This window comes from Papio anubis, chromosome 10 (genome assembly GCF_008728515.1).
Source record: "Papio anubis isolate 15944 chromosome 10, Panubis1.0, whole genome shotgun sequence".
Classification (NCBI taxonomy): domain Eukaryota; kingdom Metazoa; phylum Chordata; class Mammalia; order Primates; family Cercopithecidae; genus Papio; species Papio anubis.
Window position 1 is genome coordinate 67,947,267 of NC_044985.1, and position 72,089 is coordinate 68,019,355.

The window sequence follows — 72,089 nt, forward strand, 5'->3', positions numbered from 1 at the left end:
ATAAGCTTTTTGATGTGTTGCTGGATTCTGTTTGCCAGTTTTTTGTTGAGGATTTTAGCATAGATGTTCCTCAGGGACATTGGCCTGAAATTTTCTTTTTGTTGGGTCTCTGAGGTTTTGGTAACAGGATGATGCTGACCTCATAAAATGAGTTAGGAAGGAGTCCCTCTTTTTCTGTTGGTTGGAATAGTTTCAGAAAGAATGGTACCAGCTACTCTTTGTACCTCTGGTAGAATTTGGCTCTGAATCCTTGTGGTCCTGATACCAAAACAGATATATAGACAAATGAAACAGAACAGAGGTCGCAGAAATAATGCCACACATCTATAACCATCTGTTCTTTGACAGACCTGACAAAAACAAGCAATGGGGAAAGGATTCACTATTTAACAAATAGTGTTGGAAAAACTGGCTAGCCATATACAGAAAAATGAAACTGGACCCCTTCTTTATACCTTATACATAATTAACTCAAGATGGATTAAAGACTTAAACGTAAGACCTAAAACCATTAAGAGCCTAGAAGAAAACCTAGGCAGTACCATTCAGGACATAGGCATGGACAAATACTTCATAACTGAAACACCAAAAGCAATGGCAACAAGACAAAATTGGCAAGTAGGATCTAATTAACTAAACAGCTTCTGCGCAGCAAAAGAGACAGTCATCAGAGTGAACAGGCAACTTACAGAATGGGAGAAAATTTTTGCAATCTATCCATCTGAGAAAGGGCTAATATCCAGAATCTGCAAAGAAATTGAATAAATTTACAAGAAAAAAAAAAACGCTATCAAAAAGTGGGCAAGGGATATCAACAGACACTTCTCAAAAGAAGACATTTATGTGGTCAACAAACATATGAAAAAAAGCTCATCATCACTCGTCATTAGAGAAATGCAAATCAAAACTACAATGAGACACCATCTCATGCCAGTTAGAATGGTGAATATTAAAAAGTCAGGAAACAACAGATGCTGGAGAGGATGTGGAGAAATAGGAACACTTTTACACTATTGGTGAAAGTCTAAATTAGTTCAACCATTGTACAAGACAGTGTGGCGATTCCTCATGGATCCAGAACCAGAAATATCATTTGACTCAGCAATTCCATTACTGGGTTTATACCCAAAGGATTATAAATCATTCTACTAAAAAGACACATGCACACGTATTCTTCTTGCAGCACTATTCACAATAGGAAATACTTGAAACTAAAGCAAATGTCCATCAATGATAGACTGAATAAAGAAAATGTGACACATATACACCATGGAATACTATGTAGCCATAAAAAATAGGTTCATGTCCTTTGCAGGGACATGGATGAAGCTGGAAACCATCATTCTCAGCAAACTAACACAGAAGCAGAAAACCAAACACCACATGTTCTCATTCATAAGTGGGAGTTGAACAATGAGAACACATGGGCACAGGGAAGGGAACAGCAACACCAAGGCCTGTCGCGGGTTGGGGGGCTCTTGGGAGGGATAGCATTAGGAGAAATACCTAATGTAGATGACAGGTTGATGGGTTCAGTAAACCACCATGGCACGTGTATACCTATGTAACAAACCTGCATGTTCTGCACATGTATCCCAGAACTTAAAGCATAACAACAACAACAAAAAAAATCCAAACCACAAAAGAAAAAAAAAATTGAAACGAAACATGTATAGCTAGCCCATGGAATGAAAAAATGAAGAACAGCTGAGTTTCAAAACTGGAGCTGGCACTGAGACTTGTTCAGGAAGGAAGCAAGTACTCAAAGTGTATCTCTCAGGGGCCATCTGATCATATGTGTATCTCACTAGGAATCTTGTCTCTTCTCATTACTTTTCTACTTCCTTAAATAAAAATATCTTGTAGAGAAGATTTTTTTTTTTTTTTACAATTTTATTTTATTTTATTCTATTTATTTTTTAAATTATACTTTAAGTTCTGGGATACATGTGCAGAATGTGCAGGTTTATTACATATGTATGCACATGCCATGGTGGTTTGCTGTACCCCTCAACCCGTCACCTACACTGGATATTTCTCCTAATGCTATCCCTCTCCTTGCCCCTCACACCCTGAAAAGCCCCAGTGTGTCATGTTTGCCTCCCTGTGTCCATGCGTTCTCACTGTTCAGCTCCCACATATGAATGAGAACATGCGGTGTTTGGTTTTCTGTTCCAGTGTTAGTTTTCTAGAATGATGGTTCCATCTTCATCCAAGTCCCTGAAAAGGACATGAACTCATTCTTTTTTATGGCTGCATAGTATTCCCTGGTATATATGTGCCACATTTTCTTTATCCAGTCTATCATTAATGGGCATGAGGGCTGGTTCCAAGTCTTTGCTATTGTAAATAGTGCTGCAATAAAGATATGTGTGCATGTGTCTTCATAGTAGAATGATTTATAATCCTTTGTGTATATACCCAATCATTGGATTGCTGGGTCAAATGGTATGTCTGGTTCTAGATCCTTAAGGAATTGCCACAATGTCTTCCACAATGGTTGAACTAATTTACACTCCCACCAACAGTGTAAGTGTTCCTGTTTCTCCACATCCTCTCCAGCATCTGTTGTTTCCTGATATTTTAATGATAGCCATTCTAACTGGCATGAGATGGTATCTCATTGTGGTTTTGATTTGCATTTCTCTAATATCTGTGATGATGAGCTTTTTTTTCATGTTTGTTGACCGCATAAATGTCTTCTTTTGAGAATTGTCTGTTGATATCCTTTGCCCACTTTTCGATGGCGTTGTTTGTTTTTTCTTGTAAATTTGTTTAAGTTCTTTGCAGACTATGGATATTTGTCAAATGGATAGATGGCAAAATTTTTCTCCCATTCTGTAGGTTGCCTGTTCACTCAGAATATAGTTTGTTTTGCTGTGCAGAAGCTCTTTAGTTTAATTAGATCCCATTTGTCAATTTTGTCTTCTGTTGCCATTGTTTTTGGTGTTTCAGTTATGAAGTCTTTGCCCATGCCTACATCCTGAATGGTATTGCCTAGGTTTTCTTCTAGGGTTTTTATGGTTTTAGGTCTTATGTTTAAGTCTTTCAATAGATGCAGAAAAGGCCTTCGATAAAACTCAACACTGCTTCATGCCAAAAACTCTCAATAAAATAGGTATTGATGGAACATATCTCAAAATAATAAGAACTATTTATGACAAGTCCACAGCCAATATCATACTGAATGGGCAAAAGCTGGAAGCATTCCCTTTGAAAGCTGGCACAGAATAAGGATGCCCTCTCTCACTACTCCTATTTAACATAGTATTGGAAATTATGGCCAGGGTGATCAAGCAAGAGAAAGAAAGGGTATTCAAATAGGAAAAGAGAAAGTTAAATTGTCTCTGTTTGCAGATGATATGATTGTATATTTAGAAAACTCCATTGTCTCAGTCCAAAATCTCTTTAAGCTGTTAAGCAACTTCAGCAAAATCTCAGGATACAAAATCAATGTTCAAAAATCACAAGCATTCCTATGTACCAATAATAGACAAGCAGAGAGCCAAATCATGAGTGAACTCTCATTCACAATTGCTACAAAGAGAATAAAACACCTAGGAATACAACTTACAAGGGATGTGAAGGACCTCTTCAAGGAGAACTACAAACCACTGCTCAAGGAAATAAGAAAGGACACAAACAAATGGAAAAACATTCCATGCTCATGGATAGGAAGAATCAATATCCTGAAAATGGCCATAGTGCTCAAAGTAATTTATAGATTCAGTGCTATTCCTATCAAGCTACCATTTTTTACTTTCTTCACAGAGTTAGAAAAAACTACTTTAAGTTTCATGTGGAATCAAAAAAGAGCCCATATAGCCAAGACAATCCTAGTCAAAAAGAACAAAGCTGGAGGCATCACGCTACTTGACTTCAAACTATACTGCAAGGCTACAGTAACCAAAGTATCACGGCACTGGTACCAAAACCGATATATAAACCAATGGAACAGATCAGAGGCCTCAGAAATAATGCCACATATCTACATCCAACTGATCTTTGACAAATCTGACAAAAACAAGCAATGGGGAAAGGCTTCCCTATTTAATAAATGGTGTTGGGAAAACTGGCTAGCCATATGCAAAAAAAAAAAAAAAGAAACTGAAACCGGGCCCCTTCCTTACACCTTATACAAAGATCTTTATTTCTTTTAAGCTTCCTGCTAAATAATGCTAGGATGGTGTCTCAGATCAGTAGACATTTATTTATATTTTCAAAGAAAACCTACGCCCTTTCAAGGAGTAGAAAGGGCATGAATAAACTCATTGCATGATACTTGCCTCTTACAAGGCCACTAAAGATAGATAAACAGAAGAGCAAACATAAATTGTATTATTGTTCTAACCTGAAAGAGAAATCCAAAAAGGCAAAGAGTATTGTTATGAAATATTCATCTCCATTCTTGTTAACATTCTTCAGACACAAAATGCTACTTTCTCTCCTTACCACAGAAAAGCAGTGGTATAATATAAAATCAATTTATCTGTTATTGAAATTAGTAAATTCTCCAAGGTTTTCTTTTTTATCAGAAATTATATAAATAGTGCTTTTGAATGATAACTACAACTCTTCTATCATTTTAGAGGTTCACAACTAGGTGGGATGTTAGGTTTGAGTGGAGAAGTGTCACAACTGGGTAAGGAAAAATGCATACAAATAATTACTGCACTTTTAAGTCAGAATGGAGCATGTCATAAATGTGAAAAGCAAAGAAATGAAATTGCATTAAGAGGCTCTTCTTGTATTGAAAAGAAACACTTAGAAAATGCTTAAAATTCATGTAAGACAAGCTGCGTGCCATTATTTGATAAATTAAAGCAGTTATTTCTGATATTAACATTTTTTATAGCTATAAATAGTTTTCCTTTTTTTTTTTTTTTTTTTTTTTTTTTGCTAACTCCAAGGACAGCAGGGTATTTTGTAAAATGCGTGTCCCACAGTGTATCTCAAAAGTGCTTACTAGTTAGACAAAAATCACAATAATCCTTAGATCCTAGGCTATCAGAAAGCTTTGTAGTCACCAAGAGACTTGCAAAATATTTTTGGAATTATCTGTGTCTTGCAGATGCTCTTAAGCCACAGAGAAAATTATATATTGGGGAATTTATATCCCATAAAGGATTGTGTAGCTGAGAAACTGGATTGCATGACTGACCATGATTTAGGTAAAATCCAAGTACACCACATCTGTGTGAGATCATCTGCCAGTCTCTGCATAGCAAGTGCATTTTCACTCAACTTCCTATCCATGTTGGCTGAGGTGTTTCACCTGAGAGACATATGTGGGTCCCGGGGGCCTGATCCTAGGGGTCCAGCTAGAGGGAAATAAAGACAAAATGAATATTTAAGTTTTGGGGGCATTCTTAAATTGGGTCTCAGGAAGTTTGTATTAAACTGCTTAGCTATTGTGGTAGAATAAAGTATTTCTAAGAAAACTAATATGCTTTTTTTTCAGAGGTTTCTGAAGTTATAGATAACAATGTAGTAACTACCTCTATCAGGGTATACAAAAAGGAAGAGAACAACAAATATTTTCCAAAACTCTAATAGATCAATATTTTCATACCTCTGGTATTTAGTTAAAATTAAAAGGTATAGAGTTTTCCACATAATTATGAAAATGTCTTTTCATTAAAATAGGTATATATGTGTACTAGAAGAATTAAAAACATAAAATAAACAACTAAACAAATCTTTGGTGTATTTAGGTTAAGATAAATCTTGAGAACACTTTACTTTAAATACATGAAATTCAAACACTAAGAATTACATTCATTTACTTGTTTGGTAAAAAAAATCCACATTGTTGGGGAAGGGGAATCAAAATAAAACAACACTAAGTGTGCTGACTGTAAAATGATGTTTAAGTACTTGACAGGTTAATATGTATAAATCATCACTTACTCTTTAATTTTCAGTATAGTCATTGTTTTATGACTTTACATAAATATATAAAATAATGTTTTATAAACCCTGAAACTCAAGCATGGATAAAAATAAGCTACATAGCATATTCAAGGTCCCTTATCTTCAGATATCAAGCTGGTGTGAGGACACAACAGTGGGAAAGGTAAGAGATAAAGCATATAGAAAATATGCAATGCCAATTTGGCCTGTAATCTTTGCCTAAAAACTCAAATCAGCAAGATAATTTACTAAAGAGAAAAACTGATTTTCTTTATTAAGTGAGAACAGGTGATTTTGATTTTGTATACTTCTTCTTAAACAGTTTCCTCGTCCCACCCTCCTAACTTCTTGGTTTCTTTGTCAGCACTATCTTATATAAAACATAATTATTTTTTAATTTCAACTTATTTTTCCATTCTATTTTCAATTACATATCAAGTATAATTTATCCAACACTTTAACGTGATTAGTTTATTTCCACTTTATTAGCAATACAAATTAAGCAGCATTTTGTTCAATATTTCTGCTACTACTAAGTATAACATTATGCAATATTTCTAGTCATTTGAGGAAGTGTGGTTCTGTATTATTTAAGGTCCCAGTAGGAAACAGCACACTCGAAATTGAATGATTAGATGAGAGTTTATTAACAAAGAATCATTTCTAATGATGTAATCTCAGGAGAAACTGAAGAAAAAAATAATTCTTTTCTGTCACCCCCAATCCCTGCCTGATAGGACAGGGAAGGAAAAATTGCCAGAAATTGGAAACAAAAGGACTTGTGTAGAGAAGGTCACCTTTGAGAGACCAAATCATTCTGCAGTGCACAAGATCAACCAAGGTGACACCACAGAGAAGAAACAAGGGGGTTAAATACCCTGACTTCACTCTTCATCTTCTCCAGGCTGAGCCTCTCTTAACTTTTTGGTAAGAATTATCCAAAACTTAGAAATTAAGCAAGAGACGGAATGAGAATCTCTTCAATATCACATTGGGGTATTATTTAACAAGTCCTTGTAAGAATTATTTATTTCTTTAGGAGCATTGAGCAGTAATTGATCTTGCTATTTGCTGCTAATTATAGGCCCAGACTGTGAATGGATGTTCAGTTGCAGATTTTTGTCTGGTGGAGATCAAGTTATTTTTGTCTGATAGCAAAGATAACCTGTAGTTGTATTTCCTTGTATGATGTTCTTACTGGTTTTCATTTTAATTAATGAGTTGACAAATATCATTGATACTTTTCTGCTCTATTTTCCATTTTTAACTGAACCTGATCAGAAATGAGGGGGCACAGCAGCCCTGTTAATGATCAAGTCAGTCTCACAGCACAAAGTAGGGTGGAGAAGGATGGATCATACATCTGAAAGAGCAAATGGAAGATATTCTACCAGGTTACAATTTTTGATCTGATGTTATTTTTTCCTGAATATGACTAATAGAGTCATGAATACATTTTAAAATTATTGTGAGTAGACATTTTTGTGCAAAGAGATCATAGACACCACTAAAGCCCATGGGAAGAAGATAAAAATTATGACTTATTAGGAGCAAATCCTACAAATAGTTAGTAAAATCTCTATTAAATATAATATACATTATAATATAATATAGTTATATATTATATATAATAAATATTATGATACAAAATATATACCCTGCCTTCTGATTTGCCTCTCTGTTTCAGAGCAGAAACAGTAAATCCTAGGAAATAGGCCCCCTTCTATATCATTTTTCCTCAATTCATGATCCCTATTTTGTTAATGGGGAATAAGTTATATTACGATTTCTTTCTCTAAGATCCAAGTGAACCATAGTTTTTATTCTGATGCATCACTTATGTGGATTAAAGCTTTAAGTTTGTTCATTTCGAATGGTTTATTCAAGTCATTTGTAGGGTGTTTGATATATATGAATGCAATTCCTTTTTAGAGGCCATTTATTATTTATAGCATTTGCAACATATTATATAGTGCACTTGTAGTGTGGAAGTAGTTGGTCTCTGAATTGTTCAGAGAGACTTAGAAAAATACACAGTAATGTAACTAAAGAAAGATCTCCATTTTTCTAGATAGTGTAAATTCCTTCCTCATAAGAAATATGTAAAAGAAGTCCACTTGGGTTTATATTTCACACAATTGCTTTATTTTTTAAAAGTTTCTTTTAAATACTATTTTGATAATTTAGACTACTTAATAATGTGGGTAACTTGTTGAATCTGTTATGCTTTTTATACCCATGGCACAATTTAGCTAGTAAAATAAGCCTACTTTTTGCTTTTGATGGATACAAGTGTCTTGAACCTCAGAATAGCATTCACCATAAAATGCTGTTATAACCTTTGTGCATAGAGAGACATTTACTCATTCTGAAAAAATGATTAAATATAATAATATGCATACTGTATTTGAATAAGATAAACCTGATAAATAGTACTAGATATTTCTAAATTGTTTTGAGACATAGGTTTTATTTTGTACTTTTTTCCAGACAAAACTAATTTATTCAAAATTACTTCAAAAATGTTTAGGAATATTTATTTTGTACAATATAACTGCACATGTGAATATAATATACATGTACACATATATTGTATACTATACATATACAATATAAATGTAAATGTGAATGTTGACCTAGATGTGAAATCAGCCATTGTCTGTGGTGCTCTAGTATCTCTTTTAGTCAAGGAGAGTTAAAAATCAATATGTGGTACTTAGGCTTACATAGCAGAATAGACTATTAATCTTTTGCAGTGCACATACTCTATAATCCAGTATATTTTTAATGCAATTTACTTTTAATTTACTTTATGCATTTCTCTGAAGTGCTTTGCATAAATTATGTACGATAATCAATACCTTGGGAAAAGTACTGAAAAAATAAAGAAGCAGAAACTCTCATACCATATTTCACATGCAAGCACTTTATTTCTAATATCCTTCTGTAATGTCATGTGGACTATTCAATAATGGAGTCAAGGTATATGCTCATCTACATTTTGCATAGTAAGATTTATCTTCACTGCAAAGTTTTTATAAAATTCTAAAAGTAGTTACATTTTACAAGGTGACTTATGTCAAAATCTGTCCCTTGTGTATATTTAAGTTTACAAAATCTACCTGTTATCATATTCTCAATCCCCTTCACCAAGATTCCATGACAGAAATTGTAGGTATCAAAGTGACTGTCTCAATATATTAGAAAACAGTTGGAACTATGGGCTCATAAATATGGGACTATAAATATTTGGAAAGTTAGAATGAGGGAAAAACCAATGAGTGGTCACTAGAGTTGAGTAGTTAAGAGTTTTAAGTGGTTGATAATAGCACACATTAATTATTGAAGGACACTGTGGATCAGTTTCACAGGTGACACATACTTAGAAGAATATTTCCAACAGGTAATAGTGACATAGGAATAATAGATAGCCTATACAAGAAACTCTTACAAAAATGCAAAAAAGAGAATAAGTATTAGGCAAAAGATATAAACATGTAGTTTATAGAAAAAGGGATACAGAACACTAACAAGAAAATAAATGGATATTTATAGTGATACTACATTTTCCAAAAGTGCTAAATAAAACATTTATATTACTTTACTCATTTTAAATTTAAAAACCAGATTATGACAAATTTAAAGTTCTAGAATAAAAGAGGAAAGACTTTTAAACTTCATATTTCCTTGTGCCTTTGAATTGGGTGCAATCATCTCTACGTCAATTGGGAACATCTTAGGAAAATAAAGATAGGCATACCCTGGGTTACAGTAATTTTATACCCACGTAGAATGAAATATTAAGAAAATCTTATCTGGATTCTGAAAAGTATATATACATCAATATTAATTGGAGTGCTATTAAAGGCGGCTCAGCTTTGAAGACGATCTTGCTAAACTGGGACAGTTAATAGGAAAACACAGTGAATATAAACATGAAATATTTTGCTGTGTTTAGAAGTAACAAGTTGGAGATACATGTAGCAATATGAATGGATATTTAAATATCATATTTATGATAGCATTAAATGCTTCAAAACATAGGAATCTAACAAAATATGTACAGGATCACCATATAGGAAACAAATAAGCAGAAATCATTGATAGGAATTAAATATTGAGATGACTTAGACTGACTCAGGTATATACCATAACTGTGGGTTGGAAACTCAATAGTAGAAATATTAAATTGACCTATATACTACTACAATCTCATACAAAGTCCATACATTTTAATTTATTGTTCTTTTTTGTGAAAATATATAAGCTGATTCTAAAAATTATATGTAAATGAATAGGGCCAAGACTAAGTAAAATAATGTGAATTTAGAATAATTTTGAATACATACTCTATTAGATGTTAAGACAATAAAACGTTATAATAATTAAAACAGTGTGGTATTATTGAAAGCCTTAATATACAGACTAACAGAAGAAAATAGAGTCCAGAAATCAACTTACACGTATGTTTTCCTCACTACAACAATTTGGCACTACAGTGCTGTGGAGTCAAAAAAAGTCTTTTCAACACACTTTGCTAGATCAGTTGAGTCCATACGTCAGAGTAACGAATTTAACCCTCTGCCTCATAGCCTTATACTATATGCAAACAGTAAATCCTAAATGTGAAGGGAATAATAATACATGCAGACACATGCACATAAACATGAACACACATTTTTTTTTCCCAGAAGAATATGTAAAAATCTGTCTTCTGAACTTCTGTAAGACTTCTTAAATAGGACAGAAAATTCACTAACCATAAAAAAACAAACTCATATATTATACGGTACTAAAATTAGGAACATCTGTTACTTAAAAGATGCAGTTAAACGTGGGAAAATTCAAATCATAAAAGTAGGAGAAGACATTTGACATACACATATTTAACAAAATATTCATATCCAGAAAAAAGTTAAAAGGCAATACTTATTAATGAGCCAGAGACTTGGACATGCACTTAAATGTACATGTAGATATCCAATAGTTACATTAAAGGATTCTAGACTTCATTGATCATTTGGGAAATACATATTCTAAACAAAAAATTATAAAACAATACCAAATGTTGTCAAAAATCTAGAACAAATGGAACACTTACATATCTTCTATTAAGAACAAAAAAGTAGCACAATTTTGGAATATTCTTTTAAAGTACCTATAAAGCTTAATATTTGCCTATCCTATTAACGAGCAATTTGACTCTTATATATAACAGAAATTCATTTATATGTTCACCAGAGGAGGAATGTTCATGCTGCCACGAAACAGAAATAACCCAAAGGTCTATAAACATTAGAATGGGTAAACATATTTTGAAGTAGTCACAAAATTATCTATGTAATTGTATATGTTGATGTATGTATATGTATAATATTATACATGCAAATATGCATAACAATGAAAACGAACAAGCAATTACTGCATTCAACAAAATAGATGACTACCACAAACATAACTTTTAGCAAAGGAAATCTGACACAAATGAGTCTAAACTGCAAAAATCTCAAAAATAAAAATAAATTGTATGTGCAATTTTGTATAAGCAATTAGTTGTTACGATAATGGTTACCTTTCAGAGGGTCAAATAACTGGGAAGCTATATGAGGCTGGCTTCTAGAGTGTTGAAATATCCTCTTTCTTCATCTTCATGCTGTTTACAGCATTATGTTTATTTTGAGAAAATTCATTAAGTTGTCCATTTATGTTACATATACTTCTCTAAAAGTATACTGCACTTTAATTTAAAAAGAAATGTTTATTTAAAGGCAGTGCTTTAGAAAATTGGAACACATGCATTTCTAGGGTAATGTAAAATGATGCAGCTACTGTGGAAAACAGTACAGCAATTCCTCAAAAAATTAAGCATAGAGTTACCATGTGACCCAGAAATTCTGCTACTGGGTGTATACCTAAAAAAACTGAAGACAGGGATTTGAACAGATATTTGTACTCCCATGTTCATAGCAGTGTTATTCACAGCAGGCAAAAGCTGGAAGCAGTTAATGAATAAACAAAATGTGGCATATACGACACACAGTGAAATATTATTCACCCCTGTTGGAGAGCTTTTAAATTTCCCTTGCCTTAGAGGACCCCAGAAACACTTAACACCAAAGTAAAAGGACCAGGGAAATGTTGTTTAAAGAGCTGATTTGAAATAGTTAAGTAATTTGGTGATTTATTATTAAAGACATAAGAGTGTATTTTCATGCTGATGACTTTAGTTTGGATATTTTCTAAGCAATATGTATAGAATAGCCTACTTTGGTTAAAAAAATAGTGAATAGCAAAATTCTTGAAGCTTTATTTACTTATTCAGTTCGTTAGTTTTTCAGCTAGTATTTATTGAACTTTGACTATAAAAACTATGTTAACTATCTCTTAAATAGCACTGTTTATTTTAAAATTTAAATCATATTAAATCTGAAAGTATATGCTTGGCATCTACTATATAATGAGTAGCTTGTTGTACTTGCTGATTTATAAAAACCATTGGAAGACAACTTTTATAGCAAAGAGGTTTATTACATTTTGAGATTATAGATAAGTGGGAAAATGAGAGAGATCACCTATATGGGAAAGATTTGACAAATATAAATTTCCTCTATCAGTTTGTAGAGTTTTTTTTCCTTTTTTATTTGTTTTGGGTTGGAAGAGAGGTAAAGACATAAAAATCAGTTTGGTGGCATCACTGATGTGCCACGTGGTGTGACACTTCTTTCTTTCATGATTCTTTTATAAACAATCAGAATTTTACCTTTCATAAACAGCAACAAACTGACATTGAAAAGTGCATTTCTTAGATATAAAACACACTGTGAAGTTAACATTTGACAAATAACTGATACGTGTTGGATAAGTGTTTTTCAGTTACAGCAATTTAGGTTAGAAAAAGAAAAATAAAGCAAAAGAAAGATAAGAGAAGCGAAAAATCTGCTTATGTGGGAAGAGTTATGTGCGATAACTATCTATGGAAATGTAATAACTATGTAAAAGGGAGTCAGGTTGAACTTCAATGCTGTGTCATTTCAAAAATAAAATTTCAGGAATCTTGTTATTCCTTTCTTTTATTCCATTGAAGTAAATAGATTTTCATGTAAAGTTATAACTGCATTTTATTTGGAAATGTTATCATTCTATATGAAATATATATGAAATAATGATATAGCTTATATATATATAGCTTTTTATATATTTGTCCAAGTTATTTTATATATATATATATATATATATATATATATATATATATATATATACACACACACACACACATATATATGCCTGGGTATTAAACGATTGGTAAAGCTTAAAAAAAAGTGATAGTTTGATTCTTTCCCTTTAAGTAGTGGTAGAAGCCCAAATATGTTTCTAACTAATCAACAGTAAAATTAGTTTCCACCCAGAAGGTATTAAGCAAAGATGCAGCAAGCTGTTTGCCTGAGATTAAAACTTTGGTGAGCCAAATCCAGTAAACGTGAATGTAAGAACACAGTTTTCCTTGCTAGCCTTTAAAACTGTCATCTGGTTTTTTGCCATGGCTTTAAAGAGACTTGCTCAGTTGCTTATAGTCCAGATGTTCCCACTAATGGCAATTCCACATTGTGTTCTTTCTTTGATTCTCTCCTTAATTACTCGTGAGGATGGGATTTATAAAGTACATACAGTACACTGTAGCTCAGAATTAGACTTAATCATCATTACTATTTTATGCACTTTAAGGACCAGTTTCAAACTGTACCAAATCCTCACTCACTGGCTGATGTAGTAAATGGGTCTCTAATATAAGGTGGGAACTTGGAAGTAGAAGTGGGTGTTACTTGGTTTAAGATTTTTTTTTTTTTTTCATTTTCTCTGAGTGCATATGTCAGGGGGGTTGCCTGTGTCTTCTGATTTGAGGTTTGCCAATTGTTTAAAAACCATTCTTTAGTTCTCTTTCTCCTCTCCTTAAGTGCTCCTGTGATAAAAGATCACATGGCAAATAGCAATTACTTTAAAAATAACTTTAAGCATGATATAAAAGGAAGTATATTAAATTAGAGCTGAAGGCCATACTTTTATTTTTTTTTTATTTTTTATATTTTAAAATCTAATTTTACATGTTTTTCTACTTTTCCTGTATGATTTCTGACCATTCTTTCTACTCTACTTCTTTCTGTTTCTCAAGATTTTCCTCCTAGCAAATTTTTGCATTAAAATAAATCCTAGAAAACATTCAATTACTCTCCTAATGTTGCTGATGCATTCCAAACTTAACATCTTCTGTTCTCATGCGGTACTTATTTTTGATTCAGTTACATGTTTTCTCCTCAGCCTAAGATGACCATGTCCAAAAGTGAAATTAATGTATTTCCTGCCCATATTGGTTTTATTCTAAAATTATCCCTGCTTAAGTCATTGGTGCATACTTTATTATTCAGTTAGAGATCCTCACATCTTTTCTGCCGTTCCTTGCTTTCACTCTTTTCCCCTAAATATTTCTGGAGGAAAGTAAAATGTTTTTCCTTTCAGCACCTTTTGGGGCTATGCCCCTGTCTTTCCTCTCTCTTCACCATCCTGATTCTCATTTTCATAACCCCATCCTATGATTCTTCTTCAAGCCCCCTAGTAAAAATTTCCTAGGCCAACTTATTTGAAAGCACTAGTGAATTTTTTTTTCTAAATATGCCTCTACCCTATCACTTCCCTTCTGAAGATATAAAAACTGTTGTCTGGCATTTAAGACTCTCTATAAATGTATTCCTTGGTATTTATTCACCTTTATCCTATACTATATTGGAGCTGCCTTATTTGGAGAGATTACTCAGCAACTCATCTCTTTTGCTCAGTATATATATTATCATCTCTTACAAGATATTTGCATTTTTTACTTTTAAGCCTTTAGATGTTTTCTTTCCCTGATTGAAACATTATTCATTCTCTAAATCTCAGATTAATTTCTACCTTCTTCATGTAATTCTCTTTTTGAGCTCACTGTTCTTTACTTTTTGCAACCTGCATTGCAGTTACGATCAGTATCAATTTGTGTTACTTCCTTATTCCCTTCCTCATTTCGCAGTATTTTATCAGATTGATGGCTACATCAAAATAGCACATAATTTCTTCTTTTGTTCCCCTACAGTGCATATCATGTGCTATGTGTAGGGACTCTTAAAGTAGTCTTTATCAAATTAACAATTTGATTATTTTTGCTTAGACTCTCGTTTATATACACCAGCAATCCACCACCTATAATGGAATTTTGTAAATTTTAGTCTAGAAGGCAGTCAGTGTACATATCAGAGAGAAAATATATCTTTGGCAGTTTACAACTGACGTTCTTGTTTGTATAGCACATTCTGAGATGAGATATGTCTTTACAAGAGAAAAAATTATGTTGACTATGAGAGATCAAAATGAAGATCGATGCTCATATTTATCTCCACCGCCTTTCTACATAAGACATCTTTAAATTATTATAGCATTTTTGTCAATGTAAGAGTCACTAGCTAGCAACTGGTATGCCTAACAGTAGCCGTCTAGTGAACTTTGGATTCCAGAGGGTCAAGAATGATGTATTCACCAGTAGTTTTCAGAGGGTATAAAAAATAAAAATTAATTATCGCTGCACAAGTGATAAATTTAATGTAAAAATGTCTCCAAATCTCCAGTTGTGTTATTGAAAATGAAAGGCAACTAGGTGATGGGACACATAAGAGAAGGGAAATGTTTATCTTAACTTTCCAAGCATGCACATAGTTTCGGACTTCAAAACAATTATGCTTCTCAGTATTACTCATTCCTCAGATAACTTTCATAAATCAGTGCATGGATACAAACAAGGCTCAGGGCAGTGTGGTGGATATTCCAGGTTAATAAATATATTGGACAAAGCTGGATATGAATAAAATTTGACTTAATGATGTATTCCAGAAATGACATAACTTTTACAACACTATTTGCATTTATGACAAATTGTGATGAATTATTTTCAAAGTCTACCAAGGATTTATTCATAAGTCTGTCATTTCATAGACAATGCTAAGAAGGAATTTTGAGATGGCAGTTGTTGTGTATCGCACCTTATATCATTATGGACTGGAAATACAGAATGTTTTTATATAAATTCTAAGAATCCTTCTTATTGTGAAGGTAAAACAGAAATTCTAACAATTCAAGCAAAACAGTGCAAGATGTCTTCCTAGCAAGTGATCCCAAAATATCACTGTCACCCTCACTGGATACGCCAAACCCCTTGACCCTGAATATTGCTAGGTCAACATGAGTAGTAGCTCTGACTGTGATGGGGGCAGAGACAACAAAAGAGCTAAGATGAAACACATGGCTTTCGTAACCAACATTACATCAGTGTTAAGTTATTGGTATAAGAGTATGTATAAATAGAGTTAAAGAATAACAAAAAACTCAGATTTTTTTCTGCCTTTTTATTTGCAAAATAATTCGGGAAAAGACATGTGCACATCTGGAAAAATGATTAAAGATACTATTTATGACCCTGTCACTAGAAAGATAGTCTCATTATATTTATTAGACATAAATCTTTCCATCACAAGAAATCAGCATTCTGCTTATGCAGGAACATATACAAAGAGGATCTCCTATGTTTGATTGTATTCTCAAATGTAAAGTAAAACCATTAGTGACCATATCAGATACCACTTACACCCCAGTGCATATCCTCTCAGCTCACCTTTTTATTCTAGCAATGGTAATGGAAACCAGCTGTATGCAAATATAATCCAGCTTCAACTTGCTTAGCTGAATCATGTATCTCTAGCTTTCTGCTCTGGGATTCTTGTCCAGTACTGTATGAGATTCCGGCATGTATGCAAATCTACAATAGTGAATGTGCTAATCCCTCACCGTGCAACCCTAGACTCCGAGGTGATGGGATCTGAGAGACATTTATTTCTTTGGTCCTTTGGACAGACAATTGCATTATTATTTGTATAAATATCCTCAGAGTCTCCCTAATGAGAATGAACCCAGTTTTCCCGCAATGTTAGTCAACTTGAAAACCTACCGTTTGATAACTTTTTCTTCTTTCTCCTTTCAGTCTTTCCAGTCATCCACTACTCTTTCTCAAGATCACTTCCCCAAATAGCATTGCTGTAGCTAGTCCTTAACTCAGTTTCAGTTTTTAGATGGAAGCAAGGATATACATTTCCGATAAAATGGCTTCATTAAGAAGCTACAAATTAATTAAATATTTTATTTTAGAGAAGTAAGAAAAATCATATGACTCCTCTTCTGGGTAACATTTTATGCTTGATTATAGGAAACACTTTTAAAAAATGATCAAAACTAACCAAAGTAGATATTGTTAAAGAAAGAATAAATGTATCCAATAAATTATTTGATTCTCAAAAGTATTTTGATCATTTCAAAATAATAACACTCGAATGGCATGTTTACCATGCTCTAATGATGTATTTTAATGATGTAAATAATGACTCTGCTATAATTATTTGTTCCAAGGTTGATAGCTCACTCAGGGCATAAAATGCATATTACTACATGTAGCAAACACTTGTTGAATCAGTTATTATAAATAACCTACAGTTTATAAGTGAATCTAGTTAGGTTAGACATAACAACAACACTAGTGCCAACTCCTTTGGTCATCCATTTGTTAAACCTGATAATAGGTTATTCACAAGCAAATCACTAGTACTGCCATTCTTCAGTGAAGGAAATTTGCTACTTAACAAGAGTTCTCAAGGATCTTGGTGAAAATACTACAGGAAGTCATTTACCTGTCCAAGAAATATAATTGGTATTTGAGTGTTGAGCTACCAAGTTTAAAAGATTCAAGCCTAAACTCAGGGGAGCACAATTTATTATTTTCAGGATGCAAGAAACCTTGAAAGAATGCCCTTTCACTCATTTAAGTGGCGTAAACATAGTTAGAAAAGTTATTCTTGAAATTAACTTTTCCATACTTTCTTTAAGAACTTAAGTTGCAAATCACACATATCTCTATGAAAGAGATGCACTTACATCTCTTTGACACTGATGCACTCCTGAATTTATTCAAAAGTTTCTCTTTAGTGCCTAATCATATACTGTCACTATACCAGAAACTTGTGACACAGAAATGAGGAAAATAGAGTACTTGCCCTTTAGAGGCTTGTTATCCAAAGAAGGATACTGTAAGCATAATTACAATAAAAGTAATGAGTACTTTAATAGTTGTATGAAGTGTACTGTGGAAGCACAGGAGAGGAAACGACATTTTGCAAATACTTTGTCTTATTTAGTTTCTTCATTAGCTTTTATTTTATGTTTAATTAAAATTTATTTTGCTGCTACAGTTTATAACAGACCTAGAGCATATCCTGTGAAACATGAAATACTAAAGCAAAATCTAAATGCACTATTAGTTTATTTCTTAATTCTTTTACTCTGTTCTTTATGTTAATAGTTATTGTAGTTTGCTTTTAGTTTAGTGAGTTTTTTGAACTATTTTTGCTACATATGATAAATATACTGGATTTTGTAAATCCCCAAATATCAGTTATAGTGCAAAGGGCATGAATTGAAACACAGGAAGCTCTAATTCTTATAATAATACTGCAGCAAATCCCCAAGTCACAGTGTCTCTGAATCTAAATTTTCTCATTCTTAAATTTTTTTTAATGGTTAAATTTCAATGAGTTTGTCAAGATTAAAGTTCAATGGCTATAGGCTTGTATGGAACTCAGCAAGCAGAATCTCAGCCAGTTTTACTGCAATGTTGATAAAATTATAAAGGCTTTTTTGTACTTTGTAAAAGCGTTCAGCCTGGGTATAAAAATAGCTTATGTTATATGTTTTTGATCTATAGTGTGACATAGGCTTTGAACACTCATAGGTTCAATTGGAACTCTAATCCAAGCTTCGAATAGTTTCTACTTTCACCTTTAATATTGTTTCTTATTCTACCATTCATTTTATTTTCTTCTTGCTCTTTTCACCATACCTAAATATCTAAATAAAATATGTACATAATAAACCAGCTACAATATTCTTTTAAGCTAAATTATTTAATTGTTTACTTAAAATTATACAATATCCTTGAAATAAAAATAAGAGCAAGAAAGGTGTTTATTGTTTATATTTTGGTTCTGTTCAGTTATACCTAGAATAATAACCATATGATTTCTCTTTCTCTTTTCTACATTATATAAATAGCATAAAATAAAAATTATGTGCTAAGAATTTAAAGGACCACTTGCAAGCTTAATAAAAAATATGTACCTATTTTCTAAAACAATTACTTTAATAAGTGTTATGAAATATCATATACATTTAAATACGTAGTTGAAGAAAACTAAAAATTTGAACTTTTGTATTCAAACATCTGGAGAAATATGTCAAAGTTATATTTTAAAACAAGTATATACACACATAGCTACATATACTTATTTAGCACACAAAAGGCCATTTTGATGAAAATGTACTCTAGGAATTTGTAATTATTTGTAATGGTACTCATATATTTAGAATCAGTTCTCATTATATTTCCATGGGAAAACATAGTTTATAGTCTGTTAGCATCATTTAAACACTTTGAGTATCTGAATATGTTTAATCAAATACAAAATTTAGATAAAATGCTAAGTTTAGAGAACAGAGGCAGTGGAACTTGTGTATCATATATTTATCTATGAAACATATATATATATATATATGAAGAGAAAATGATGTTTATATTTAGGAAGCAAGATAATACCATATCCTGAAACTTAGGGTAAGCAGTAAAAACTGTAAAGAGGAGCACAGGTATGTGTACCTGTATGTCTGCCAAAGCATTGTTTATTTCATTCACAGATAAATCCGAAGTACCTGGAAAAAACAGTGTCTGGCATGCAGAAGATGAATAAATATTTGTTGAAGAAATGAATGAATGAAGGCAGATCACTGAAACGGTAGATTCAAGATGATTTCACATAACACTTTACCAGTTGACTTGTGTTGATATGGAAGAGGAGTGCATAGCTCAGTTCTTTAGCTGAATTATGATAGAACTGACAACGTGCTTTTGTCGTCTTTTTCAGATGAGCTTACATAAAGGCTTAGCATGTTATGTTTTGATAATGAATCCTAAAATAAGTTCATGAGAAAGAGTCAGTTTTCATCATGCCTGAGGTAAGTCTGGGGCTCAACTATTCTCTAATCACATTATTGAGATTTAATATGTGTGACGTAGTGGTTCTGAGCAAAGGTGTCACCTTGTACCATCACTGTCTTCCAATGCCTAGACTTGGAAAGAAGAATTAGAAATCTTGATTGTGCCTCATTATCTTGTCCAGTCAGTTCTGAAGCTGCTGTTTCTTTTTTCTGAATATAATATCTGCTTTTTGACTGGTTCCAAACTCAAAAGTTTGGATAATCATTACTGTCTTAATCTGAGCAGAAAATAAATTAATAGAGCAAAGTGAAAATAAATAAAAAGTTTTCAATTTTCACCATCTGTACTAACTACATAATCTACTAGTTATATTTTATATGTTACATCAACTTAAAAAGTATGTTGACCTAATACATCTTATTTGAATCAGAGAAAACAAATCCTACAATGTAGATGTGAACACATTGTTTATTTTATAATTACATGGACAGGAATCCCTGTGGAATACGGAAACTAATTCATGAATAAATATTTACTAGAGGAGAGAGTTACATGCTTTTAGCAGGCAATACATAAAGACAGGAAAAGCTGCAAAATGAAGTAAAAAGATTTGTTTTTAATTCTGGATTTACATTTTATACTTGTGGGGCATGACTAACCTGTTCATAAGTTTCATATATAAGATAGGAATAAATAATACCTATCTCACAGGATTTTGATTAGTATTAAATTATATAAGATATAAAAAGTGCATAGCATATAGTAAGCATTCCAAAAATAATAAAGCAAAACCAGAATAGTCCAAATTACAGGAGTACCCCCTTACCCTGTGGGGATACCTCCCAAGACCCTCAGTGGATGCCAGAAATCTCTGGTAGTATGCAATCCTGTATATACTATGTTTTTTTTTTTTCCTATACATGTATACCTACAGAATTTTTACTTTATAAATTAAATATACCATTCTTGCAGTTTGGGGCCATTATGAAGTAAAATAAGGGTTACTTGAACCCAAGCACTAAGATACTGCAACAGTCCTAAATTACTAAAGGAAAAGGGATGTTGACGGCATGGATACATACGCTGGACAAATAGATGATTCACATTCTGGGCAGGATGGAGCAAGACTGTGGGAGATTTCATCGTGCTACATAGAATGGCTGCAATTTAAAACTTATAAATTGTTTATTTCTGGAGTTTTCCATTTAATACTTTCAAACTGAGGTTTACTGCAAGAAACAGAAACTGCAGAAAGCAAAACCATAGATAAGTGGGGGACAGTGTTCTACAGATCTTGGGAAAAAAATAGAAAAGAACTCCTCTAGGACACCACAGAATTCATTGGTGAAATATGTTTATTGCATTTATGGAAATATTTTTCTTTTTCATCAAAATGCTGATTACACTGTGAAGAATGCAAAAAAAAAATGCGGTAAAATGTAAAATAAAATCTAATTTACTGTCTTCTACACCTTAATTACTCAAATATTTTCTCTATCATAGCACGAAAAATGATGTTTAAAGCAGATTCTTTGTGATCCCTTTTTGTGCATAAACTTGTTCCTTACTAATCCTTGGATATACATCACTGCATTCTGTGGTCCCTTTGTACATCTTAAAACAAGAATTTATCAAAGGAGTTAGAGGCTTCATCTATTTGCGTATTTTCTCATTTTCAAGTCTTTGTATATTTTAAGAGAGAGAATAAAATTTTGAAGAAAAATGTAACTTCCATAATTGTAATTATTCAAAATGTGTTTAATTTTTCAGATTGTAAAACTCAGAAGTATAATATCCTTGGCACCAAGGTAATGAATTTGAGTATTTCTTGGAACCCAAAAATGTATGCTTGTTGTTTTCTTAGTATGCTTTCATATTTACTGAATAGAAATTTTATTTCCATTTTATAGCAGTAATATGAACTTGGCTCAGTCTTTCAGAAAAATAAGTATAGATAATACATGAAATTACTTCAAATTATAATTTTATGTTTATGCCAGTGTACAAGTAATTTGATGTGACCTCAACTCTTTTGACATTTTTTATGAGAACAAATATTTCATTGGCTGAACAAAAAGTTACTTCTTACTATGATTATTAATTCTCTAGGTTTATCTTTCTCAGACCAAAGAAATACAGATAAAAATACAATAGAATTTTATCATAAAATTATGGTACAATATGAAAATTAAAAGCTCAATTTGATAGTTCTGGAAGAGAATACTCTATATGCCATTTATTAGCACTGTGAAATAGCAAGATGTTTTAAATCTTTCCAATGATCAGTATCTTCCTCTTTAAAATGGGAGTTATAATGATATTCACTCCAAAATTTGTATGTTTTAAAAGAGAAAGCTCACATAATATTCAGTACATAGCTATTGACTTAAAATAAGTACACATTCATTATATTCCTATATAATATATATTACATTTTTGAAGTTCAAAACTAAAGTTATATTTGGAATACTATAATTACCAGAAATGTCAAATCTAAGACATCTTGTAACCTGACCTCCAGGGATGGTCTAAACTTAAGTGCTCAAACATATTACATTTTTGTGTGAATAAAGTTTGACATCCTGCCATACATTCTGACCAGTTCTGCATGATTCTTTTGATCTAACCAGCACACTCCTACACCATGTAGCTAGCAAATCTAAAAATGGACCTCTAACATTTTCCTTGTGCTTACTCATAAAACCATTTGCTTGAACCTCTTTTATACAGTTCATCCTGAATGGTTCCCCACATTCTGAGCGTCTGTCTTCTTGATTTATTTTTTAGTGTCAGTTTTGCCACCCCCACAGTTCTGACATTTAGGTTCATTTTACCACCTATGACGTACTTTCCTCGTGGTCTACAATTTAGAATTCAGTTCCTCTGACTTCAGCTATCCTGAGAAAAATCTTCCTAGTCATTGGGATGATATACTATGATTTATCCCACCAAGAGACATTTCTGCTGAACTTACCTTAGAATTAAGTACTGACATTAGATATGTCCCAATTACTTGTATTTTATCAAAATGGCATTCAAAAGCTTAAAAAACTATAGTGTGGCTTCTGGGCAGAAATCAGTAAATTATTCTGAACAGCCAATACATTAACAAATACCCAATTTCACTCTGCATTACTCTACCTGGCAGGCACACCCTTTTGCCCACAATTATTGTCCCACCTGTACTCTAACCTCGGTTTTGGGATTCTTGAAGAGATTACATAATAATTTTTTGCTTGAAGAGATGCTGGCCCAGTTTCAAAAATCATTCTTGTTATGGCTTCCTATAATTGACATCTAGATCATTAGAAAGAGTTTATCTTTACACAGCCTTTCTTTTCTTTGTATCCTGATGTTTATTGCTCATTCTGTATATTTAAATCTCCTTTGAAGAGGATATATATACACACATACATGTTATATATAATATGCATACATACATTATATATATATAATTAATGTGCACTTACTATATTTTAGTCTAATTAGTATAATTCTGGAGTAAAAGAAGGAATATTGAACTTCCAAATCTTGTAAGCAAATCTCGTGCCTCTTTCCAGCTACAAACTACAGGTCATAAGTTTTACAGTAATCTATTCACCCCGACCCTCTGTACATCCATCTAGCATGCTTACTTGGAAAGCCACTATCCTATCAGTCTGACCTTTCAAATTTATACTACCGACGTAGATACAGTCATGCATCACTTAACAAGAATACATTCTGAGAAATGTGATATCATCATTATATGAACATCACAGCGTGTACTACACAAACCTAGCTGGTACAGCCTACTAAACATGGAGTTTATGTAGTTAGGAACCTGTTGCTCCTATGCTACAACCCTGTACAGCATGTTACCGTACCAAACACTGTAGGCAATTGTAACATAATAATAAGTATTTGTTTATATAAATATATCTAATCATAGAAAAGGTACAGTAAACATATGGTATAAAACATAAAAAAAAATGGTACACCATTGTAGAGCACTTATTGTAAATGGAGCTTGCATGACAGAAAGTTGCTTTGAGTAAAACAGTGAGTGAGTGGTGAATGAATGTGAAGGTCTACAACATTACTGTACATTACTGTAGACCATAAACACTGTGCACTTAGGCTGCACTAAACTTATTTTTAAAATTTTCTTCAATCACAAACTAACATTAGCCTACTATAATATTTTTATTTTATAATGTTTTTAATTTTTTAACTTTTTGACTCTTTTGTAAAAAGATGTAGCTTAAAACACAGACACATGACCCAGCTATACACAAATATCCTCTTTATATTTTTATTCTATAACAATTGTTTCATTTTTAAAATTTGTTATTATTATTTTAAGCTTCTTTGTTAATTCCTTTGTTTTTGCATGAACACATACATTAGGCTAGACCTACACAGGGTCAGGATCATCAATATCACTGTCTTTCACGTCCACATCTTGTCCCACTGGAACATCTTCAGAGCAAATAACAGACTTGGAGCTGTCATCTCCAACAATAACAATGCCTTCTTCCAGAATGCCTCTTGAGTGACTTGTCTGAGGCTGTTGTACAGTTAACATGCTTTATGTATATGTAGAAGAAATACACTGTAAAATAACAATGAAATGTGTACTCTAGTAAATAAATAAACCAGTAAATAGACACTTCTTTTATGTTTTTCTTTCCAACTTTTATTTTAGGTTCAAGGGCTATATGTGCAGGTTTGTTACATGAGTAGATTGCATGTCATGGGGGTTTGGTGTACAAATTATTTCCTCACTCAGGTAATGAGCATAGTACCCGATAGATAGCTTCTCCATCCTCATCCTCCTCCTACCCTCCACCCTCAAATAGGCCATAGTATCTATTGTTCCCTTCTTTGTTTCCACTTGTACGCAGTGTTTAGCTCCCACTTGTAAGAGAATATGAGTTATCTGCTTATCTGATTTTGCACTAATTTGCTTAGGATTATGGCCTCCAGCTTCATCCATTTTGCTGCAAGGGCCATGATCTCATCTTTTAATAGTTGCATAACATGTCATGGTGTTTAAATACCACATTTTCTTTAGCCAGTCTACCATTGATGAGCATTTAGGTTGTTTCCATGTCTTTGCTACTGTGAACAGTGCTGCAATGAACATACACATGCATGTGTCTTTACGATAAAATGATTTATATTCCTTTGGGTATATACCCAATAATGGGGTTTTGGGATCAAATGGTAATTCTGCTTTGAGTTCTTTAAGAAATCACAAAACTGCTTTCCGCAATGGCTGAACTATTTTACATTCCCACCAGCAGTGTATAAGCATTTCCTTTTCAAACCTTGCCAGCATCAGTTATTTTTTGACTGTTTAATAATAGCCATTCTGACTAGTATCTCATTGTGTTTAAATTTGCATTTCCGTAATGATTAGTAATATTGAGCATATATGCTCATTGACTGCATAAATGTCTTCTTTTGAGAAATGTCTGTGTGTGTCCTTTGCCCATTTTGTAATAGGGTCATTTGTTTTTTCCTTGTTGATTTATTTCAGTTCCTTATAAATTCTGGATATTAGACTTTTGTCAGATGCATAGTTTGCAAATATTTTATCCCATTCCATAATTTGTCTGTTTACTCTGTTGATAGTTTCTTTTGCTGTGCAGAAGCTCTTTAGGTCCCACTTGTCATTTGTCGTTTTTGTAGCAATTGCTTTTGGAGACTTCGTTACAAAGACTTTACCTGGGGTAACGTCCAGAATGGTATTTCCCAGACTTTCTTCTAAGGTCTTTATAGTTTTAGATTTTATGTTTAAGTCTTTAATCCATCTTAAGTTGATTTTTGTATACAGTGAGATGTAAAGGTCCGGTTTCAATCTTCTGCATATGGCTTGATAGTTATCCCAGCAGATTTATTCAATACAGTCCTTTCCCCATTGCTTATTTTTGTTGGCTTTGTCAAATATCAGACAGTTGTAGGTGTGCAGCTTTATTTCTGTGTTCTCTAACTTGTTCCATTGGCGTGTGTGTGTGTGTGTGTGTGTGTGTATACATATTTATACCAGTACCATGCTGTTTTAGTTAACTGTAGCCTTATAGTACAGTTTGAAGTCAAATAATGTGATGCCTCCAGCTTTGTTCATTTTGCTTAGAGTTACTTTGGCTATTCAGGCTATTTTTTAGTTCTAAATGAATTTTGGAATTTTTTTTGAATTCTGTGGAAAACGTTGGTAGTTTGTTAGGAATAGCATTGAATCTATAAATACATTTGGACAGTATGGTCATATTAACAATATTGTCTCTTCCTATCCATAATCATGGAATGTTATTTCCATTTGTTGTGCCATTTCTGATTTCTTTCATCGGTGTTTTATAATTCTTGCTATGGGGATCTTTCACGTCCCTGTTAACCGTACTTCTAAAAATATTATTTTTGTGGCCATTGTGAATAGGATTGCATCCTTGATTTGGCTCTCAGGTTGGATATTACTGGTGTACAGAAATGCTGCTGATTTTTGTATATTGATTTTGTAACCTGAAACTTTGCTGAAGTTGTTTATCAGAAGAATTTGGGTGGAAGCTATGAGGGTTTTTTTTTTTTTTAGGTATAGTATCATATCACCTGTGAAGAGAGATAGTTTGACTTCCTGCCTTCCTATTTGGATGTCTTTTATTTTCTGTCTCTTGCCTGATTGCTCTGGCTGGGACTTCCAATACTATTTTGAATAGGAGTGGTGACAGTGGGTATCCTCACCTTGTTCCTGTTCTCAAGGGGAATGTTTCCAGCTTTTGCCTGTTCAGTATAATGTTGGCTATGGTTTGTAATAGATGGATTTTATTATTTTGAGGTATGTACCTTTGAAGCTTAATTTGTTGAGAGTTTCTAACATGAAGGGATGTTGAATTTCATCAAAAGCCTTTTCTGTGTCTATTGAGATGATTATGTGTTGAGATGATTATGTGGATTTTGCTTTTAGTACTGTTTATGTGATGAATCACATTTATTGATTTGCATATGTTGAACCAACCCAGGAGTAAATCTATAGTCATTCATCATGATATACCACACATAAGTGTATGTGCTACACTTTTAACGATTGGCAGTACAGTAGGTTTCTTTATACCAGCATCACCACAAACACATGAGTAATGCATTGTGCTATAAGGTTATGATGGTGACAATGTCACTAGGGGATGGAATTTTTTAGTCTCTTATGGGACCACTGTTACATATGCTGCCTGTCCTTCATAGAAACATTGTTATGCAGCACACAATTGTACTTTCTTAATCTGAATACTGAGAATGGATCTGTTTGTGTTATTCTGTCGAACTCTACTAACTCCTTGACTTTGTAGGCTTTCCATTTAGATTTTTGTCATATCAGCATATTTCTTACCTAATCAGGGGTTTTAATCTGTTTCTATTACCAACAATCTATAGATATGCTTGCTTTAACAGATTACTGGGCTTGCTTTGTCAACCTAAATAACAAACAGAGAGAGGCTCTCTAAAAGAAAATATGTTTATTTGTAAGTAAAGCATTACAATGGGAATATGCATGCCATGGTAAACGATGTGCACATTCAGGGAGGTAAAGGAAGATAAATGTTTTTAAAGAAAAAAATAAGAAAGGTTACATAATTATTTTGGAATAATTATCTTTGGTTACAGAGATTAATACCAGTCTGAAGTGATGCCAGTCTGAAGTTGGACAGGCAGGTGCTGGGCAGATGTCCTTGCGGAGGTATTCTTTTGTGTAAGGCTTCAATGGCCTTTGTACAAGCTTGTGTTTTTTGTAGTGTTTTGTGACTGTTTTTGTTGTCAGGCACGCAAGCATGAGAACCCTCTCTTCATGGCTTTTCTTGGCTCTGTCAGGGTTTTCTTAACATTAGTGACACAATTTTGATTTTGATAACTTATACATTTCTTCGCGAATTACCTGATCCTAACATTCGTTATCTATAGTACATGATTCACAGCTTGAAATTGTTAGTTCCATATATAAAACTGGTTAGAAATATTTAACATTAGAACATACCATTTTTTCTTCTTTTGACTAAAAATAATACATTTGTGCATATATACATTATACAACGTATTATATACTGTATATTACACACGTATGTATTATACACACATATATGTATATGTTGTGGTATGTGTCTGCATATATATATATATAAACTGGATCTATATATATATACACACACACATATGATCCAGTGTAAAATCTAATTATTCAATTAGCAATATTGGGAGATAATTTTGTATCTCATGATTAATTTGGTTTCCTTTCTTTGGCACTGAGTCTAAGTGAAATTTTATTTCTTGCTACATATTCATTATTAAATAAGCTTTATACCTAGAGTGATAAAATTGGCATTGTTTTACAAACAGAAATAAAATTTTTGATGGCCTTTTTACAGTCTTTTTTCCCTCCTTTAAAAAAATATTATCATTGTATTTAATTATTATGTCTACACTAAAATTAACTACCAACAAATTGTAATTTTATCTAAATTATTTGAATGTTTCTTTAAAATTTTCTAGGCAGAAAGGTAACAGATATATTCCCTACTTGAAGTTATTGGATAACTTTCAAACTGTATTTGTACATTTTTTTCTGTATTAGTCAAAGCCATTTACTGCTGCAGCCTGTAATCAAATCTCAATGCACTTAGAAAGACAGCTATAACTACATTATTTCTCTTAAAGCAGGGATGGCTATTGTAAAGAAAAATCTGGCCTGCAGAATTCATGTAGAGAGCCTTTGCATTTGATTGCACATTGGTAAAATAATGAAATCATCTTTCTGCCACCAGTAACTTCAAGGAAAAGATAAATTGGTGGGTATATTTTATGCAATATGACAACTTTGAAATAAATGAAGACTTCGTAATTCAAAAAATAAAGAGATAGTATTAAATTATATAGTTCTTCAGTGATGGCTCTTACAGTTACAGATTTTTCTTACTGCTAAAGATGAAATGAAAGAAAGCCCAAATCCTGCAAATGCATTTTTCTTGACTTTTGGGGATGATTATATTAAATTTGAAACACATGAAGCAAAGTGAACTTTATGCAATAGACAGGGTATTTTTATCCAGAAGTAGTTTGTTTAATCCTTTTTTAAAGTTCATAATTGTGTAACAGCTTAATGGAGAGAAAAGAAAATCTCCCAGTGTACTTACTACTTATTTCACACAAAACAACAAATGATCATTTCACACAATTGATTCATTGACACTATCTCAATAATGCATCAGCTCTGTTACATTATTTACGTTGCAGTTAATAACTACAACAATGTAGATTTGCATATTGCACGTTGGCAATACAGATAAATTCAATTTTGCAATATTTCAAGCAGTTTTAAACTATAAACACTAAACATTTTAATCAAATACATACAGAAATTCTGAAAGATTAGGGAAAAATACCTAATAGAGTAGTTATTAAGTCTAGTAAAATTGTAGCTCTCTGAAAGTCACCATTATATACTGTTAATCCCCAAACTCCTAAACACATATACACCCATGCACACACAGTATGCATGACCTAATAAATCAGAGTCATATTTATTACTTCCTACATGAAGAAAGAGCACTCACTTCACAGGATCTTACTAGTGTTCCAACAGAGAGAGGTGAGGTGAAAATTTTATGAGGTGTTTGGTTATAGGATTGAGAGGCTTAAGGTAGGTGTTTCCATATAGGAAATCTGAACATGATTGGGCAAATTTTATAGTATTTTTCAGATTGGTAGACACCAGAAGTTTAAGGTCTTGGAGGAAATCTGGATAAGTAAAGAAGTATTTAATAAGCAAATACTTCACTCAGTTTAGTAAATCAGAGCCCAGATAAAAAGGCTAAGTGATTGATCTATTTTTAAAAAATCAATTTTGGAAAACTGCTGTCACATACAATGAAGTTATTGATACGTTTAGAGTGGTATCTTCCTCAGTAAAAAAATTTTCTGGAGAAAATAATAAAGTAATGAAGATATAGGTAATCTCAGTTCTTAGTCCTGTTAAGGTATGTGGATGCAGGAGTGTCTCTTTCATAGTCACCCCTTTTGGGCATTATTTTGGGGGAACTGGAAAATAAACCATTATGAGACTGTCAAGAACTATAAAAGGTCTGGGATTTTGACATACTTACAGTCTAGCAAGTTAGCCTATTACAGTTTCATAGCTAGGGGCAGAAGAAGTAAGATTCCTGGGTCAGAGGCAAAGGACTTCACTACTTACGCAAAATGCAGCAACTAGAGCAGTTCCATATGCTTTCCAGGGCCTATGGAGAGGTGGCAGGTAGGAGGTCAACACAGGATGGACAATGGACAGATGGAAGCTTGTCCATTTGGTAACTGCATTGCCTGGGAAGAACTGAATTTGGTAGGTTTTACTACTTTTGTGGCAAGGGAAAGAAAGCTTGTTCCTTTAAAAAAACATCCTTCAGCCTGATATGTTTTCGACCAAACTCAAATTTTCATTTGAGTATGCAACTTTGTTGATCACTTCGAGTATTATAACCAAAAGAGGACTGGACCAAATCCATTTAATTTTTCTCACACAGTATTTAATTAAAGACAATATTAATATAAGTAGCATCATGAGACCAACCTGCAGCACTGACCTCCAGCACTCCCCAGTGTCCCAGATTCAGTCAACTGTGAATAAGTTCCAGGGGGAAACAGTAGGTCACTTTTCAGAAAGGAAAAAAGTCTAAGGCACGGCTATAATTCATTACAACTTTGTTTAATCTTCTTTAATTCAAGGGCTAAGAAAAGATCATTCAGACTTTTCTGTCAAGTACAACTTCATTTTTCAATTCAATTGAATGTATAAGTGTTTTTAGGATTATTATTTAAAAATCACTGAGATAAAATGTAGAATATATTTTCTAAGATGTATTACTAACATAAGTCAAATTTAGACATCTGTATGTCTCATGTAATTTATTACTTTATAGGGCACAAAACAAAATAATGCTGCCTCTGATAATGTGTGACTATATAAAAAGAGTAACTAAAACTATAATTTTAAAATTTAGGAGTATGATCGAAGACAGTATTCTTTGGTAAACCTGTGTGTGTGTTTCTGACTCTGGTGTTTGTTCTTGGCTGATAATTCAATATGAAAAAAATACGTAGAGAGCATAATCACTTTAATTTTATTAAACAACACAACTAAAATGTCTTTATCACTCTAATAACAAAAGATATATAATGATACCAATTAATTTATATAGAACCTAATATATATTTAAACCTTACAAAAGATGAACTAATATGGTAACTGGAATTTCTTTCTGGTTAAGATCAATTGCTGGAATATTACCGTGTCCCTTTGGAGGTGTAGTATTTCCTTGCTTTTTCATGTTTTCTGTGTCTTTATGTTGATCTCTGCACAACTGGTGTAACAGTTGTTTCTTCCTGTTTTTGAATTTACTTTTGTTGGGGGTGGGGGTCCTTTTTACTGTAGATGCATCTGTGGTGTTGGTTGGGTAAAACCCTTTGGCTTTGCTTCTGGGTACACGGAACAGTGAAGCCTCCAGTGATCTCTCCGGCCATAAACAACGTCAGTGGTATCTGTGGTTTCCTCATGGTGTTAGGGTATGGTTATTACTGGAGACTGTGGTGATGTGTACTGGGGACTGGAATGCCAGATGGGCCCATCTTCGGGCTTCAGTGTTAGTGATGGTGGGTTAAATGTATCTATCCTTGTGTCCCGGGGAGGCATACACTGGCACCTGTGTTGGTGGTTTGTTGGAATTAATATTTTTTCACTAGATTTATCTACATTTAAAAATTATGCACATATAATCTGAAAGAGAATAAGTATATTTTTATCTGCAGGTTTTTTTTCAGTATGTCATGAAAAATACAATAGTCTCCTCCAAATTTCAGTTACATTATACAATAATCTGTTAACGAATACTGTCTTAGGAAGTTTTAAAAGCCAATTTCAGGATTTATTCTTTCTGCCTTTTTCTAAAATAACTGTCATTCATGAACAATGCATTATCTGAATGGGAGTATGAAAGGGCAAAGAGACTAATATCCCATTTCTCCACCATACAATCTGAAATCAGAACATTCCAACAAAGCCAGACTATGTTGTGGCAAGGCTCATACTTCCTCCTTAACTGAAATTTTGTAAGACAGAGCAATATAAGTTGCATCCCATTTTACGGGATGTTGAATATTCTTATTAACAATCTGACACAGCTATTGTATAGTTTTATCGACAATATGCATAATGTTAATAATATTGATTTTTTTCACTGAACTTTTTTATCTGATAATTTGAAATACTTGAGAAACTTATATACAATAAGATGATTAAATACCATTATGCTAAATGTGGTGGGTAGGGAAATCAAGTAGAAACTTGATCCTTGCTATAAAGATTTCTCAAAAGAATTTTTATGTGTTGAGTTGCAACAAATCACAGAATAAAGAAATAATCAGCTCTAATAGTTGCAGATCCTCCAGCATATTTGTCAAATGGTTAGTCCTTAATTACATCACATGATATTATTTTTTTCCTTGGTTTCAGCTCATATATTAGTAGGATTGATAAAATTTTTGCCACATATACATTTCAATAATGTTTTAAATTAAATATAGTATTAATAGTAAGTGCATCCTCAGATCATAAACGACGTAAAGAGGTTAATTTCATACCCTTATATTTGCATTTAGTTTTAAATTACAGATTAGACATTCTGAATTTTTCTAAAGTTCAAAATGATAACCCACATAAGATAGGATTGATATCATTTTTGCATACCCTCCAGCATTTCTTTATTACAATGTCTGTAATACAAAATGTGTGTCTGTGTGTCTTTCTCTTCACTAGCTTAACTTTCTTTTAAATATTTTCTCTGAAATTGCTGCTACTTTGAGTTTAACATTCCACTGACAAATGATCAAAATATAAAAATGCATATACTCACCTACATGAGGAAGAAATTTTCTTCTATAGACTCTCATCATAGGAATCCAAATGAAAATACAACAAAAGTTAGTTTCCTAAAAATTCTAGTAACCTAAGAGATAAATTTATAACTTGGCAGAGAGCTCAAAATGGGCAATATACCTTTGTTCCGAAATGAGATCTCTAACTGCATTGCCAAGTTTTGAGTCAGATAGCTATATTTCTATGCTTTTCACAGTACTATATGCATTTTCTATAGATCTTTCTTTTTGCTTCATGTACCGTAAGAATTGATAGTGCTTCTGGCTCTGATTACTTATCTTCTTTTTCACACTGAAGCTATAAAATGTTTAAGAGTAGTAGGAAATATTTTATCTCTCACATAATAGGGAGAACAATGTGGTAACCTTCATTTGTTCCCTGCAAAACTGTTCCTTCACTCAGCCACAGATCAGCACCACTAGTGCAGGAATCTCTCATCCAACTGCACTCACTTAAATTTTCCTAGTAGACATCATTGCCTCCTGGTTTTACACCTACATCACTGGTTATTTCCTCTCAGTATCCTTTTCCAATCACTTTTATGAAGCACTGTTTCAGGTCATTACTTTAATTGGTTTGGTTACTATTTTTATGCATTCTTTTATTTTCTTTCTTCTTCTTTTTTTTTTTTTTTGAAACATAGTCTCACTCTGTCACCCAGGCTGGAGTGCGATAGTGCGATCTCAGCTAACTGCAACCTCTGCCTCCCAGGTTCAAGCGATTCTCCTTCCTCAGCCTCCCGAGTAACTGGGACTACAGGCGTGTGCCACCACACCCTGCTAATTTTTTGTATTTTTTTTTTTTTTTTTTAACTAGAGACAGCATTTCCCCATGTTGGCTAGGCTGGTCTCAAACTCCTGACCTCAGGTGATCCACCCACAATGGCCTCCCAAATTGCTGGGATTGCAGGTGTAAGCTACCGTGCCCAGTCAATAATTAATTTTTCTATGTATCCTTTGGTCCCTAAGTAAATCTTATTCATTTATTTCTTACATCCATCCAGCAATAATTCATTCATTATTATTTTATTTATTCACACTTTTTGTTACTCAGTGGTAATAGAAATTAGTGTATAAAAAAATCTAAGAGTATATCAAACATACTAAGAGTGAAAAAAAACAGTGATTTTATGACATTTGTAGTTTCTATTAGTTTAGTATCATGTTTATGGTGAAAATCAGAAGTGAAAACAAGAACATTGTAGGAGTTTGTATAAATTTCAGAGAGGCGAGAAAATGAATTAGTCTGATTTTAGAAAACATAAACAAATGCATAATTATTTGATTTAATCAAAAACATAATGAAGAATATTTCCTAAAGTAAATTTATCATTTAAAAAAGTGACCAAGTGATATCATGGAAGATGGTGGAGTAGGAGGATCAGGAATGAGTTTCTTCACTGAAATAACTGAAGAGCTGACAAGAAATGTCAGATTTGACTATTTCAGAACTCTGCAATCTAGGCCAACACTTTCAGCATCCAGAGAAGCGCTTGATTTTTTTAAAAAAAGAGGCAGATAAATTTCACCAAATATTGACAGTTCACATAACATAGAAAGTGCCCTTCTTTGGCCCCATAGAGTAGAGGCTGGCTATTGTTTCAACCCCAACATTATGATGGAGCTTCTTGGGCAGCATTCATTGAAATAATTTAAAGAGACAGAGTACTTTTTATTTCTTCTACATTCAAGCACTTGAGGACATTCCAGTCAGGTTACAGGCTGACTGTAGAGAAAATGGAACATATGACAAGGAATGTAATCCTTGGAAAAGAAGTTTGGAAAAAATCGCTAAACAAATGTATGACTGTGTCCCTCAAAAAGCAACAACAATACCTGGGGAGAAGAGAGAATTTTATATACAGTGTTATCACATTACAACATTACAAATGTATAGCTCTCAACAAATATTATAAAGAATATAGAGAAATACAAAAGTATGTATCATTCACATTTCAAAAAATCAACTGAAACTATCTCTGATGAAGTACAGAAACTGGACTTCCTAGAAAAGACTAACTAGTTTCAGTATGTTGAAAACACTAAAGAATAAAAAAGACAATCAAGAGAATGATGTCTAGGAACACATAAAGATTACTAATCAGATTAAAAGTTATAGGAAGAACCATACAGAAATTCTGATGCTGAAAATTCAAATATTAAAATAAAAATTCACTGAGGAGATGCAACAGTAGATTTGTGCAGCCAGAATAAATAATTAGGGTACTTTCTGAAGAGAGGTCTATTGAAATTAACCAGTCTGAAGAACAGAAGGAAAAAAATGGACAAAAATGAACAGAGGCTAAGGGAATTATGGGATATCATATAGCATACCAACATACTCCTTATGGTAGTTCCCAAAGGAAGGAAGAAAAATAGTCAAAAAATACTTTTAAAATGGCTGAAATGTCCTAAATTTAATAAAACATATGCAACTACACATCCAAGAATTTCTACAAATTCTAAGCAGATAAAGTCAGAGATCCACACCAAAAATAATCAGAAACAATCTGTTGAAAGCTAGACAAAATAATCTTGAAAGTAGTAAAAAAGACTCATAGGGTACAAAGAATCCTCAGAAAAATTAGTAGACAATTTCTCATTAAACAAACAAATGTATTGTCATTCAAGAACTAAATATCCAGCAAAACTATTCTTCAAAGATAAAAGAGAAATTAAAACATCCAAGGTGAATAAAAGCTAAAGGAGCAAGTTCCTAATACATCTGACCTATAATAAATGTTACAAAGCGTCCTTCAGGTGGAAAATCAATGAACAGTAGTAGATAATTCAAATCCATAATAAAAAAAATCTGATAAATCTATAAAAACTAGTGTGATTATGTTTTTTTGGTATCTCCTGCTTTTGTTTTAATTATTACCAATAATATTATACAAAATATTTTAAACAAACGTAATATTAAATAAAACAATAGTAACTCCTGTTTGGGTATTAATTATCACAAATATTATACAAAATATATTAAACAAATATAAAAATATTAAACAAAACAACAATATTAAATAGTTGATTAATCAGGTAAATATGTGGGTGTAGAACATGACTGTCCATACTCTCTGGGTTTGTGTCTTTCTCCTTTGATTTATATGTCTATCATTGATCTAATGCCACACATTCTTCATTTCAGAAAGTAAATGTTGAACTTGGATAATGCCAAGTCTCTCAAATCTATTTTTCAAAATTGTTTCTAGATATTCTAACTCCTTTATATTTATATGTAAATTTTAGGTTCAGCCTGTCAATTTTGACAAAAATTGCTTATTGGAATTTTGATTGTAAGTACGCTAAATAAGTTAATTTTTGGAGAATGTACACATGTTATATCACTTATATTTAGGTCTGTTTTTATCTCTGTGACACTTTTTTTGAGATAGCATCTTGTTAAGTTGTACAGAATGCTGAACTCAAACTCCTGAGCTCAAGGCATCCTCTCCCCTAAGCTTCCCAAGCAGCTGGGACTACAGGAATGCCCCATTGCAGCCAGCTCTATTTTGCAGTTGAAATTTAAATATGTAGCACATATTCCTTTAAATTTATGTTAAGTAATTATATATTTTTATGTGATTTTAAAGGTAAAAATTGTAAACTTTAAGTTACAGTTGTTCATTTCCAGAAAACAGAAGTACAATTTATTTTTGTATGTTGACCTATATTCTATGATCTTTTCAAATTCACTTACTTTTTGAAAATTTCATTATATTATCTGCAAAACTGATCACATTGTCTTTGAGTGAAGTCAGTTTTATTTCTTTCTTTCCAATCCATTTCTTTGATATATTTTCTGGCCCTATTGCACTGAATAATACCACTGTAAAGCACTGAATAGAAGTAATGAGAGTGAACATTCTTGATTTTTCATAATTTTCATGGAAATCATTTTCACTATACAAATATAATTTAACTCTAGACTTTTTTTATAAATGCTTCTCATCAAAATGAAGTTCTCTGCCATTCTTAGGTTGCAACAATTTCTAACACAGGTGTTGTTGCAATTTCCAAAATACTGTATCTACATCTACTGAAATGATTTCATATTATTCTTCAAAATATAAATATGGTCCTTTATAATGATTAATCTTCAAATATTCACCAATGTTACATACAGTAGGATAGAGCCATTTGGTCATGATATATCAGCTACTATATCTACTACTAGAATTTTTTGATATTGGGCTAGAAAATTTTGAGTTTATGTAATGAATGTGATACTTTTTTTACTTTTATAATGTATCACTGGTGTTATAAAATTAGTTGTGTGACAGCTCATCTTCATTTTTAGAAGAGTATTGTGTAATTTCTATTATTTCTTCATTAAATATTTGGTAGAATTCATTAGGAAAGGCATCTTTGTCTTGATTGCTCTTTGTGAGAATGTGATAAAGACTCATTTTCTGTAATAGATTTAGAGCTAACTAGGCGATTATTTTTGTAAGTGAGATTTGGTAGTTTGTGTCTCACAAGAATTATGTCCATTTCAACTCAGCTGTTTAATGGGTTGACATTCCAATGTCAGTAATATATGTAATGTGTGCCTTCTTATGTTTTTTTGAAAAATCAGCCCAAAGGTTTACAATTTTATTAATCTTAAAAAAACTCTACTGTTGTTATATTTTCTCTATGTTTTCTTCATTTTCTATTTCATTAATTTCTGATTTTATATTTATTTTCTTTCTCCTTCTTACATCAATTTATTATTTTTACTGTGGAACCTTACATCATTAATTGAAGACTTTTCTTCCCTTATAACATTATAAACATATAATGATACACAAATTTTTGGCATTGTTTTAGTGATACCACACAAATTTTCACTAGGATGTTTCCATTTCTCCATTAAAATAGTTTATAAATTTCTTTTTATAACTTTCTATTTAACCTATCAGTTATTTGAAAGTATGGCCGGGTGTGGTGGCTCAAGCCTGTAATCCCAGCACTTTGGGAGGCCGAGACGGGAGGATCACGAGGTCAGGAGATCGAGACCATCCTGGCTAACATGGTGAAACCCCGTCTCTACTAAAAAAAAAAAAAAAATACAAAAAAAAAAAACTAGCCAGGCAAGGTGGCGGGCGCCTGTAGTCCCAGCTACTCGGGAGGCTGAGGCCGGAGAATGGCGTGAACCCGGCGGGTGGAGCTTGCAGTGAGCCGAGATTGCACCACTCCAGCCTGGGTGACAGAGCAAGACTCCGTCTCAAAAAAAAAAAAAAAGTATGCTGTTATATCTCCAAATATTTGGCAATTTTTCTGTATCTTTCTGTTATTAACTTCTACTTTAATTTTGCCATGGTCCAAGAATATATTTTGTATGTTTTTATTTGTTGAAATAATACATCATTGACTGATTTCAATTATTTAAGTTTGCTTTATTTTGTTTTGTCTTAGGTTTATCAGCTCTTCTCATATAAGCCTAAACATATGAACATAAATGATACAATTTAAAAGATTAAAAATATCCTACAGATCTAAATATGGTGATTTTGCCTTCTGCTTACATATTTTAAGTTTTGAAAACTCATACAAATAATAGCTCCCTGATATACACTTAGATTCCTTGTCACTCACTGCTGTGTTTGTATAAATCTTCTTTCAGCTTAGAGATGTTTTGTAGCAATATATAATATGCTCCATGAGAGGCAACCTGGTGATGTATGATATGCATGGGTGACTCTCCTAAGAAGTATAATAGGCCTGTTGAAGCTAAATTCCTCTTTGAGGGAAGACTATATGATTAACTGGTGTATACAGTGGTGGAATAGTTGTTATCGAGTTATCTCTTTCCAGAACATTGTATGTGTAGTTATCATAGAAAATGACCTAAGAGGCTCATGGTTACCCAATTGTCGTTTTATTCACACACCTTGAAAAACTAAGTCCCAAACATAATAAACATAACATAATCAATATTGTCTTCCTTTTATTTGCTCTCTTTTTTCTCTTCTCTCTGTTCTATGTTCTCCTCTCTTATTTTAGGCAAGACTCACAAAATTAATGATCTTTACATGAAAATAATAAAAGGTTTGAGTAAATTCTTTATAATGAGATATAGAGTTGGAAGCATAGTAATTTAATTAAGATTTCTAGTATAAAATTAATGCAAATTTAATATAAAGATTACATTTAGGAAACATAACATGTACCCAGAACATTGTACTTAGTATATAGCACTTAATGTGTCACTCTTGGTTTTCTTCTACAATAGACAAAAAGAACGTTTTCTTATTTATGTGTTGGCATACCCTGGAATCATTACACTTCTTAGAAATGGTCGACAAAAGTAATACCATGATGACATCTGGATATAAATCAAGATCTGTTTTTAAGACTCACAAAATTAATAAACTTTTTAGAAAAGGAGTAAAAAGTTTGAGTTACTTGTTTATAATGAGATATACATTTGGAAGCATAGTAGTTGAATTAAAATTTCTAATATAAAAAAGAATGTAATGAAGCATAGGGTCCATGATAAAAAATAAAACATCTTATACATAATAATAAATGGAACTCAGAAGAATGTATATACACTCATTTTTAAATTTATCTAGTCTAAAAAAATAGATAATCAGAAGACAGTAAAATATTTTAAGCAAAGAGTAATTTGGTTAGGTTTATAATCTGAAATACAGTAACAAAAATAATGTAGTAACCACAATAACTACTTAATTCTTACAATGGTGGGTGATGATTAGGAATGAACAGAATATTATGAAGGAACTGTCACTAGGCCGTTTCACTGAGTCAATATAAAAGATACAGAGAAATTTAGCCAAAACAGTTGAGAGAATGAATAAGAGGAAACAAATTTGTGAAATATGTAGGCGATACAATAGAGACAAGTTTGCCAAATAGATGAATAGATGGAATCTTGAAGACATTACACTAAGTGAAATAAGCCAATCACAAAAAGACAAATATCTATGATTTCACTTATGTGTGTCTCCTAGCGTAGTCAGATTCATAGAGACAGAAAAGTAGAATGGTGGTTGCCAGAGATGAAGGGACAGTGGAATATGGAGTTAGTGTTCAATGGGTATAGTTTCAGTTTTGCAAGGTGAAAAGAGTTCTAGAAATGAATGGCGGGGATGGTTACACAACTATATGAATGCACTTAATACTACTGAACTATAAATTTAAAAGTAGTTATGTGTATTTTACCACAATAAAAATGTTTTATTAAAAAAGAAAGCATTAGAATATATTAGAAATACTTTCTATAAAACAGTACGTCTAAAAATAAAAAAAAAAAAACTGTTAAATCAATCAACAAATATTTATTGAATGCCAAGTGGTATAGTTTCAAAGAACAGAAGTACATTTTTTCCCCAAGACAATGCATAAGAATGTTATGACACAAAGAGAGAGAAAAAGAGGAAGATGGAAAAGGTATTTCTTCATAGATTATTTGATCTCCTTTTAAAAATACAACATGAAATTATTTCTTAGGCTTAGGACAGGAGAGATGTAGTTTTCAGAATAGTTGATAATTATGCACAGCAATGAGAAAGGAACTTAAGCATAGAAAAGTTTATAAATCAAATGTGACTACTTATATAATTTAATACATTTTATAAATATAATTATGGAGTGAACAGACCATAATGTTAAAGCCATCAGTGAGCAAACTGCATTATATCTCTTTTGAGGGACTAAAAAAAAAGATTTAAAATGACCGATTCTTGGGCTCTGCCTGGAAAAGACTTATTAGAAGATATAAATTTAAAAGGTTTCATGATATTTTCCATTTGTGAAAAGCAGAAAGCAAAGAACAATTGTTACAGAACAATATGTGAGAGGTAAATGGAGGCCTAAAATGTTATTGGAACACAGAATGAGTTATGTGACCCTAATATTTCAGAGTCAGAAACTGCAGAAAACTATAAACAGGGAAAGAAGCAGACTTTTCCAGTGTCACTTGCTGATAGCAGCAGAGTAAGTAAACTCGTACCAGCTGGACAGAGCTTTTTAACATGGAATTTAACAAGTTCTGCCAATATATTTGTCTCATCTGTCACTCAGGTATCAGGAAAGAAAAGGAAGATTGGGCGTGAGGACATTGGTTTTTAAATGGGTAAAATGTGGTAAAAGCAAATCAGGGATGAATGTTATGGGGACTCTGATGGTTAATTTAACGTGTCAACTTGTTTCGGCCATAGTACACAGTAGTAGTCAAACACCAGTCTAGATATTGCTATGAAGGTAATTTTTATGATGTAATTAACATTTAAATCAGTAGACTTTGAGTACAGCCTAGCTGATTACTCACCACAATGTGGATGGACCCCATCCAATCAATTGAAAAGCTAAGAGAGAGGACTGAAGTCCCTTGAAGAAGGAGGAATATGCTTCCAAACAGCCTTCAAACTAGAGAATGTAACAATAACTTTTCCCTGGGTCTCTAGCTTGCCAGCATCCAAATTCTTTAAAATAAATCTCTGTCTCTGTCTCTCTCTGTCTCTCTGTCTCTCTCTCTCTGTCTCTGTGTGTGTGTGTGTAAATATAAATACGTCAATATGTATGTGTGTGTATATATAGGCATAAATGTAGATATATAAACACATCCTATTGGCTATTTCTTTAATGCAGAAACCCAGAGTAATAACCCAAATGATGATGTAAAATTCTAATATAAAACAAAGAGATTAAATTTTGAGTCAATGAGAAAGATAAACGTTAGTCCTAATAATGAAATGTCATTAACTTACGTAAAACAATATTTGCCAATGCTACTCCCATGAGATATTGTTTAAACAAATAAACAAAAGACAGTAAAAAAGAAAAAAGAGCAACAGTATCAACAATATTTAGTAAATTGAAAAATGTTGCATTGAATACCCTTCACATCAGATTTATAATATTTATATTATTTGATTCGCATCAAATAATGTGTCAGAAATCTTTCAGTAATCTTTATTTAACCCTTTCAGTAAACACTATTGCTTGGACGTTATTTATCCTAGAGTTTCACAAGTTCATTTGACTATCAAATCCTGAATGGAGTGTGTTTAGCAAATGCTTATATGAAGCTTTGAATAGGACTAAGAGGAAAAGAAGAGCGTATTAGCCTGTGCTAACAAAATTCCATAAACAGGTGGCTTAAAAATCAAAGTACTGACAGAGTTATTTTCTTCAAAATCCTCTCTCCCTGGCTTGCAGACCATACTGCTTTTTCTTTGTGCACATGCATTGCTGGTGTCTCTTCCTATTCTTAAGGACACTTGTTCTATTGCATTGGAACCTTGCCCTTATGACCACATTTAACCTTAATTACCTACTGAAAAGCCCTATCTCCAAATATAGTCATCTTATGGGTAAAGAGTTAAACCTATAAATTTGAAGGGACAAAATTCAGTCCATAACAGTGATCTCTTTTCCCTCTAATGTGGTTGCCTATATTGGTAAGACTGATGGATTTTATCTGGCCAGCTTGTAAGCATGATACCTTTTTTTCATCTAATTAAACTGACATGCTGAAACATCATACCAATCCTTGAGAAATATGAAATGCCAATTTAACCATCAATAAATACAATATGTTCCAAGAAAGTTAAATGATTGCTTACACATCACAGTGCAATCTCTTAATCTATCACTTTTCTGAGTGTTATTTTTTTACTTTCTGTACTTATAATGGACGAGTTAAAATATGTTTTGCACTGCATAAAGTAATATGACAGTTCGATTGTGTTTTTTTCCTTTATGGTTTGTTTGTTCATTTGGTTTTGGTTTTGTTTTAGAAAACTTACACCAGAGGCTGGCATTCCCAGGGATCCCAGGATGGCATGGATTCTTGAAGGACACAAGAGTTTCTCTCCTCTACTGGAGAACATGTCCAAATTGTAGCCCATTCCAGAAACTGATTACATTTTTATGAGACGTTTCTGTGAGGTTACATCTAATGTCAGCAGAGCATGCTGAGGGCCCAGGAGTTCATATCATCTTCAATATGTTTAGCATGACCAGGTGAATACAGTTTTTCAGAAACAGAATTTAGAGGATTATGCAAATGATTCAATTCCATTGCATCATAAGCCTCAGAGGCTTATCTGTGTTATACAAAAGATTTAAAGATTTAAACAATTATGTTCATTTACTGATTCCAGCAATTATTAAAACAGAACTTTTTCCAAAGTGGTTCCAGGATGAGCCTTATCAGCATCACCTGGGAACTTGTTAGGGATGCAAATTCTTGGAACTCACCACCAGTCCTCCTGAATCAGACACTCGGGGAGCAGGGTTCAGCAATCTGTGTCTTACCAATCTGTCCAGGTAATTCTAATAAATAAAGTGTTTCCTAAATGATTTTCCCTTTTATCTGAGTTTCAGTTGGAGTTGTATTTTATAGTGAAAGTAGAAGTGCTCTATGAAAGGAACCCTTTAATTTCTTTGTTTGTTTGCTTTTTCTAATGGAGCATTTCTCAAAATATACTCCAAAGGAAAACCAAAGCAACCAATGTTGTGAAGGCATGTTAATAAACATGCACGAAGTTCCTAAAATGCTGCTAAAACAAACAAAACAAAACATGCTTCTCCAGTCCAGTATGTCTTAAACATGTTTCACCTAAGAACATTTTTCCCCCCAATAAGTTACATCTACTAACTTTTTAAAGGTCAAGTGTTTCCTTTGGGGTATAATCTCTACTTCTTCCTTTGTGTGCCATCCACCTGAGCTAGTCACTCAAGAGTAGACAAAGTTCACTTGACAACCTAAACCTATCAGACTGCTGTCTTGGTAATTTGCCTCTTTAGCTAAGTAAGACAAGAATATAAATTAGTTATAGCTGATTCACTCCTTTACTCATTTTGTGTCACAAAATAATCAAAATTATTATAAAATAAAATACTGTATCACTTTTAAATTATCAAATAGTTAGACTTTCTATTGAGCAGACTAAATTATAGATTATAAGAGCATTTCCTGAGATATCATAGATATCCAGAAACCATCTCCTGCTCTTCCTGGGGTCTGACTGTTAAGCTTCTCTTCTGATTTATAAACACACAATATTAACTCAAGTCATTTCTTTAAAATGCTCTAGTTACCTAGAATTTAGTTTGATTGTTTGTATTTAAAATATTAATTGATACAAGAGTACAGATAATGGATTTATGTCACAGGCCATCAAAAAATTATACAACCCTCATTGGGTTATATCGAATTGTTCATTTTCCTAAGATGAAGCCAAAATTAAGGAACTCTCTTTTTCTTCTTCTTTTGTGATGAGACATTATCAGCACATCATGATGGGAGCTTAGCTTGATTCCATGTCTTTACTATTGTGAATAGTGCTGCAATGAACATATAAGTGTGTATGTCTTTTTGGTAGAATGATTTATTTTCCTAAGGGTATACACTCAATAAAGGGATTGAGAAGCCAGAAATAAAGCTGCACACACAGAATACCATCTGATCTTCAACAAAATCAACAAAACAGGCAATGGAGAAAAGACTCCCTATTTAATAAATGATGCTGGGATAACTGGTTAGCCACATGTCGAAGAATGAAACCGGACCCCTACCATTCACAATATATAAAAAATGACTCAGGATGGATTAAAGATTTAAATGTAAGACCTAAAACTATAAAAATCCTAGAAGAAAACTTGGGAAATAGTATTCTGGACATTGGCTTTGACAAGTAATTTATGACTGACTCTCCCAAAACAATTGTAATGAAAACAAAAATTGACAATATGGGACCTAATTAAACTAAAGAGTTTCTGCACAGCAAAAGAAACTATCAACAGAGTAAGCAGACAACCTACAAAGTGGGAGAAAATATTCACAAACTATGCATCAAAGGTCTAATATCTAGAATCTATAAGGAAATTAAATAGTTCATTAAGAAAAAAAAAATTAGATAGTGTCCAAAGGACTTGAAAAGACACTTCTCAAAAGGAGACATACAGATGGCCAAAAAACATGAAAAAATGCTCAACATCACTAATCATTAGAGAAATACAAATCAAAACCACAGTGAGATACCATCTCACACCAGTCAGAATGGCGATTATTAAAATGTCAAAAAACAACAGATGCTGATGAGGCTGCAGAATAAAGGGAATGCTTATACACTGCTGGTGAGAATGTAAATTAGTTCAGCCACTGTGGAAATCAGTTAGGAGATTTTTCAAAGAACTTAGAACTACCATTTGATACGGGTTTGATACCCCAAACATATAAGGAATTTCTACAACTTAATAGGAAAAAAAGGCCAAAAAACAAATTGCCTGATTTAAATATGGACAAAATATTTAAACAGACATTTCTCAAAAAAAGACATATGAATGGCCAGTAGGTATATGAAAAATATGCCCAACATAACTCATCGGGAGAATGCAAATCAAAACCACAATGAGGTATTATCTCACATCTATTAGCATGGCCAGATGGCCAGATGGCTGTTATTTAAAAAATGAAGTAAGTGTTGGCGAGGATATAGAGAAATAAAAACCCTTATGTGCTATTGGGGATAATGTAAAATGGTGCAGCTTTTGTGGAAAACAGTACAAAGGTTCCTCAAAAAGTTAAAAATAAACTACCATATGATCCAGCAATCCCACTTCTGAATATTTATCCAAAAGAATTGAAGCCAGTGTCATTAAGAAGTATTTGCTCTCCCACATTCATTGCAGCATTATTCACAATATCCAAAAGGTTAAAACAACACAAATATTCACCAGTGGCTGAATGGTTTTGGAAAGTGTGGCATCTACATACAATAGAATATTATTTGACTTAAAAAACAAGGAATCCTGTTATATGCTGTATCATTGAAGACCCTTAAGGACATTATGTTAAATGAAATAAGCTACTTGTGGAAGAACAAATTCTGCAGGATTCTACTTATTGAGGTATCTAAAATCATTCAGCTACATAGACACACAGAAAGTCGAATGTTAGTTGCCACTGACTGGGAGATGGAGGAGGAAATGTGTAGCTGCTGTTCAATGGATAGAGTTTTAGTCACGAAAGATGAAAAAGTTCTACAGATCTACTGTACCACATTATTATAAAATTGCTTATAATTAACAATATGTTACTGTACACTTAAAAATATTTGTTAAAAGGGCAGATCTCAAATGTGCTTTTTATCACCATGACAAAAAGTCTTACTATGAGTAGTTAAAATGGTAAGACTGATTATACATTCGTTATTATTTTGTTCCTTTTGTTATTTTTATTTTTTGTGCTGAAAGAATTTGTCATGAGTAGACTTGCAATACAGAAAAATAAAATTGTTAAAGGATGTTCTTTAGAGAAGGAAAATAACAACATAAGGAAAATTAGACCAACCCAAAAAAGACACCAGAAATAGTAAATATGTGAATAAGTATAAAAATAATTTTCTCATTATTTTCTTAAAGACAATAAACAACTTTTAGAAAATGATACAAATATATTGGAATTTTTATAACATTTGTGGAAGTAAAATTTCTTACAACATTGCACATTGTACAAGTACACAAATTAGCATTGCACACATGCCTTGTAATTGTTTCTGCAAAGATCTCTAGTAGTTCATTCTAATTAGAGAGTGAACCACTTGGGAGAAATGAGTATGCTTTTCATCACATAATTTCAACATTTAATATATATTATTGTCTTAATGTTTGCATTTATTTATAAATTGTCATAAAATTGTGTATATAGTATATAACATGATGTTTTAAGTATATATATATATAGTAGAATGGCTAAATCTAGCTAATTAATGTACATACTATCTCACACAGTTACCATTTTTGTGCTGAAAACATTTAACAGGCACTGCTTTTCAAGAATACAATATATTGTTAATAACTATATTACCACATTGTGCAATGGATCTCTTGAACTTATTCTTCCTAACTAACTGAAATTTCGTAGCCTTTGACCAACATCTCTTCAGATCCCCCTAACACCATCATTCCATGCCTGGCAACTACCATTCTGTTCTTCTGTGAGATCAATTATCTTGGATTCCGTCTATGATGATGTCAATCGTCTCTTCTTAAATATTTGTAGAGTGAAAGATTAAAATTATAGAGCTCAGTGAAATATAATTTTAAAAAAATTATTCCCTCTTCAAAACATTTTTATTTTCACATTATCAAAACGTTGTGGCTTCTCTACTTTCACCGTTCAACAAGCAGGTGAGAGTGGTGCCCAGCAGCTTCTTCACTCCCATTGTTCGGTAAGCTGGAGGAAGTGTTATAACTGTTGTATTCCCACTGCCCACAGCTCAGTGAGCTGGAGGGTTTCAGTTCCTGTACTCTTGCAGTTTTGCAAGTTCCAAGTTCTTGTCCCAGGACCAGGAAGAATAAGACACATGGACACTGGAGAGTGAGTAAGGCAGAGCAGGATATATTAAGTGACAGAAAAGCTCTCAACAGAAACCGGGTACCCAACGGACGGTTGCTGTCTGGAGGACTAATTTCAGGGCTTTTATGGACTGAGAATGAGGACGAGTGCCCTGAGTGGCCTGTGGGCCATTTTGGGAAAAGCACCATTCAGAAAGAGTCACAATAATGGAAAGAACCAATTAGAGGCCAAAACAAAGGCTTGACCCACAATCAATCAGGTACAGGAGTGACGTTTCACTCTATGCAAATGAAGATTCAACTGGTAGCCAACCACAGAAAGATGAGTATATGTAAAATAGGTGAAAGGTAAGGACCAATTGAGAGGACGCACTCCAAACAGGAGCGGGAGTCCTTACTCTGGTCCATGGATTTTATCCAGAACTGGCAGCTCAGTTTTCAGGCCTTACACTGTTCTTTGATTGAAAGTCGAGTTTCACTGAGGACCAGTCCCTGCCTGCCTAGGAATTTGACTGCCTTCTACTACTGCCAAAAGCGTGTTCTAAAGTTGGAAAGTTGGAACTCAAATTGGTTAAAGGTCATAAAGTGGGCAATAAAAAAGTGTTATTAGATTTAAAAAATACTGCTTTTTCATTTAATGGATACAGACTCTAAATATTCAACTAATGTATTTTTACATTTATATACACAAATTTTATAATATGTAGCATTTTTTTCTATATTTGTATATTGTCTTTCAGGTTTATCTTTCTCTAATTCTTGCAAAAAACAATGTTTAATATGGCAAAATTATTTTTGATCTCTAAAATGCAAGTCTGAGAAAAAAAATAGATTATGTACTAAGTCTACTTTTTCCAGAAGTGTAAGACTTTAAGAAGTAGTGGAAACTTGAAAGTAAGAAACTAATTCCATTTTAAACCATTATTTCAAAAACTACAATTTTTTTTTTTCCCCATTTCTGGTAGGGTCTTTCCTTTATAACTAGTGTTTTGTAATATTACTTGTAAAATACTGAGAAAAGTTAAAAATGTAAAGGATAAAAACCTATCCTTTTAGTATGAGCAAGAAGTTGGGGAGTGATTCAATATACTGAAATCAGGTGATAAAGTATCTATATTCACATATAAATTAAAATAATGATGACAGGATTTAATTTCCTTTTGTGCATCTTCTTTAAAACTCTAATAACATACATCTGTAGTCTGTATATTGGCGATATATCCTGGGGCAGTGGTGCTGCAGTTAAATTTATGTTGGATTGCTGTGCAAACACCTCTAGGAATTTGAAATTTCTAATTAGAGATTTGCTTAACTACTAGGAATTTTGGAATAGCCACCCACCTGCCAGGTTTACTAGCTGATGAACACCATGGACACTTGAAGTGTTTGTAGTTCTCTTTACTAAAAAATGACTCTCTGTGTAGTAATTAAGATGCTTATGGCATCTTCAGCAGCAAAACTAGACCATGCATCAGCAGTTATATTTTAATCATTTCTTTTTGTTCTTATTTGTGCTCTTATAATAATTTTTTGTAAAAATTGGGCCCAAAGCATGTGTACATTAAAAGTCAATTAACTCATTTATAGCACAGAGATAGTATTTTAAAATTGTAGGTTCAGAAAATTGTTATTTGAACAAGATATGATTATTGGAGGCATCTTTGGCAAATTTTATTATCCCAGTAGGTACCCATTCAACACACATTACTTTACTCTTCCAACTTCAAAGAGTCTGCAGTCAGTTTAGTTAGTAAGATGTACATTTTAAGAGTAACTAAAATGTAATGTAGTAAGAGTTTTTGAAAGAGCCCATACAGGGAGCTCTGAGAGCACAAGGACACACAGTACCCGCAGTCTCAGGAAAGGTTTAGAAAACAATGGTAATTAAGCTGCCTATTTACTAGGCAAATAATCAGAGAAGAGTAGCAAGAGGGATATTGTGGTGATAGAATAGTTCTGTATTTTGATTATGGTAGCGATTATATACATATATATGAGATAACACTGTATAGAATACACTCAAAACACACACATTTGAGAACATATACATGTGGTGGAAGCTGAATAAATTATGGGATTATACTTATTTTAATGTCTTTGTTTTGATATCAGACTAGAGTCATGTAAGATATTATTATTGAGGGAAACTGAGTGACAGGTAGCTGGGACTTTTCTGTATTATTTTTATAATTTTCTGTGAGTCTATAATTATTGCAAAATTATTTTTTAATGAAAAAGTAGAATTTGAGAAATAAAATTATACACTAAGACTAACATTCGGAATGATACAGGTATTTTAAATAGATTTGTAATTTTTAAATAGATGGGAATAGAAAGAGAAGAGATGTGACTTAAAACTGTGGTTTGTGGCCAGGTTCCATGAGGCATTCTATGCAATGCTAACAAATTGGGATTTTCAGCTGAAAGCATAAGATTAATTTAGTCTGTTTTAGAAATAGAAGCAAATAATCAGGTATAACCCCCTCCAAAATATATTCAATTAGTGATATCAGAATCTCTGCCGTCTTTTTGCAGTGAAGGAGCTCTCAGGAGATTTGAGGTGTCTTTTACAGAATTAGTTTTTATAAATGAATCAACATAATGCACTTAATTCAATGCTAACAAATAAGAAAGCTTTTCTAGGCTTTTCTTAAACATCAATTTTGTCTTTGGTAAATGGCATTTACATGGGAATTCTATTGTACTGTATTGCATTTCACTGTATTTTTTAGAGACAGGGTCTCACTCTTATCACCCATGCTGGAGTGCAGTAGCATGATCATACCTCACTGCAGCCTGAAATTCTTGGGCTTAAGCGATCCTCCTGCCACATCCTCCAGAGTATCTGGGATTACAGACATAGGCCACCCCACTGGCTGTATAATCATTTTTAATGTTTTGAATTAAACATTGGAAGTGTAATACAGTAATTTCCAAATTACTTGTAAGAAAATGTATTATAATTGTTCGTAAAATATTTTGAAAAAATACAATACAATGGAATTCTATCATTTACATATTTATGAGCTGTATTCATCCATTTTCAAACTGCTTATAACGACATACCCCAGATTGGGCAATTTACAAAAGAAAGAGTTTTACTGGACTTACAGTTCCACACGGCTGGGGAGGCCTCACAATCATGGTGGAAAGCAAGAAGGAGCACGTCGCATCTTACATGCGTGGCAGGAGGCAAAGAGAGAGCTTGTGCAGAAGAACTCCCATTTTAAAAACCATAGACCGGTGTGGTCTGGGAGGCTGAGGTGAGCGGATCACCTGAGGTCAGAGTTCGAGATCTGTCTGACCAACATGGAGAAACCACGTCTCTACTAAAAATACAAAATTAGCCAGGCGTGGTGGTGCATGCTGTAATCTCCGCTACTCAGGAGGCTGAAGCAGGAGAATCGCTTGAACCCGGGAGGTGGGGGTTACACTGAGCCATGATGGCGCCATTGCACTCCAGCCTGGGCAACCAGAGTGAAACTCCGTCAATAAATACATAAATAAATAAGATCTCGTGAGACCCGTTCACTATCACGAGAGCAGCGCAGGAAAGACCCACCCCCGTCGTTCAATCATCTCCCACAACACGTGGGAATTATGGGAGCTACAGTGTGAGATTCGGGTGGGAACACAGAGCCAAACCATATCGTGAGCTAATTTTAAAACCTAATGCTTGAGTAAGTGTCATTTAAAATCTCTATTATTCATTGGATGATTTGGCAGCAGAGAACAGGCAGGTAATAGTTTTTTTAGAGTTATCAAAGACGTACTGTGTGAGAGTCAGATCAAACAAGGCTTAGACCAGTTCAAATCCAATAAACACTAATTCAGTCCGACATAGTCCGCAATGTGTTTCACATGTATTATTTATCTTAACTCCGATAACAAACATATCATTTAAATGTGTTAAAGTTATAATAGATATACTTTTGAAATCGAGTAGATTAAATCCTAAAGGCAAGCAGGAGGACATCAGAATTTTCTACTTCCCAGTCACTTTATGCTCGCTCCCCACCAACACTCACACACACACACACATTTGCCACTAGAATTTCGACAGTTGTCTTAAAAGCAGAATGTCTGGTCCCTTGTATACTGCCTTTTCTTTTGTTCTTTGTAACTTTCCTTATTGACCCTGAAATCTTACTATGCACAAGTTTTACTAAATAAGGTGTCATATAGAAAATTATAAACATTTAACTTCATGGGTATTTAGGAGATTTTGAATATCAATTTTTGATGTTCTAAATTCAATATTAATTTTCAGTGTAAAATGCTTACCTCACAGATTGACTTTATCCACTAGCTTAGCATTAAATGCATATCACTTCCATTGAACCTCAAGGTATGTAATTGACTTCTGGGGTAATACAGCTGATGAAATAAAATCTTATATTTTTAAAATTTTTATTTATTTTTACAATGTTCGTAGGCATGGAAAACATATGTTTAAGACTCACTTAAAATACAACAATTAGCCTTGTCTAGAATTTTGCTAGCTTACGCATTTCCTTAATGTAATGAAAGAATTGATTCATTTTGAGTTTAAAGATACTTTTTATGGACAGACAAAAAGGCTACTTTTTGTCAGTTAGGACCTATCTAAGCATGCCACTGTTATATATGAACAAAAGGAGAATTTACACATTATAAAAATCTGGCTGACCTCCATTAAAAAACAAAGATTGTGTTTCACTTAGGGTCTAATTGTGCTGTCACTTGTCCTCCATGTCCTCTAAAGCAGCCATCTAAACTTCTAAGAGTATGGTAATAAAAGATTCCTTGAAGATGAGACTAGAAATAAAAATTTGGCTTTCCACTACAACAAAAATCAAAATAATAATTTATTACTACTATTTCACATTTCTGTCTTACGTGTGTGCAATTTAATTATGTATTGACATACTTGTTACCTTGAAAAACATTATTGTAACCTTTAGCTTAAATTTATTGATATAAAGTGAAGTTCTTCACATATAAAAAGATTTCAGTCATTTAATTAACAATTATATAAACCTAAATACATTTATGTTTTATCGTGTTCTCATAAATTGAGATATAAAACATAATTGAATGATAGAATGTTCTAGTTTTTTTTTTTTTTTTTAAATGGCTTTCAAAATATTTTCACACCTTTTTAAAATTTTGTTTTAGTTTTCTACTCTCACAATCCATTCTACTGTTTTATTTCCTTTCCACTTTAGGGAAAGCACAGTGACACAGAAGGAAATATAGAAGGCGCCAAAGTAGAAATCTTGGATTTTTAGACCCAGTGTTCCCCTAACTGCTTAAAGTGTGACCTCAGGTAAGTTTCTCATCCTCTCTGAGCCTCAGTTTTTTGTCCACCTAATCACTCAGTCTAGATAATCTTTGTGGTGTCCCTACTGATGCAAATGTTTCTCTGCTATGAATCTCCTAAATCTGAGATCATCCAGAAACAGGGATTAACATGAATAATTTAATGCAGGCAATAAGAGAAAGAAATATTTAAGAAAAAACAAAATTATTGAACAACTATTATTCACTTCAAAAATATTTTCATCAGAAGGTTAATATGTAATGTCATTGTACCCATGACTTTTAAAATATATTTCAAATTTAATCATACTTTTAATCAAAAGTTTTCTTCCTAGACAATTGGAAATTTCTCATTGCATTTAGATAATTCATTATATGACAATTCAATTATAAACTGGTTTAGTAGAAATTTTCCCTTGGAACAAAATGTTTTCAAATTAATACAAGAGCAAGATAATTATTGATGCTAGGTCGAAGAGCAGATACAGCACATTAAATGCAGACAAAGAAGCAAGAATCAATAGTGTTGACTCCACATGAAGCAAAATAATTAGAGATATATACTTACAAAAGGAATAAACAATAGAGACATGATTATTTATCTTTGATTGATGAGTAAAGTCCTACAAGAACTTTATCCACAGTATAATTACCTTCTTTTCCTAAAACTTTCATTTTGTATAAAGAAAATATGCAGGGAATGAAATCTGAAGAAAGCTGGTCTTTCTGCTTCTCTACGCTTAAGTAATGATGACCTAAGTAGAAAAATTAGAATGGGCCGGGCGCGGTGGCTCAAGCCTGTAATCCCAGCACTTTGGGAGGCCGAGACGGGCGGATCACGAGGTCAGGAGATCAAGACCATCCGGGCTAAGACGGTGAAACCCCGTCTCTACTAAAAATACAAAAAATTAGCCGGGCGTGGTGGCGGGCGCCTGTAGTCCCAGCTACTCGGGAGGCTGAGGCAGGAGAATGGCGTAAACCCGGGAGGCGGAGCTTGCAGTGAGCTGAGATCCGGCCACTGTACTCCAGCCTGGGTGACAGAGCAAGACTCCGTCTCAAAAAAAAAAAAAAAGAAAAGAAAAATTAGAATGATTCAGGCCAGTAGCCAGTAGCATATTCAGACTTTCCTTTAGCCTTGACACCTCTTGACTCCAAAGGGAAGTCACAAGTTCAGGCAAGTAGTGGATTTTAAATGCTCTCATGTGTCAAAGAGGTTGAATGAGCAGACTTAAAGTTGAAGGTAGCATAAAAAGATAAGGAGAACCATATGATAAGAATTTTAACAAAACTGAATTTTTGATCATATTAAATAAATCAAAAACCCAAGGTATTTTATATCATCCAGAAAGTAGAAGGCATATGTTACCTAATTGCCAGGAGTATATGTTAATGAATGTATGCATACAATTATAAAAGTAAAGTTATTCTAAACTCTTTAACTCATGTAAGGGAAAATGTCTTTTTTATTCTGTCAAATAAAATTATTTGCAGACTAGAGTTAGGAGATAATTATTAAAACATCTAAGAGGCTTGCCTCTAAACCCCATCTCATAAAAAGGTGCAGCGACTTCATATGTAAAATAGCAGAAGGTAAAATTTTTGGAGGATCTTAACTTCTTATTTTACTTAAAATTAAATGTCCAAAAATACATATAGTAAATTTAGAGAATCAGCATCTCCGCACTAGTCGTGATTAAGGACAAATCCACCCACTTGATAGTGTTCCCACTGAGTTAGTGAAACATGCAAGCAAAATGTTGATTACACACCTGCAAGGGCTTTCCAGCCTATGGAGTCCTGCTAGACTGCTTTGTGGTCATGGTTACTGCAATCAAAAACACCTATAAGAGGACAGATAGAAAAGTTAATGCTTAGTAAAACACTAGTTACTTCATCCCCATCACGAAAAATATTCTGTTTATATCTCATTAATTTAGTGTAGCACAATTGCCATTTGTATTAATAGAAGAAAGATTTAAATGAATAAAGTTTTTTTCAGTGTGCCAAATGAATAAAAGCCAAGGAAGAACATCATTATTTTTTCACATTTCCATTAACCTTAAAAAGTCTCAAGAAACCAACTGTGTGTTTGAGCACCAGAATATGTAGGTTTTAATTACAAGATGACTCTATTTGGTATTTTAAACTTGTTACATGCTTTTACTTAGGCCGTACACTGACATCAACACTTAGGAAGAAATAAGAGTGCAATGAGGACAAAACCTGTTACAGGAAAAGGAATTGATACGAGGCCTGGAAAACAAAGCAAATAGCAATGATCAGATGTTGAAGGAATAGAAGGAGATATACTAAGAGGAAAAAAAGTATTTATTATATCAAAATGATATATATTTTATATATATATCAAAATGATATATATTTTGTATATATCAAAATGATATATATTTTATATAATTTATATTTACATAAATATATTATATCTTTTGAATATATAATTCATAATATAATACTATTAATTTATATAATTTATATTTATATATAAATAGATATACATTTACAGTACTTCTCATTTTTAAATTTTTTAATCATGGTTTTCAAGAATAATTTGAAAGATTGGGCTCTTTCAAAAGAGTTTGGTGAAATTAACAGCAGACATATTTATAGGAAGAAATTAATGTCTATGACAGCAACTAACACATTAGATGATACCAAGATGCCATGTAGCATTCTAAGTTTCTTACATGTACAAACTCATTTAATCATCTCAACAACCCTAGAAAATAGGTGGAATTATTATTTTTGCTCTGAGATCAAAATATTGCTTACAACTGCACTGAAGTAATCAGAATAGGGGAACAGGCATAACCCACATACCAGCTTTCATATCTACATACTAACCTTTCCTATTTGTTTCCATAAATGACTCTCTGTGCTCCTATAAAAATTAAATCCTCCTTCCACTTGTGACTAGAACTGGGCAATAATAATCCTATCCCATCTCTTCCATAGCCTCCACCTCTCCTGCTCTACTGAATCATTTTCATCTGCATGCAGCCATGCTATTACTTTTTTGTCTCATCTTTATTCTAATTATTTTAATTATTTCAACAAGCTAGTTCTATTTATTTTCTCCCCTTTGAAGTAAAACTCAATCGAATTCACAATGTTTAGTCCTTTTATCCATTCTTTCTTAAACCCATACTATCCACGTCTAACCCCTACTCCATTAAAATATTCTTATTAATTGCCAGCAATAGCCTCTATGATGCTAAATTTAATGATCATTTTATTTGGCCCTTGGGTATCATTTGTCATGGTTGATCACTCTCTCTTCATTGATAGACTCACTTGACTTGATCATACTCATAAAAGCAGCATTTAAAAAGACGAAGGAAGGAAAGTCCAGTACAGAACATATAGTTTTCAGATAAAGCAATTTGACTTATGTAAATACAAAGGTATTCGGTGTCATCATTAAAATTTGTAGTGTCTAGGACAAGAATATCACCAGGGCCCGCTTTACCGTATGTCTCAATATTTAGAAGTTATAAATTGAGTTTTAAAAAATTGTGAAATAAACAAAATATATTATGTCTTTATCCTGGCGTAAATGCTTTTTTTTAAAATTTTTTTTAAAAATTATACTTTAAGTTCTAGGGTACATGTGCACAACGTGCAGATTTGTTACATATGTATATATGTGCCATGTTGGTGTGCTGCACCCATTAACTTATCATTTACATTAAGTGTATCTCCTAATGCTATCCCTCCTCCCTCCCCGCTCCCCACAATATGACCGGGTGTGTGATGTTCCCCTTCCTGTGTCCAAGTGACCTCATTGTTCAGTTCCCACCTATGAGTGAGAGCATGAGGTATTTGGTTTTCTGTTCTTGCGATAGTTTGCTGAGAATGATGGTTTCCAGCTGCATCCACGTCCCTACAAAGGACACAAACTCATCCTTTTTTATGGCTGCATAGTATTCCGTGATGTATATGTGCCACATTTTCTTAACCCAAACTGTCACATCATGTGACAGACTGGATTGATTCCAAGTCTTTGCTATTGTGAATAGTGCCGCAATAAACATATGTGTGCATGTGTCTTTATAGCAGTATGACTTATAATCTGGGTATATCCCCGGTAATGGGATGGCTGGGTTGAATGGTATTTCTAGTTCTAGATCCTTGAGGAATCACTACACTGTTTTCCACAGTGGTTGAACTAGTTTGCAGTCCCACCAACAGTGTAAAAGTGTTCCTGTTTCTCCGCATCCTCTCCAGCACCTGTTGTTTCCTGATTTTTTAATGATTGCCATTCTAACTGGTGTGAGATGGTATCTCATTGTGGTTTTGATTTGCATTTCTCTGATGGCGATTGATGATGAGCATTTTTTCATGTGTCTGTTGGCTATATGAATGTCTTCTTTTGAGAAGTATCTGTTCATATCCTTTGCCCACTTTTTGATGGGGTTGTTTGTTTTTTTCTTGTAAATTTGATTGAGTTCTTTATAGGTTCTGGATATTAGCCGTTTGTCAGATGAGTAGATTGCAAAAATTTTCTCCCATTTTGTAGGTTGCCTGTTCATTCTGATGGTAGTTTATTTTGCTGTACAGAAGCTCTTTAGTTTAATTAGATCCCATTTGTCAATTTTGGCTTTTGTTTAAATACTTTTATAATAACAACACTTCTTTCGTTGCTTTATTTTTCTGTCCTAAACTGTGTTTTTTTGTTTCTTTTTCTTTCTACAATGACCTTGATTTTTACTTATTCTCAATTATCAAAATGATTGTTGCAACAAAAAATTTTAATTGTATTTAAAATGTGAGTATATGTTTCTTGAAAAACAAATTGAACGCAATGGGACACATTGGAGAAATAAAATTATTTATATATTTCAGAAACTATTTTATTGTCATCTAAAACATAGCTTACTGAAATTTATATTAATATTAAAAATTAAAAATAAAAATTTTAAAAGTTAATATTTAGATTGAATTTATTTAAATAAATCTGGATATTTAAATTCATTTGGGAGAATTAAATACATGTTAGTAAACTATATAAAAATATTATTCAGTATACAATTACTTGTCAATGTAGAAAATTATTACTATTCTTCACACACCTTCTATCTAGGCCCCCCAGATACACAAACATAAGGGTAATTCAAGTTAATTGATACGGCCGGGCACGGTGGCTCAAGCCTGTAATCCCAGCACTTTGGGAGGCCGAGACGGGCGGATCACGAGGTCAGGAGATCGAGACCATCCTGGCTAACACGGTGAAACCCCGTCTCTACTAAAAAATACAAAAAACTAGCTGGGTGAGGTGGCGGGCGTCTGTAGTCCCAGCTACTTGGGAGGCTGAGGAAGGAGAATGGCGTGAACCCGGGAGGCGGAGCTTGCAGTGAGCTGAGATCTGGCCACTGCACTCCAGCCTGGGCGACAGAGCGAGACTCCGTCTCCAAAAAAAAAAAAAAAAAAAAAAAAAGTTAATTGATACAAAATATTTCTCAGTCACCATGTGCAAATCCTACAAGTGCAATGCAAATTCTTGATTACATTCAGAACTACTTACTGGTCCATGAACAGAAACAAACAAAAAGATTGTATCTACTATTGAGAAAACACATTTTGTTTTGCACAAATCTATTGCATTCATGTTGAAAAGTATTTGACAAGTTAATTTGTCTCCTCAGTTCCACTAATTCAACTATCTTTCCCTACACTCCTACCAATTGTCTGTTTCAATGTCAGCATAGGTTAAATCCACAAACTATCCCAGCAATGAAATCTAGTCGTCCTGTTTTCCAAGGATATGAAGTAAGAAGTATAGAGGGAAGTACTCTGGAAATAAGAGAATATTAGTCACCAAAGAACATCGATGTTTTAGGTTTCTGAGTAGTGTTGTTCTAGTTCTGGGTACCTGATCTGAAGAAACCAATGTTTCTGTACATTCTTTACTTAATTTCTTTTAGATGTTTGCAAATATGCAAGGCCCTCTACGGAGGCCAGGACAAAGGCCTTTAATGCCTGGATTCATACCACAATTCTATGAATTATTATCAGTTATTATTGTATTAAAGTTATTAAATGTGTCATTAATGTATGAAGCATTACTATAATAGGCACCACTGATTTATAAACTATAAGTTTTAAAATTTTCATAAATGAGACTGAGAAGTTACACAGGGAAACAACAAATTGGGATGTGGACATCCATTCTTAATTAATACCACAACTCTGGTTTTATTAAATTTAGAGAAGGAACTTTTTACTCATACTTTTTGTTTGCTTTTTAAAATATTGCTGGTGAAAAATTATTTAAAAAGTATTGTATAATACACAGTAGAGTATAACTTGGAATAAACTACTTGAGATTTATAGACTAAAATGCACTGCAAAAATTGTAAATTTTATATTTATATTGTTCACATCATGAGTTTTTAAAATACTGCATTTACTACCTTAAGTTTTTTTATAATAGAGAGTTTTTGATGTTGCAGGATTTGTACTTATATATTTTAAATTATAGTTTTAGTAGACACCATAAGGTATTCTTTAATTCCTTATCTCTCAAAGCAGCTGCATCTTTCTGAGTTCTTAGAATTGAATTGGCATTTGAATCAGAATATAGACCTTTAATTTCTCAGCTATTTCCATTACTCTTTGCCCTCCTAGAAACCAAAGTTTAAAATGTTAAGAAAAGAAACAAGATATGAGTCTAATGAAATTTGTTTAAAGCAAGAATAAAACCCTGAAAACAATGCATTGTCTATTCATATTGTTATCTGTCAGAAACCAAAGGAAATGCTTAGCTTGTATTGCTTAATTTTAAACTATAGATCTTCAAAAGACTGATTCAAATTTGCAATAAACTTGGCATACCTAAATGAAATACCTATAAAAATTGCGGGAAAATTGTGGATGACGTACCTAGGTACTATAGCAGCAGGATGCGAATAGAAAGAGCGCAAACCCTTAGAGGGACATTTGGCTAATAATAGTCTTGTTAATTTGGAAACATGTAAGTCTAATGATTAGTCAAAAAATATTTAGCATAAATTTTTACATTTATCCTAGGTGAGACTTGAGAATCTGGTGGAAAGGGTGAAAAGGCCATAAGATCAGCAATCACCACTTCTCATGAAAAAAGATCATCATTAACAGTACAAGCAAGTTATGTCAACATAATTGACATGAACTTTACATGAAAACAAAGTTGTTTTGGGATCTAGCATTATAGACACCTAGCTTCTCTTCTTGTTAAAGATTTGAATGCTTGATCATTTGCTGTTACTAATTTTTTTATCTATTTTTATTTTCAGTTTTGCTTTTATGAAACAAGGCAATCAATGATATTCATTCCTTCTCCACCTTTCTCTTTCTTTTTTATATAAAAGAATTTAAACAAACAAGAATATTAGAAAAATAGAACTGTAGAAGTTAAATTGGAATTAACTTGAGAGATAATTTTGTCCAACATCCTCATTTTGTGTAAGAGAAAAAAAAAAAAAAAAACAGGAGTAGTGATTTGAACATACTGCAGCTATTTATTTCCCCAGAATCATATCTGCAGCTCTAATTACTATCACTGGAGACTGAGTTTTAATTATAAGCCAAATGACAGTGATCAAGAAGGCCTTAGTGTTTCTCAGTTGGATCGAACTTTAAACAGGCTTCTTTCTGCCTCTAAGCCCCTGACCCTTGTGTTTTTTGTTTTTTTTTTTTTCTTTTTTAAAGAGCATTTACTTTAGAAATCTTGTCATTGTAAATTCGTTCCTCTATTCCTTTGAGGTGTAAATCATTTTAAAAGCTTCTTGCTAGTTTTACAACCCAAGAAAGTCTTTCTCAAAGACCTGGGAGGCATTCCTTTGACATGTAATGTTAAGGAAGACAGTGCCCCTATCTTCCAGTTTCTGTGGGAAAATCGGGGCCTAACTTCTGCAGGGAACTGCCTCCAAAACTACCTCTGCCAAAAAGGGAAAGTTTACTCTTCTTTTGCGTAAAGGCAGTGAGCAAACACCACAAATGGTCTATAACTCACCCTCCAACCTCAGCTTTTCAAAACTCCTAGCCCTTTGTTTTTGTTTCTTTGGTTACTGATACATAATAATTGTATGTATTTATGGAGTTCATGTGATATTTTGATATCTGCATACAAAGTGTGATAAATCAGAATTTTTAGGATATCTATCACCTCAAATATGTATCTTTCTGTGTGTTGGGAACATTTCAAATATTTTCTTCTAGTTCGAAATACAGAATAAATTACTGTTAACTACAGTAACACTGCTGTGCTATTCAACACTAGAACTCATTTCTTCCATGGGAAGGGAGGGGTTAAGAGAGGTTGGTTAATGGTCTCAGCCCTTTGTTTAAGCAGAGTTTAATTCAGACTGAGTTCTGCCTCTATCCACTGTTTCAATAATAATTCAATGACCTTGAATAAGGTCATCTTGCCTAATTAACTTTGTGTGGTATAATTTATTCTTCAATAGCAGCTACATGCATTTGGCCAAATAACATCAGAGCATAGCATGCCTAGAAAGGTAATATAACTGATGAAATATTAATGTAAATGGGTAGGTTTGGGGGGGATAATGTGAAAGACACTGATAAATTTGGGATTTTTTTAAATACAAGAGAAGATGAACAGATATTAAGAATGTCTCAGGGAAATGGAGTATCATTAAGAATACATTCAAAATCTCTCAATATGTTTGCCAACTTTGCTTTAGACTCTAGCATTATGGATGTTTAAATTTTCCTCTTTTGAAATACTTATAAATAACTATTTTGAAGTGTCCACATTTATGATATAATTCACATATTTTAACTAAGAAGGTCAGATTATTACATTTACCATAATATTTGCCTTTTCCTGTTGAAAAGATTTCATGTTGGGGAAATCCATAGTTAATCAGTTGTAGCAAAAGGTATATAGTTGTAATACAGTCATATCTAATCACAAGGAATTTCCTGAACCAGGCACCATCCTTAGTTGACACAAGTATAAATTTTAGTTAGACACTTAGATTTCTGAAAAATGAGTAATATGATTGAAATAGTTATATTACACACACACACACATTTAGCCTTCATGACTCATCTAGAAAAAAAATCAATATGTAAGGATAATAAAGATAAAAGATGTCATAAGTTAAGCCAGGATTCTGCCATTTTGTGTAATGATGAGGAGAAAACATCAATAATAGAACAAGAGTTAATGACTAACTCATGTCGATACCATATTTCACTGTAGTTTGTTTGTAATTTACAATTATTCTAATTACAAGTCATTCACTGGTCCCTCCTCCCTGATACCAAGAAGCATGGCTAAATCTCAGATAAATTATAGCAAACAATGTACTTGCCTTTTATTGTATTTACCTTTCTCCCAACCTGTTCCCAAACCTCTCCTTAACTCTGGGGAAGATACAAAAAAGAACACAGTAGTTGTATATTTCAAAAATTTCTCATTTTTATTCATTACTTACTTGGGGAAATTTGCCTCATGAGATATTTGTTTACCAGATTCAGATAGAGCTTTTTTAAATTGAAGATGTCAGTCTTTACTAATCTAGTGGCCATATTCTATGTTTTGACAGCCTAACTTTTAACAAGTACTAGTATAGTAGTGAATTGTGTCACCAAATTAATTATAATTCAGTATGATTAACATGGAAATACAGAAAATCTAGGTATCTTTAAACAAAGAGATATTCAGGTTTCCACTGCCTACATATCCTGCGTTTCTTTCTGCTTTATTTTAATTCCCTTACATCCAAAATTTGGGTGGGTGCATAAGGGCTTGGTAATAGCCATGAAAATATTTGGTTTCTTACACACGTAACATCATTACCAGAGATAATAATGTTTACTTGAAAATTATGAATATGTGTTTATTTCTGTTATATATCAACTAATAACGTTCAATTCTTTTCTAGCAATACCACATACAAATAATCATAAAGTGATCATACTTTTTTTTTGAGACAAATAATAGATACTGTCAGGTGTATCCATGGAAGGCATTCTACGGATGTTTAGAGATTCTTCTGCTTTTTAGCTCATACGGGAATAAAAACTAACAGGAAACAAGTTTATTCATGAAAAGCTGGAGGTACATGGATAGGTAGTAAAATATGGAAGAATGCTACATTTTATTCACATGCTTTTCTGATATTTTAATACATGTAAGTAATTAAAACTAAATGAATATTAACTGAGCACCTTCATGCCCAATCAATGCATTTCTGGGAAGAACTCAATTAGTTTATAAAAGGTTAAAATAGCATAAAGAAAATAGTTTTGTGGTGTTTCAAGTAAGGCTGTGATACCAACATTTTTATATTCATAGTTACAACATTATCTTGGTGGCTGTTTATTCAGTTGTGTTAAAATTTTCAAAGAAGCTTTTATTGTAGTTGTAAAACTTTTCATTATAATATTACTTTTAAAAACTATTTTAAACAAGAAAGATGAAATTTTAAAGTAAAATAATTTTTACCAAATACTTTGTTTTGTAAAATGTTTATATTTAAGCCCACTTTTATTGTATATATTTAAGATGTACAACGTGGTGTTTTGATACACATACACATAGTGTAATCAAATTAACATTTCAATCACCTTCAACAGTTACTTTTCTGGAATAAGATCCCCTGAAATCTACTCTCTTAGCAAGTTTTCAGTATACAATACAACATTAGTACCTGTATTCCTCATGCTGTACATTAGAGCTCCAGATTTATTCATCCTACATAAAAGCAAGTTTGTCTCCTTTTCTACTTTTTATCTATTTCCTCCCAGTCTCCACTCCTGGTAAGACACTGATAATTTCAAATAAACAATCTCATAAGAAAATGATGAACTTTTGTTCTCTGATTAATTGAAATTTTCTTTTGAAATCTAGCATTAGTTTTAAGCCCAAAATAGGGCAAAGTAAGTTTTTATACTATATTGCTGAAAACATAGCAGGCTAGCCAATGTTATTATCTCATTTTAGATATGCATATATTTTTGAAAATCCACCTGAAATAGCCATGAATTTTGTGTTTTACCTATTCATATGTTAGTGGGAGATACATAAAATGTAATCTTACATTATGTCTGTCTTTCCCTGCATAATAAACTGTTTCAAATTGAGGTAGATATCATACAAATGAAGTCCTTTGGTGATAAATAGGGAAGAGTTTTGGCAAAACTGTGCCCAAATCATGTTGTCTAGGCTTGTGCACTGATTGCCTCAGACTAATCTTCATTCTATTGGTGTGAAGAAATTAACTGGGACTTAAATCTTCTTAAGAAACACTGGCTTTTGGCATTACATAATTCATTAGGATTCTGTGTTTGTCCTTTGTTTTATAATCATAAGGTGGTTGCTGCATTGCTCTCCCTGTCACATGTAAATGATATGGAGGGCAGACTGGGGTGCCAAGACATTACCCAACTTATGCACTCACTTTGTTTGCAAACGGAGCTCTCTAAAATGCTGTAGCCACTGATTCCAACGTTCTACACAGGATAGTAGGATGGTACCTAAATGTGCTATTAAAGCATGATATGTGAGCATTGTTAGCTGCTTGTAATGTCAAAAGTCTGAGCTGGAGAATCTATAGGCAGAGCTGTGACCCCCGCAAACAGTAAATAATGTGGTGATCTAAGTACTTCATATTCTCTGAGACCAGATACAAGAGCCCAGGCCAGCAGGCCAGGCTGGAGATCTAAGAGTCTAGATACACAGAGCCTGACAGATGCTCTATCTCCATCACACTTCCCTTCCAAACTCTGGCAAGTGAACTTTCCTATTATTCTTTCCAGTGTGTTTAGTTCCCTCCTACAGGAAACACTTTGGATGAGAAATCCTAGAGAGGTAATGTGAGAGTATAATACATTTGAATATGTTGAAATATATGTTTCTACATTTATTTACATCAAGATTGATGAAAGGTGGTAATTCTGACCTGTGGCACTCTCTGCGTTTGCCTAAGGAGCCCCTTTAACGTGCACTAGTCTCCAATTACAATCCTCCTCAAAGAAGTTAATGGGAAGAATACTAAATTTACCAATGAGGAATGACACAATTTGTTTTCTGTGAATTATGTGTAGATTCCTGGACATCAGCTTTAATCCAGCACTAAGATACTTTGAGATCCCAAGAGAATGGTTTCATTTAGATTCTCAGTGGGGCCGTCTTTAGGCCTTCTTGTGACATAATACTTACACTCCAGCAGGACTTTGATTATCTGAGTCAGCTGTATATATTATAAAAGCAAAAGCTACTTATATAAAAGTAATAAAGTAATTTTATTTAATCAGTTAATGAAAATATTTTTAAGTAACTGTGCCAAGTGGTAGCTTAACATTTTAACTTTCTAATTTAATTTACATAATTTAAAAAGAATGTGAAAAATTCCACATGACTCGACTTTCATGCCTATAAATTAGGCCCAGGCAATATATTCAGTGTTTAATGCCATTTAAAAACCATGTAGCTTTACTTTCATTAATTTACCATGTACATGTAAAACAATTCCTAAATTGCTTTTATTTGAAAGCTTGCCATTTTTCAAAAAGCCTTCAGAATTATATAAAGGTTGCAAGAATCGTTCATCGAAGTTCTGTATGCCTTTACGTATATTTGCCAATTTTCATCATTGTGCTACCTTTACCATATCTTCTCTTTTTCTCTTTATCTCTCCCTTCCTCCTGTCTCCTTCTCTGTATCTCTCTGACATTTCTGTCCTTTGGCTGAGCCATTTGAGAGCAAGTTACAGACATGATCAATTATCCCTTAATAATTCCACCTGTAAGAACAAGGACATTCAATCACATGTTTACAGTACAATTAACATGTTCAGGAAATTTAACATTGATATAATAATTATATCTAGTACACTATCTATACTTCAACTTTTTTCAATTGTCCCAGTGATCTCCATATATATATGTGTGTGTGTGTGTATATATATGTATATATATGTGTATATATACGTGTATATATATATAAAGATGGAGATCTATATATAGAGATATATAGAGATAATATTTTTAGTTGATCCAGGATAATGCTTCTATTTATTTGTGGGTCTCTTTAGCCACCTTTAGCCATAAACAATTCCTCACCTTTTCTTTGTATCTCATAACACAGGCACTTTAAGGAGAACATATGGATTTCTCTTTGTTTTCATATGATTAGATTCAGATTACGCATTTTTGGCAAAAATTTAACATATATAATATCGCATTTTTTTTAGTACAACACTTCGTGGGGGGGAGGGGGCGGAATAATGTCCCTGAGTCCTAGTTGTTGTGTCTTAATTTGATGTATTTAATTTAGGTGGCATCTTTTATATCAATACATTAAAAAAGCAGCCTGTATTCCATTCTCCATCACATTTTAACTGATGGTTTTGGCATTGATGGACTATTCTTGCCTGAAACATAAATAAAAATTTGGTACCGGGAGTTTTTTTTTTTAATCTATTATTTTTACACCTACATTATTTATTTATTAATATACTTATAATCTCTATGGGTTCATAGTCATTGGATTATAATCCATTCTTTTTACAATACATTTCATGCTGAAATTGTCCCATAATTGTCTAGTGCAAACATTTTCACATTGACTTGAGTCCCTCCCCCTTTAATAGTATTTTCTTACTTTGTGGCATAATGAAGTGTTACGAGTTTACTTTGTACTTTCTCTGCCCCATCCTTTAAATCAACTATTTTTCAAAAATTACTTGTTCGCTTAAGTGAACAAGTAATGAGAAGCAAGATATAATTGCTTGATGCCTTAATGCCTATTGGGATGGTATTGTACTTGGATCCTTTTAATAAAGAGAAGTGTAGTTTAGTAGGTTGGTAGGAGGGTGGGTAGATAGATATATTGACAGATAGATTTTTAAAAATCATGTTTATAATGTTATCTTCAATGCTAAACTAACAGCACCAATTTCCTCCTTGCCTTACTAGACCCCCCACTCCATATTTGTTTTTTCAGAACATGAATACTTGCTTCTCATAATGTCATACATTTATATTTGACATATATTTATGTATTTGCTTAATTTTACAACATGTATGGCCTTACTATACAGAAAAGTGTTAACATAGTGGGTTTAAATTGCTGCCCTTGAAAAGTTCTGCTTGTAAGATGAGCCCTTGGCTGGCATCTGGGAACCTGGATTTCAGGAATGCTCCTACACTCCTCATGGTAAGAATTGCTCACTGTGTTTAAACTGTTTGGGTAAGCAATATGGTATATCCTGAATACCTACTTTCCTTCTAAGAGTGTGGAATTTTTGTACATACCAGGTAGAGGCCCCCTGTTTGACTTGGCCCAATAAAAACTGTGGGTGATAATTCTGTAACCGACTTCCCAGTTGAAAACATTTCACATGTTCTTGCTGGGGAAATTAAACACATTCTGTGTGATTCCACTGGGAGAGGACCCTTGGGAAACTGTCTGGTTTCCCCAGATTTGCTCCATGCAACTTCCCTGTTAGTTAATTTTGTTCTGTATCCTTTTGCTGTGAGTAAAACTTGTGCTAAATTCTGTGAATCCCCCTAGGGAATCATCAGACCAATAGTCTTGGGTACCTCTGATACGCCTGCAAACAGAACACCTCTAAGGAGAGTTTTTAAAATTATGTCTTTTTTTCCTTTCATTAGACTGAAAGTAGTCAGAAATAGATAGTCAGAAACTACCTTTTTTCTTTCTGTTTTGAAATAATTGGAAATTTATAAGAATGACAAAAAAAGAAAAAAAAAAAAAGGACAGAGAGCTCTATGTACCTTGCACCAAGTTCCCTACAGTGATTATATTTCACATAACTATAACAAAATATCAAAGAAGGGAATTGGCATTGGTATAGGGTGTGTGTGTGGTTCTGTGTGAGTGTAAATTCAGGTAACCACCATGACAATCAACCTATAGAACTATTTCTTTGACACAAAGTTCCCCTTCAGTAACTCCCTTCTTACCATCACCCCTATCATCACTAGAAGCACTGATCTGTTTCCCTATTTATTATTTTGTCCTTATGAGAATGCTATATAAATGGTGTCATATAGAGTGTGACATTTTGGGGATTGGTTTTTATTATACAGTAATTCAGGTGAGATTAAACATGATACTGCCTGTATCGGTAACCCGTTCCTTTTTACAAAATAATTGCCTTGGGCAGTATGGCCATTTTAATAATACTGATTTTCCCATCCATGAGCATGGAATGTTTTTCCATTTGCTTGTGTCGTCTCTGATTCCTCTGAGTAGTGGTTTGTGGTTCTCATTATAGAGATCTTTCACCTCCCTGGTTAGCCCTACAGCTAGGTATTTTATGCTTTGTGTGGCAGTTGTGAATGTGATTGCATTCCTGATTTGGCTCTCGGCTTGGCTGTTTTGGGTACAGAAATGCTGGTAATTTTTTTACATTGATTTCGTATCCTGAGACTTCACTGAATTTGTTTATCAGATTAAGGAGATGTTTGAGCTGTGACTATAATGTTTTCTAGATATAAAATTATGTCATATGCAAACAGGGGTAGTTTGACTTACTCACTTCCTATTTGAATACCTTTATTTCTTTCTCTTGCCTAATTGCCCTGGCTAGGACTTCCATACTACCTTGAATGGGAATGATAAGAAGGGCACCCTTGTCTTGTGCTGGTTTCCAAGGGGAATACGTCCAGCTTCTGCCAATTCAGTATGGTATTATCTATGGGTCTGTCAAAGATAGCTCTTATTATTTTGCGGATTATTACTTCAATACCTTGTTTATTGAGAGTTTCTAACATGAAAAGGAGTTGAATTTTATCAAAAGCCTTTTCTGCATCTATTGACATAATCATGTGGTTGTTGCCTTTAGTTTTGTGTATGTGATGAATCACAATAATTGATTTACGTAGGTTGAATCGAACTTGCATCCCAGGGATAAAGCCTACTTGATTATGATGCATAAGCTTTTTGATGTGCTGCTGGATTTGGTTCACCAGTATTTTGTTGAGAATTTTTGCATTGAATTTCACCAAAGGTATTGACTTGAAGTTTTCTAATTTTTGTCATGTCTCTGCCAGGTTTTGGTATCAGGATGATACTGGTCTTATAGAATGAGTTAGGGAGGAGTCCCTCTTCCTAGATTTTAAAAAATAGCTTCAGTGAGAAGGTACCAGATCTTCCTTGTACATCTGATACCATTTGCCTGTGAATCTATCTGGTCCAGAGCTCTTTTTGGTTGGTAGGCTATTTATTACTAATTCCATTTTGGAGCTTATTATCGGTCTGTTCCAGGATTCAGTTTCTTCTTGATTCAGTCTTGGGAGGATGTATGTCCCCAGGAATTTACCCATTAATTCGAGATTTTCTAGTTTGTTTGCATAGAGTTGTTCATAATATTCTCTGATGGTTATTTGTATTTCTGTGGGGTCAGTGGTAATGTCCCCTTTCATGTTTCTAATTGTGTTTATTTGGATATTCTCTCTTTTCTTCTTTATTCATCTAGCTAGCAGTCTATTTTATTATTATTTTTTTTTTCTTTTTCAAAAACAACTCCTGAATTCATTGATCTTGAATGGTTTCTTGTGTCTCTATCTTCTTTAGTTCAGCTCTGATATTGGTTATTTCTTGTCTTCTGCCAGCTGTGGGGTTGGTTTGCTCTTGGTTCTCCAGTTCTTTTAGTTGTAATGTTAGGTTGTTAAATTGAGCTATTTCTAAATTTTTGACCCAGCAATCCCTTTATCTAAATTATCAAATTTGTCCATAATCCCTGATGGCATTCTTAGTTCTTAAGTCTGCTCTGTCTGCAACTGATAGAGCTACTCCCTCTTTCTTTTGATTAGAGATAGTATGGTATATCTTTCTCCATCCTTTACTTTTCCTCTCTAAGGTTCCTTAGATTTAAAGTGAGTTTCTTGTAGAAAGTATATAATTGGGTCTTATTTTTTGATGCACTCTAAAAATCTCTGTCTTTTAATTCTCATCTATTGATTATTGATGCAGTTAGATTAATATCTACTATATTTGTTACTGGTTTCTATTTGTTGCCTTTATTTGTTTCTATTTTGTTTTTCACATTTTTTCTTTTTTTGTGTGGTTTTAATTGAGCACTTTATATAATTCCTTTTTTTCTTCTTTCTTATCATCTTCTCACATCAATCATACTTCTAAAGTCCACTTTAGAAATAACACTGTACTGCTTCACAAATAGCATAAGTATCTTATATTCACAAAATATTTCTAATTCTTCTCATTTCTTATATCATTGCTGTCTTTCATTTTACTTGTACAAAAGCATACATCAGGTGTCAACACTTTAAATATTTTACTACATTCATTGCTTGCATGGTTTCTGAGAAGTCGGATGTAGTTCTTGTCTTTACTCCTCTATGCATATTTTCTTCCCCCTGGCTTTTTTCAAATTGTTTTAATCTTTGATTTTCTGAAGCTTGAATATGTTGTACCCAGGTGCAGGTTTTTTGGTATTTATGCTGCTTGGTGTTATCTGAGCTTTCTGGATCTGTGATTTGGTGTCTGACATTATTTTCGGAAAACTTTTAGTCATTATGGCTTTAAATATTTCTTCTGTTCTTTTCTTTCTTCTACATCTGGTATTCTCAATATATATATGTTACACTGTTTGTGTAACTAGTTGTTCCAGAGTTCTTGGGTATTCTGTTCTCAGAGGGGTTTTGTTTTTTTGTTTGTTTGTAGTTTATTTTTTTTCTTTATTTTTCAATTTTGGAGGTTTTTATTATTATATTCTCAAAGTCAGAGACTTTTTGCTCATTTCCTCCAATCTTCTAATGAGCCTACTGAAGGTATTCTTCATTTCTTTTATAGTGTTTCTATCTCCAGCATTTCTATTTGATGCTTTCTTAGAATTTCCCCATCTACTTACATTATCTACCAGTTCTTACATGTTGTCTACTCTTTTGTCAAAAACCTCAGCATATTAACTGTAAGGTTTATTTAAATTAAATTAAATTAGATTTATTTTAAGTTTATGCTGTGATAGTTCTAACATTCCTGCCAAATCTGACACCGTTCTAATGCTTATTTAGCTTTCTCACACTGTGTGGGTCTTGTTTTTGTTTTGTTTTGCCTTTCAGTATGCCTTCTAGTTTTTGTTGGAAGGTAAATATGATGTATTTGGCAATTTTTTTTAAAGGCAGTAAATTGGTGTTTAGTAATGCAGTTGTAATGTGGGGACAGGAGGAGGAAAGCAATCTGTAGTCTTATTATTAGTCTTAGTCTTTTAGTGAGTTTGTGCTTCTGGACTATGGACTTCACCAGTACTTCTTTATTCCCTCCCATTTAGGTGGGACAGGGTAAGTAAAAGGGCTGGATTTTTAGTATTTCTCTTCCTCCACTTAGTAGGCTAGAGGTAACTAAAGTAGGGTGTTTTACTTGCCCTGGGTGAGTTAGACTCTGGTAAAGCTCTATCAGGTTAAGGCTCTGATAAAAATAGTTTCTCCTGAGGGAAGGCTTTCTTAAGAAGAACAGAGTACTCTAGTATATTTCAAAGGGGTTATTTCTCCCCTCTTCTGCTCAAAGCAGGAGAGGATTTTTCTCTGATATTCAGTGTGATGACCTGGTATAACTCCTAGAAATAAACACACAAAAGCATTAGGGTTCCCTATAACTGAGTCCCCCTGGAGATTTTAACTCTCAGACTTGTCCATCCTGAGCCTCCAGCAGTTGCTCAATTACCATTTAGGTTTCCTTACTATGATAACTGGTTCCTGTGGAGACATCTGCTCTGATAAGTGGTGTTGTTTTGTGTGTGTCTGTCTATCTACCTGTTCCTCCAATTTTGGACACAGTGGTTTGCCCCGTGATCTCACTTCTCTGAAATACCTAAAAACCTTTATTGACTTAAAAAAATATTTAGCTTTTTATTTGTTGTTAGGATCATGTGGTGACTTCTAAGCTCCTTGAAGGACAGACCAAAATTCGAAGAATTTGCCAATTCTTTTTAAGTTGCTGAATCAGTTTTTATGGCAGGATGTACCACAGTTGCCTTAGCCATTTGCCTTTTAAAGGAGTTTTGGTTGTTTTCAGTTTGGGGTTTTTAAAAATAAAGATGCTATGAATATTCTTGTACAGGTTTTGTTTAGGTGTTTGTTTTGAATAAAAGTCATGTGACGGCTAAGTATATGGCATGTACATATTTTTCTTTTATTAAATTTTAAAGAAAATGTCAAACTATTTTGAGAATGGGTATATCATTTTACACTCCCACCGGCAATGTATGCAAGATCTAGGGTGTCATCTTCATCAGAATTTCATGTTGTCACATTTTTAAAAATATGTTTTATCTGCTCTAGTAGGTATGTAGTAGTATGTCATTGTAGTCTTAATTTCCATTTGCCTACTGGCTACTGGTGTTGAACATCTTTTCATGTGGCCATTTACCATTCACATATCATTTTTGTGAAATACCTGTTTATATCTTTTGGCCATTTTGTATTTGGATATCTTTAAAGCAACGGCAGTTAAAAAAGACAAAAAGGATCATTATAT

At 33.1% G+C, this 72,089-nt stretch overlaps 2 long non-coding RNA genes across 5 annotated transcripts; one reads left to right on the plus strand and one right to left on the minus strand.

Moving 5' to 3' along the window:
* Positions 1 to 4,903: 4,903 nt before the first annotated feature.
* On the plus strand, positions 4,904 to 60,076 carry LOC108581356. Of its 4 annotated transcripts, none has more exons than XR_004176587.1 (5): positions 4,904 to 6,840; positions 19,726 to 20,043; positions 21,797 to 21,834; positions 52,501 to 52,601; positions 59,639 to 60,076. It is a non-coding gene; the product is annotated as an uncharacterized LOC108581356 (long non-coding RNA). The 4 variants fall into 4 exon arrangements; XR_004176588.1 differs by lacking the exon at positions 4,904 to 6,840 and having other exon boundaries at positions 13,157 to 19,823; positions 19,953 to 20,043; XR_004176586.1 differs by lacking the exon at positions 4,904 to 6,840 and having other exon boundaries at positions 13,157 to 20,043.
* LOC108581357 lies at positions 27,629 to 30,767 on the minus strand. Its single transcript, XR_004176589.1, has 3 exons — positions 30,618 to 30,767; positions 30,246 to 30,380; positions 27,629 to 27,864 (listed from the first exon to the last, which is right to left on the minus strand). It is a non-coding gene; the product is annotated as an uncharacterized LOC108581357 (long non-coding RNA).
* Positions 60,077 to 72,089: the final 12,013 nt, after the last annotated feature.